The sequence below is a fragment of the Lactuca saligna genome, chromosome 2 (assembly GCF_052625555.1).
Source record: "Lactuca saligna cultivar CGN05327 chromosome 2, ASM5262555v1, whole genome shotgun sequence".
In the NCBI taxonomy this organism is placed as follows: domain Eukaryota; kingdom Viridiplantae; phylum Streptophyta; class Magnoliopsida; order Asterales; family Asteraceae; genus Lactuca; species Lactuca saligna.
This window is the reverse complement of record NC_136418.1, coordinates 171,817,052-171,889,140: the sequence shown is the minus strand read 5'-3', so window position 1 is coordinate 171,889,140 and position 72,089 is coordinate 171,817,052. Positions and strand designations below refer to the sequence as shown.

At 32.0% G+C, this 72,089-nt stretch overlaps 2 protein-coding genes and 2 long non-coding RNA genes across 4 annotated transcripts in view; 2 read left to right on the top strand and 2 right to left on the bottom strand.

Annotated features, from left to right (window-relative positions):
• LOC145029344 (uncharacterized) overlaps positions 1 to 11,072 on the top strand; it is a 23,533-nt gene extending 12,461 nt beyond the window's left edge. The window contains exons 2-3 of the long non-coding RNA XR_013676484.1: positions 10,212 to 10,282; positions 10,953 to 11,072. This is a non-coding gene — a long non-coding RNA (uncharacterized LOC145029344). The remainder of the gene's footprint in view (positions 1 to 10,211; positions 10,283 to 10,952) is intronic.
• Positions 11,073 to 36,569: 25,497 nt separating this feature from the next.
• Positions 36,570 to 40,119, top strand: EMB1144 (chorismate synthase, putative / 5-enolpyruvylshikimate-3-phosphate phospholyase). Its single transcript, XM_078981710.1, has 12 exons — positions 36,570 to 36,798; positions 37,801 to 37,951; positions 38,040 to 38,116; positions 38,225 to 38,283; positions 38,390 to 38,473; positions 38,563 to 38,655; positions 38,749 to 38,829; positions 38,912 to 39,043; positions 39,123 to 39,225; positions 39,306 to 39,466; positions 39,542 to 39,626; positions 39,766 to 40,119. Exons 1-12 carry the CDS (start codon positions 36,654 to 36,656, stop codon positions 39,909 to 39,911), a joined length of 1,317 nt encoding a protein of 438 aa, XP_078837836.1. The 5' UTR covers positions 36,570 to 36,653; the 3' UTR covers positions 39,912 to 40,119.
• A 6,949-nt stretch (positions 40,120 to 47,068) lies between these two features.
• LOC145029343 (uncharacterized) lies at positions 47,069 to 48,158 on the bottom strand. The gene is made up of 2 exons (XR_013676483.1): positions 47,893 to 48,158; positions 47,069 to 47,586 (listed from the first exon to the last, which is right to left on the bottom strand). It is a non-coding gene; the product is annotated as an uncharacterized LOC145029343 (long non-coding RNA).
• Positions 48,159 to 61,847: 13,689 nt separating this feature from the next.
• LOC145032788 (patatin-like protein 6) lies at positions 61,848 to 64,856 on the bottom strand. Its single transcript, XM_078981709.1, has 3 exons — positions 63,272 to 64,856; positions 62,566 to 62,864; positions 61,848 to 62,204 (listed from the first exon to the last, which is right to left on the bottom strand). Exons 1-2 carry the CDS (start codon positions 64,397 to 64,399, stop codon positions 62,604 to 62,606), a joined length of 1,389 nt encoding a protein of 462 aa, XP_078837835.1. The 5' UTR covers positions 64,400 to 64,856; the 3' UTR covers positions 61,848 to 62,204; positions 62,566 to 62,603.
• Positions 64,857 to 72,089: the final 7,233 nt, after the last annotated feature.

The window sequence follows — 72,089 nt, the reverse complement described above, 5'->3', positions numbered from 1 at the left end:
TACACGATTTTACATATACGGGCACATAGATATAGGAAACCATTCATTGTTAGCAGTTAGCAAAGGAGTCAACTTATCATTTTTCAATACAAAAAACATAAATCTTTTTAAAATTTTACATATACGGGCACATAGATATGCAGGGTCCACTTAGACATTCAGAGTCAGGCTCTTCATCATGAAGTGATTGAGATCGGTGACAAACCAGAACCAAGGAGAAACGAAGACCCAATAAACCTACTGAGAACCGAAACACCATAGGGGTGTCTAAAGACAACAGATCTTCACAAGAATGAACTAGAAAGAAAGTAGGAGGCACAGAGAATAGAGGAAACCACTCTCGAATCATGCACAGAAACCGAACACTTTATACGTCACACTAATACCTAATAAAATATTATAACTTAGTGAGTTAGTGATTACACTGATCGCACTATGTGTCAGGATTGTCGCCTCTTTTCTTGCAATTATTATCAGTAAACCAGGTCACAGAAATTCATTCAAGAGTAGTCGCTTCAAATTCAAAAGTCTATTTCATATAGACTTCCTTTATGGATGGTTATCAGAATACTATAGAAGTCGGATCATGATACTCTCGGAAACCGGTATAACTTAGTTTAAATAACACTCTTGCAATACACACTTCCATAGAATACACTTCAGAAATGTTGTCAGAAACATTCAGGATAGTCCATCAAGGCGTGAAATTTTATAAGTATATATAAAATTTTGAAATACAGCTACCGATGACCATCGTTACTCACAAGATCATTTCTTGTCATGCCATAGAACCATGTCTTCACAAAAAGGTAACCGACCAACTAGCAAGATGCCAATTCAACAGATAGGCTCTGCTACATTTCAGGCTGCGGTCACAGCCGCCGTGACAACTGTCATGGAACAATTCAATGCTAACAACCCATACGAGAATGGAAGCAGTTTCAACAATTCAAACCGCAGTAACACAAAAGGAAACCGACAAGGACCTAGCCATAACGATACTCCAGCTCAAAAAACCTAAGAGTAACTAACGAAATTTCTAGAACAAAAAGGAGCACAAGTTATCTCAAAGACTTGGCAAGAGACAACAACCTGTGACAACCCCTACAGCCACAATATCTGCCACTCCAGCACCAATACCAGTATGGTAATATGCTGGAAATCTACCGTATTGCAAGAAATGAAATTTCCACCACTTAGGAAAATACCCCAAATTGCGATGTAAGAACTGCAACAGACAAGGATACCACTCGTTTCTGCAGGATACCGGAACAACCAACTACTCAAGTCCTCGATGTTGGTTTAGGCCAGGTCTGTTATAAGTGTGGCGAATCTGGACATTTTAAAAGAGGTTATCCAAAGACTATAATTAACAAAGAAGCTTGTTTCTGTGGGACTCCGACTCAACACATCACTTCAAATATTGATGCTAGTATAATCAAAGTATGACATGGATGTGGTGAAATGGGCATTTCAAGAGAGACTGTCCGACGGAGAGAAATGACGGAGGAGTAGTAGGAATGTAACGGCATGACATATAAGAGCAACGAGGACCCCCCCCACCCTCCCCTTTTGAGAATTTGATACATCTTCTAAATAAAAATTTCTTTGAGGAATGATTTATATTCATATTAAAATTCGGGGAAATTAAAAAGTAATTATAAATAACTCACTCGTCCGAACAAGTCATGACACTTATAAGAGAACTAAAAATCAGTGCAGGAGAGCTATGATGGCTTAGTACGTACATCAAGGTTATGCATAGCTAAGATTTTGCAGAATTAGAGTGAGTGATTCCGCCTTAATTCTTGTTCCTTGTATGGTTGTGGATTTAGGGCAAATTCACTCAGTCAACCGTCTTATTCATCTTAATTATACATGATTTGTATATTCCAAGCGATCATAGAGGTACCGAGAAGGATCATAATATAAAGTATCATCACTAGTCATTATACGCTATAAAGCCTACACATAATGCATTCTCGAGCACACTCGGGATACACCATCATTATAATAAAGGTCTCTTTCAAATCGACTCGACACTTGTTCTACAGAGAGTCCTACGTCGTCATTCGACATGAATTGGTATGGTCCTCACTACACCAAGTTCATATGTTACGAAAACCCACCGCCTTAACCGATTGATGAACGAAACCTTTGTCACTCATAGCGATTATCCAACCCAAACCACAGAAATGCCTTTTGTATTCTAAACCACAAAGTACTCAGGAGAGGAGTACTATGACTTCTGAAACCTTACTGACGTATATCCAGTAGATCTTCCAGAACCACTACTCGTCTGACAGGTCAAGTTCAAGCAGAGGGACTAACATGAATCTACATTTAAGAGATAGTCCATCTGCATGGTGTGCCTGTGTTCATTATCTCCGATCGGGATAGCAGATTCGCCTCGAGATTTTGGCAGTCACTACAGAAGGCTCTTGGAACTAAGCTAGATATAAGCACAACTTACCATCCACAAACTAATGGGCAGAATAAGAGGACCATTCATACCTTGGAATACTTGTTAATATCATGTGTTATAGACTTTGGAAAATAGTGGGACACCCATTTACCATTTGTCGAGTTCTCCTACAACAACAACTATCATACTAGTATCATGGTTGCACCGTTTGAAGCTCTCTATGGCCGTAAGTGCAAATCCTCTCTGTTTTGAACTGAGATGGATGACACGCAACTAGCGAGAGATCAAGTTCCTGATAGCTCTCTCACTGACCTAAAAGTCATCCGTGAAACCACAGAAAAGATCGTACAGATTCGAGATCGATTAAAAGCTTCAAGAAATAAACAAAATAGCTACACCGATAAGAGACGAAAACCTTTGGAGTTCCAGGTTAGTGACCGTGTTCTATTGATGGTCTCACCCTGGAAAGGCATGATATGTTTTGGAAAGCATGGGAAGTTGAATCTGAAATACATAGAACCATTCGAGATCCTCGCTAGGATCCCTCCCGTATCTTACAAAACTTCGCTTACCCCAAGTGCTTAGCATGATTCATCCTGTCTTCCACATGTCGAACCTTAAAAAGTGTCTATCTGATGAAACACTTGTGACCCCCCCCCCCCCCCACCATGTTGAGATCGAGATCAACGAGAACCTCAATTGCATGGAAGAACCAGTTGAAATCATGGATCGGGAAGTCAAACGACCGAAACAAAGTTCCATACCAATAGTGAAGGTCCGTTGGAATGATAAGCGGGGACCTGAGTTCAGTTGGGAGCGAGAAGATTCCTCGTAACAGAAGTATCCTCATCTTTCCTGAGTCCATGATTTGCAGTCTATGTTAGAATTTCGGGATGAAATTCCCTCTATCGGGGGGATGATGTGACAACCCGAACCTTTTTCTGTTAACATTAACCCGATTTCGATAATTAATTTTGAATTTTATTTAGTTCCATCAAAATTCCTATGGTTTGGAAATTCATTGAAGTTTTATATTGTAGAATTATATATATATATATATATATATATATATATATATATATATATATATATATATATATATGAGTCGGAACCAAAAATCACACGAAAAACCCGAGTTTCCTTCGAAAAATGTACAGTTTCCGGACTGATTGGTGTTCACGGCCGTGAACTCGATCACGACCGTAAACTAATTCATGTTGGATTAGTGTCTAAGCTCGTAACCATATTTGGTAAGTACATGACCCGGTTGTGCATGGTCCTTTTGGGTTGCCTTCACCAAGGCAACTTGATTGGAGAAATAATAGAGAAGGAGGTTATTATGGTTTATTGATATATTATAAGAATAATATATTAAAAGAGAAATCATATTTGTTTAATTAACATTGGTCAAGAATTAATTTTGTGATCAAAAGAAGTTAGTTGAAACAGAGGGACTGAACTGTAATTATGTGTTAGTTATAAAGTTGGGCAAGGAAATCCTATGGGATAGGGTGGACGAATTCAAGGGATAAAGGCCTTAGAATTCGTCCGTGATAAGGGTTCTAGAATTATCCTATGGGCTGCTTGGTGGGCAAGTAACTAGATAAGGATAAGGATTGAAACCCTAATTCATACACCTATATAAAGGACCTTGGCATTAGAAATTCGGCCACTTGATCCCTATAGTTCCTAGAGCCAAATTTCACCTCTCTCCTCTCTCTCTTGCTTCTTCATTTGATCTAGGTGTTTGTGAGCCATTAGAGGTACTACACTTGTGGTACATGCATTTAAAGACAAGAAGATTCAAGAAACAAGTTGTTATTACAACATAACACCAAGAGGTATGTATTGTTCTTTATGATTTTCGAAATTACTAGGAGCATGCTAGGTTTCCTTTGTGTTCATAATGTTGTATGACTAATAGTGAAAACATAGATCTGTATCTAGGGTTACATGCACACATAGGATTGTTTGTATAAAACCCATCAGTGGTATTAGAGCGTTTGGTTTTGTTTTCAATTAGTTTTATACAAAAGTATGAATTTGACATATTAGGGTTTATAGCCAATAAACCCTAAAGGCTTGATTTTCGAAATTAGGGTTCATAAACCCTAGATTTCAAAATTTTGATAGGGTTTCCCAAACCCTTTCCTTAGCCTCCAAGATTTAGAATTCTAGGGTTATTCAACCCTAGGGTTTTTCGAAATTGCCTCATCCCCAATATAAGACTCCTAAATTTTAGGTATTTGGATAATGTCATATCTTGTAATTATCCGTTTAATTGTTTAATATGGTAATTTAAGATTTTTGAATTATCTCATCCTAATTTTCGAATTTTAGGGGATTTAAGGGATTAGGTTAAATTAATTGTTTAATTTAATAAATAATCCTTCAAGATTTGAATATTCACATTAATTGTTTAATTTTGGGATAATTATTAAATCAAAGTATTAATATTAAAAATTTTAAAATTAAAAGGTTTTAAATTTTACAAATTTTAAATTTGATTAAAACCCTAGTATTTTGAAATGTTTAAAATACACCCTACACTATTATAATATTACAATATTAATATGTATATATGTATAACTTAAAATGCTAGTCTTACCGTTAGTAAGTCTCGTTCATGAAGCCGATCTATAAGGGGGTATAAGGTTATGGCCTATAAAATGGTTGTTTAATGGGTGTACGCTCTCACCCACCACTTTCTTGATTGGTGGAGGGTCGTTAGCCGAACAGGTAGGATAGGGCAAACCTTTCCTCATTAAAAGTATAATGGATTATAAAAGTAACTAAATCTTTTTACAACAATTCCCAATCTTAGTTACTTTAGAAAAAAGTGAATTGATGCAATTCCATGAAATTACACTTTGGACCCTTATTAAGACATTAGTGGAGCGTGTGTGCTTAACCGTCATGCTAATTGAGTTCTAAGCAAAGGTGGCAAAGGGTGACTCATTGTTTGTCATAGTTCAATGGAGCGTGTGTGGTTAACCGATACATCGAATAGGCAACTGTAACAATGAGAGCACCATGTACATTTGTATGGTTATCCACACCCGCTTTGCGATCCTCGGCAACCCAGTCACAAACTAGAGGGGCATATCCAGATTTAAACATGCCTTTGAAAAGTTCAATGAATCTCGAAAGAATCTAGGATTTTTCAACACATTTAAAACTTAATCTCTTTTTTCGTTTTTCATGGTGGAGAATTAGTGAATCGTCATTCACTTACCTTCAAATTATTTGCATGTTAGAATACGACATCCCTCTTCTAATTTGTAAATAATGTTGTTGGATCCTAGCCCTAATTTCTCATTTAGGTATTTAATTAGGGATTCATTTCTAATCAAACTTTTTTCCTTTTCTATTTTAAATGTCGAACGTCAACAACAATACTTCCAGCTCGAACTCCTCCGACTCGTTCTCCCTCGTGAAGTTGTGTGGGAGAGTGATATTCTACGGGTCCAACTTCAATGATTGGGTCCGTAACATCTGAATGGTCACTCGATACGAGGACAAAGAGTATGTCCTTGATGAGAAGCTGAAGGAAATCAACGTCAACACTACCTCTCCCTATGAGTTCGCTGCCTTTGAGGCCCACGAGCGTGATGCCATGAAAGTCCATTGCATCATGCTGGTGACCATGACTGCTGAACTCCAAAAGTTCTATGAGGACATCTACCCCTATGAAATGCATCAAGACTTGTTGGATCAGTACCACCAAAGCGCTAGGCAAGAAAGGTATGATATCATCACTTCAATGATCACTGCTAAAATGGGTAATAGAGAGTCCTTTACCGCTCATCTGCAAAAGATGGAGAGATATGTTGATCGCCTGGTGAAGTTAAATGTTAACTTCGATAAAGAGCTTGCAATCGAAATCATCCTTCACTCCTTGCCTCCCTGCTATAACCAGTTCAGCATGACCTACCACATGAATAAGGAAGAGGTCACCTTAAGCAAGCTTCAAGGCTTGTTAAGGACTGCTGAGAGAAATCTCAAGGATAAGTTTGTTGCACCGACTCCTACTCTCGCTGCTGCCCCTATCTTGGAAATAGGGCAAGGGAAAGGTAAGAAGAGTAAGGCTCCCTCAAAGGGCCACCATAAGGGAAAGTCCTAAGATGGTACCACTTCTAGTGGAACCAAAGTTGGTTCTGCTAAAACCAACTCTAACCCTAAGGAGGCAGAGTGCCACTACTGCCACAAGATAGGGCATTAGAAGAGAAGTTGCCCAGAATATTTGCAAGCTATCAAGGATGGAAAGATCAAGCCGTCCTTCGCAGATATTTCCACTATTAAATCTAATGATTCATCGCATGTTATTTCTTGGGTTTTTGATACAGGATGTGGTTTTCACATATGTTCTGATTTGCAGGGACTAAGAAGAAATAGGAATGTGGAGCATGGAAGAATAAATCTAATCATGGAAAACAGAAGATCGTCGCCTGTCACCAAGATTGGAGTTTATTCCTTAGTTCTTAGTAATGGATTAGGTTTACATTTACACAATTTTTGATATGCGCCAAATATGGAAAGAAACATCATTTCATTTCATGGTTTATATAGACAAGGTTTTAGATATTCATTTGATAATGAAAAGGGTTCTATTTATGTTAATCATAATAGTGTTTTATATTTTGAAGCATTGCCTTGTAATGAAATATATGAGACTGTGATGGTTGTAGATAACTTAGGAAATGATGTGTTATGTGTCGATTCTTCCAATAGTATGGATAAAGCATGCTTGTGGCATTATCGTCTTGGACATGTCAACAAGAAACGCATAGCTCAACTCCAAAAGTATGGAGTGTTGGAGTCATTCGACCTTAGGGACAATGACGTGTCCGAGTCTTGTTTACTTGGAAAGACGACCAAGTCACCCTTCATTGGCACTTATGAGAGGGATGAGGGTTTATTAAATCTCATACACACCGATGTGTGTGGGCCCTTTAGATCCACCACAAGGGATGCGAACCGCTTCTATGTGACTTTCACCAACGATTATAGCAGATATAGGTATATCTACTTAATTAAGCACAAGTCAGAAACCTTTGAAAAGTTAAAAGAATTTAAACAAGAAGTGGAGAATCAATTGGGCAGGAAAATCAAGATGCTTCGATCCAATCGAGGAGGAGAGTACATAAGTCTTGAATTCTACGACTACCTCAAGGAATACGGAATAGTTTCGCAATTGACGCCACCTAGGACACAACAGTTGAATGGTGTAGCTGAGAGGCGTAATCGAACCTTGCTAGACGTGGTTCGTTCCATGAGGAGTCGTCCTTCACTACCTATCTCATTTTGGGGGTATACCTTAGAGACTGCCGCCCATATCCTTAAATTAGTCCATATGAAGAAGGTTGCCAAAACACCTCATGAGATGTGGACAGGGAAGGCTCCATAGTTAGCACATATCAAGGTTTGGGGTTGCGAGGCTTTCGTAAGACGAGAGACTCACGACAAGCTCGAACCTCGTATTGAGCGGTGTATTTTCATCGGCTACCCGCAGAAGTCCTTTGGATATCTATTCTATAGACTGAGTGACAATGTTGTCTTCGTTGAGAGGAGAGGGGTTTTCCGAGAGAGAGAGAGAGAGAGAGAGAGAAATCATAAGCCAAGGGGATAGTGGGAGGCAAAATCGATCTTGAAGAGATTCAAGAGTCAAGCGATGAAGGAACCTCTAACGCTGGTGCTCAACCCGAGGAAGAAACTTCGGTTGAACCAATTGACGAATCATTACATCTTATAGTGTAGGCTGCTAGGGTTTCGGTCTAAACCCTAATGGATAACTTAGCCATCAAGCAGCCCAAGGAACCTTCTGGAATAAGGCCCTTAGACGAAAATATGATGATCTTTCATCATAATTTCGTTCCCCCTTAGTCCATTAGGATTCCCAGGCCAAAACTCAACTATCACACATTTGACAGTTTATGCCCCTTTATTTAATTAATCTCTTTTAGTCACCAAATTAATTCCTAATTAATTTATGACCAATACTAATTAAATAAATATGATTTATCCTTTAATATATTATTCTTATAATATATTAATAAACCATAATATCCTCTCTCTCTCCTCAAATTACCTTGTCAAGTTGCTTTGGTGAAGGCAACCCAAAAGGACCATGCATAACTGGGTCAAGTACATACCAAATATAGTTACGAACTTAGACATTAATCCAACGAGATCTTTACATAGTCGCATCATCTACACCTCCTCCGACTTCCTTTACCGATGATTCTCTTATCGAGTATGTCGATTTCCCCTAAAATCAGCATCACCGCCTCGAGACCTAGAATCAATCATTGTTCCGAATATGATTTTGTTTTTTGAAGTCTTTTTTCAATCGACTCTCATTCCCAACTTGATCAAATCCTGAGTTTCATTTCAAATGAGCTTTCCTTCCTACCGTGATAATCTTCTGATGGAATATCTATCCCAATCCTCCACAGAAGATGCACTCATTGAGTCCGTCACTGTTGAATTTACGATGATTGATATCCAAACGATGATCAACTTCAATTCCATATCATTCTTAATCAGTCGATTCAAATTTGGAATCGATTATTAGAATCGATTGTTAGTGATTATTAGAATTGATTATGCACTCAGGGTTATTCAGACGTTTCCTCTCATGCTCAGTGATGCTCTCCTTCTCTTCTCATATCTACTTTCTTCATCGATGCTGCCCTAACTATGTTTCTGGGGCGTTATCAAGCTTTCCTCTTCTTTCTGTTGACTATTGATGGATGTTATCAAGTTTTCCAAAATCAAAAGGCATATCACCTCCACACTTTAACCTTCTCTCGTTAACGTCTGATGAAAAACTCACCTCCTTCACGTCTCGCTTGGATGCCATCTTCTATATATTCATCGACCCTTCTCCGATCTTCACCTCAAATCTCCGATCTCAGCCGCCACGCCTAATCTCTGATATCCTGATAAGTCTCTTTCTTTTTCTGAATCGTGAAGTACATCTATTCCTTTTTCTGGAATGCTAATCAAAATTTTATTTTGGACATGAGATGAAGCATATCAATTTCTTTTTCGTGTGTGATTCCTGTGTGTTAAGTCACTTTCTTTTTCTGAATCATGAAGCACATTGACTTATTTTATGTTATGATTTTTCTAGAATCGATGAGCTTGTCTGTGTGATTTCTAGGTTTAGTAGAAGATGCAATGTCTCAAAAGTTTATGGAGTCTGTGTGAATATTTGTATTTGTTTTATGTGGTGCGGACGTGGACATATGAAATATGATGGAAGAAAATGTTGTTTATTTTTAATACCTGTGCAATTGTTGCAGAAAATGGTTTGTGATTTCTTTCAAGTGGACTAAATCTAGATGATTATATGTATCAATGTATGTGTGTTAAATGAATTTAGATTCTACGATTATATTTTATAGTAGGTTTCCTGATTCGGTACTAAATGCATTGGTTTATGTTCACTTAGAAACTGTAAAGCTATATTTGGTATTATGTTAATCCTACACAATTTAAACTACATAATGCTTACTTCCCATTCCCCATAAAATGTTCAATTTTTCTGAACTTGTATACGTCATGTTTTAATTGCAAAAATAATCCTAACGATGTACTTCATGTTTTTGGAAGTGAAATTTTGGATTTTGGATGCCTTCCAATGAAAGTTATGTTCTAATTTTTATGATTCATTATATAGCCTTGGTTAATATCCTTCCTTTTCTATTAGGCACCATCAATAGTATACTTATTAGTAGAGTGGATAATTGTATTATGTGCTCTTGGAGTAATCATTTAACAGATGTTATGTGCAGAAAACCCAAAAGTGGAATGCCAAAACTAGATTTTAATTGCTTTCTACCAATGCCTCAGGTAATCAATTTACATCTTTCTTTTGTGTAAGTATTAGCATCCTTGATCGTTTGGTCATGGGTTAAGTATACGAAATTGAAATGTATAATGTCACAACTATTGTCACTTTTTTTCCATGATTAGAACAACCAATAAGTTGAAATATAGCTATAATTTGCCATACATTTACAATATTTCATGATTATTATTATTCTTATTTTTTTCTGTATGTAGTTTATCATGAATATACATTAGGTTTCATCCTCAGGAAGCATATGTCCTTTTCTTTTATGCATCCATCAATGGCCATAACATGCTTCTAGAAATGATAAAATGAATATGAAGATTATCTGATATGGCTTAATCAATGGGAAATTGCTGCAAATCGTTAATGTTCTGTTTTTAGTGTCGTTTATGTGCATGCCCTTTATATATGTGGTTCATCTTACCTCAGTTTTTTGTTGTAGAATTTATTATTAAATGTCTGTAATTATTGTTATATTCAAACTCAGAATATGCTTATTATTAAGAAAATGAAACTCGATGGCAATCCACGAATTAAATGTAGTGATCCATTCCATTCCCTTGTTTCATTCCATTTCTCTCTGATTCCATTCCATTATACCAAACAGACTCTTAACTTTGTGCCTATTTTTCATAATTTGTATATATTTCCATTTTCTTATTTCAGTATAAGTAAGATTTCCCAACTTCCATGAAAGGAGTTGTGTTTATTGATTTGGGTGTAAGATACAAGATTATGCCAGAAGAGATATTACAAAGACAGATACAACTTGTTAAACAAAATTTAATGGAGGTAATTTTATTTTTATCTTTCAGAAATCAAATTCCCATCTTAGTTTTTTTCTATCAAATAATAATTTTTTTTTCAGACGATGAATGAGGATGATGGATTTTAAAATACCCATGAACCAAAACGATGTGAATATTCAAAATTTAAGATTGATTATGTAGCTTAGCTTTTATACTGGGGAAAGTTCACATAATATGGCAAAAATTACAAGTGATTCACATAGAAATCACATGTGATTCACATAGAAATCACATGTGATTCACATATAAATCACAGGTAATTCACATATGAATCACATGTAATTCATATGTAATTCATGAGTGAATCACATATGAATTATGTTTATATGCACACATGCATTTTATGTGAGTGTTCTTTGTTTTTGTTTTCTTGTGAATTTCATATTTGAATCTTAAAAGATACAATCACATGTGAATATCACATTATATAATCACATGTGAATCTTACATGATATATACATATGCATTTTTGTGAGTGTTCTTGCATTAATCATTTTTTTTTCTTGTAGATTTAAAAGAATTTATGGAAAAATTTGAAGATGTAAAAAGTGATAAATTGAAGAAAATATGGAAATCTTGATATGAAGAAATGATAACATTGTGAATCTTTTTTGTTGTTTTTTTTATATTTTATATTGTATCAAATAAAATGTTTGTACTATTATGTTTATAAATTTATTAATAAAAATATGATTTTTTTTATGATTTACTTACGAATATTATTGTATAAGAAATATGCTTATATGCATTTGAAAAAATATGTATATATGCACCTAAAACGTTGAATTTTTTTTAATATTCTAAGTTTTTTTAAGAAAAATTGGAGTTTTTTTTTTTTTTTGAAAAAATTGCAGTTTTTTTTTTTAATTTTGTTGTTCCTTTGAAAAAAATGCAGTTTTTGTAAAAAAAAAAAATGCATTTTTAAAAAATTGCAGGTTTTTTTTTTGTTTTGAAAAAATGCAGCTTTAAAAAAAATAGATTTTTTAAAAGACTTGCAGTTTTTTATTTTTGAAAAAATTGCAGTTTTTTTAAAATTACTTTTTTTCAATTTTTTAAAAAAATTCATGTTGTTTGAAAAAAATATAAATCTCCATTTTTAAAAAAAATAAAAAATAAAAATGATTTAAAAAAAATCATAAATTTGATTTATTATGTTAAATTTGTCCAATAACACAAAAATAAACATTACATGAGATCGGTAAGATTATGATTATACTCTTAGACGCAAGCATGTCCTCAAATCTCAATTTAGTTACAACTTTATTTCATGTCTAACTATTTTTGTTTATGAAAAAAGGAAATTTACTTGAATTACAAAATAAATAAGGGTAAATAGCAGAAAAAACACTTTTTTTACACAGAAATTCGGTTTTGACACCGTGTTTTTTTTTGTGTCAATTTTGAAACTGTGTTTTCCAATTTGTTACAATTCTGACCACTTGACCGGTTAACCAGGCTACATGTTGACGTGGCATGATGACGTGTCAGCTTTGATGACGTGGCATGCTGACATGACATGCTGACGTGTCAAAAATTGATATTTTTCCACAAAAAACACTAAGTTTTCATTTTTTTTCGATTTTAACACTAAGTTTAATTTTTTATTTCAGTTTTGACACTATGTTTTTTTTGTTCCAATCGACCATCATTTATCAAATTTTGTCTATTTTCCATTTGAAACCGTATAAATATGTTTTTTTATTACATTTTAAATCGTATAAACATATTTTTTTCGTTTAAAAACCATATTTTTATTTAAATACAATGTGTTTTTTTTTCCTTACATTCAAAACATTAGTTATTTCATGAGAATCAGATTAACCATAAACTTCTAATAAGATGTAAACATTTGATGGATTGCAAATTTGATATCCGAGTTTTTATCGACTACATGTCTCTAAACCTCCAAACACATTTTAAAGTTGCATATTTAATATAAAATACAATTTTTATATAACTAATACATATTTATACATAAAAATATGATTTGAGTGTAAAAAAAATGTATTTATACAAACTATGGTTTTTAAATGGAAAAAAACATATTTATACGGTTTAAATGTATTAAAAAAATATTTATACGGTTTCAAATAGAAAATTGTCAACATTAAACAAAATTGGAAAAAATGATGTTCGATTTGGAACAAAAAAACATAGTGTTAAAGTTGAAAGAAAAAATTAAATTTAGTGTCAAAATCGTAAAAAAAATGAAAACTTGGTGTTTTTTGTGAGAAAAAAATTCAATTTTAACACGTCAGCATATCATGTCAGCATGTCACGTCATCAAAATTGACACGTCATCATGTCACATCCGCATGCAACCTGGTTAACCGGTCAAGTGTTCAGAATTGTAACAAATCAGGAAACACAGTATCAAAATTGACATAAAAAAAATACGGTATCAAAATCGAATTTCTAATGTTTTTTGTACCATTTACCTAATAAATAAACCAATTGTTTGGAACTTATGAATTTTTATTGGCGTAGGAAATACAAAAAGACATTGTTGTCCCCCTTGCCAATAAAGCTAATTGTACGCTCACCCAACCCTCAAGAATCAAGATGTCCGGAAATGTCATCTGGATACAAGGGTTTTCTTTCACTACTACTTTTTCTACAAAACATTCAACCAACATAGAGAGAAACAAATCTCCAAACATGATTTGAATATGCTGGGAATTATATCTAACATTTTTCAACTTTTATTTAAAAAAACACATATGTATAATTTTTCATATGATAATTTAAGCATCATGCTACGTAAATATTATATCAAATGTGATATTCAGCATTAAGATATTATAAAAATTCATAATCAATTCAACATGCATGATTAAAATTAAATACTTGTTTATTATTTGAAAATATTTAGAATTTATACAATCCCTACGTCTTGAAATTAACCAAATAGGGGCTTATCACTTACTCATACAAATAAGTGATACATCATTACTAATTTATGTAACAGAATAATTTATTGACAGTTGTATGTAATCATGTCTTAGTTTATATTGTTTTAACAATTTAAACAACAAAATAGATCTCTTATTAATTTAATTTATAAAACGATAAATTAGTAATATTTTATAACTAAAACAAGCATGGTTACATAAATACATAAATGGAAAACTAATATATATATTAGGAATAGTATATTTTTTATAATTCTAAGTTTTACCACAAAATTTTAAACTGTCTTACACTTTTTGTCTTTTTTTAATTTTTTACCAAATTAGATTATGGAGTTGGTACTTTTGGTCCCTTAGCTTCGATATTTTCTACTACTAGCTACAAAGGATTAAAGAGTTTCCTACTTTTGGTCTCGAACATTTACCAAAATTGACACCTCAAATTTTTGCCACATTAGTTTGTGGAGTTGCCGTTTTTGGTCCTCTCACATTCGGTATTCTACTACACGGTCTTATTTTCCTCAAATAACAACACATATATTTAATTACCAATGATAACAATAGATATCACATAAAGTATTTATAGCACTATATAAGAACAATGCTACTATAAATAAAAATAAAACTTTCAAAATGTAAAGTTGGAAAAAAGATTTAAAAAAATACCAACCCGGGGTGAAGCCCGTGTTTTATTTTACTAGTTATGTTTATTATATTATCTTATAAACATATAATTTTGTTGAATAACAACTCATTAATCCTAAAAGTTGGTGTCATATAGACCTGACAATTCGTGTATTCGTGTTATTAAAACATGTCAACCACGAATTTGACACGATACAATTACACGATGTGAAACTCAAATCAACGTGTACATATTTCTTTTCGTTAGCAATGTTTCACAAAATTTTCTATTTGGTATTATAAATTAACATTTTAGATAATTAAAATAAAACTTTTAAAATACGATGCCTTAGTTGGAAAAAAAAGGTTTAAAAAAATACCGATTCGGAGTGAAGCCCGGGTTTTATTTTACTAGTTAATTATATTATCTGAGAAAACATATAATTTTGTTGAATAAATAATTTATTAAACTTAATAGTTGGTGTCTAGTGTTTTGAAAAACTCAAATCAACATGTACATATTTCTTTTCGATAGCAATGTTTCACAAGTTTTTCTATTTGGTATTATGAATTAACATTATAGATAATTAACTTTTATTAAAAATAGATTAGAAGTTAATATTTTAGTTGAGTTTTGTTGTAAATATTAAGTTTTTCTATTTGGTATTATGAATTAACATTTTATATATTTAACTTTTATTAAAAATATATTAGAAGTTAATATTTTAGTTGAGTTATGTTGTAATTATTGGGATATTAAAAGTATGGAGGTAATATTAAACATATGGTGATAGGTATATGTGCAAAAGTAGATTATATATTCAGAAGTGTGCTTTGGACTAATGTTATATTCTTCATCCTCCCCCTTTTAACAGGCTTTTTCAGTTTTTTTTCTTTCTTTCTTGGTTTGATTTATTGAAATTTGTAGCGAACAATAAAGTATAATTTAGAGATATTGTACATGGATTTGTCTTCTTTAACTCCTATTAGGTATGCGTTTGTTTTATTTTATTTTTAATTTTGTGGGTCCACCAACAAAGGCTTCTTGGTATTTGTGTTCCCCTAACCCTATCTATATCACTTCATTTGTTTGTTTTGGTATAACATTCCACTTCACATCGTTATTGGGTCGGGTCAAAAACAAGCGATTTGTGTTGGATCTTTGTTATGGGTATTTTTCTACATGGGTTGCAGACTTGCATTTTTTTTTTCAATAAAAATTTTATGTAATAAAATAGTTTGTTAGTATAATAAGTTTATTAGGTCTTTAGGTTTGGGTCATTGTTTAGCCATTAACAGGATTTAACCTAATTATTTTTTCTATTTATTTACTCCTTTTTTTGTGATTATTTTTTATAATAATAAAACTCTAGCTGTATTTTGTTTCTATTATTCAGTAGTTTACATGATATCAAAGTTGTATTCAATCATTCATTTATGATTGTTGGGAACAACTTGTACGTGAGACTGGGACATGATGTGGTTTTGCGGTATGATTTTATGATCTGAATCTCTATTCCATTTTGTTTGATTTGTTTGATATTGTCGTCATTTGGAGGATTTTGATTTGTTGTTTTTCGTATTTCATGCCAAGAATTCATAATTCTCTCTACGAATAACCATTTTCTTTCGATGATCTTAACACAGCTTAGGTCGCCGCGCCGTAATTTCTTATCGGAACACTGTTTTTAAAGAACCCTTTTCATTCGATCATCTCGGCACGACATAGTTTATCACGTCACAACTTATTAGAACACATTTTTCATCTTTTTTTCTCCGATTGTTTTTGGAAATATGGCTCCAAAAGATGGTTTTCTTTAGTACATTGGTATCCAACTCAATGGCAAGACCTATGTATATTGGAGTTATGTAGAATTTTTTTACTAGGGAAAAATATGTGGGGAACTGTGCAAGGTACAAAGAGAAAACCAACAGACAAAAAGGCTAAAAATTATGCAACCTTATTGGACTTGTGGGAGACTGATAACTCCAAGATTGTCACATGGATTAACAATTTTTCAATTCAGTCTATTCGCACACAATTGGTAAACCATAACACAACAAAGGAAGTCTAGGATCACTTAAGTAGACTTTACATGCAGTCTAATTTTGAAAACAATATTAGTTATAATTTGATATTCGGTCCCTCTAACAGAATAATCTGAGTATTCAAGACTTTTCTACATCTATGCTTGATTTGTGGGATCAGTTGGCTCTCTTACTGAACCTGTTGATCTAGAGGCCTTCCAGCCTTACATTGTCAAAAGGCATGAGCAGTAGTTAGTTCAATTTTTGATGGCTTTACTGTAACACCTGTGTTTATGGGCTTGTCATTAATGTAGATATAATAGTCTAGGTTAACCTTTGTAACCCGTTTTGAAATAATAGAAGTGTATTATTTGTGTATTATGTGTTATGTGTTTAATTGTGTGTCTTAATTTAATTACGAATAAAAATAAGCAACAAAATGAAATGTTAGGTAAAACCGATATCTATGGATAAAGTTGTAGTAGTTGAAATGAGGTTTTCGAATATATAAAGAATGCCGAAATCCGAGTTATAACGAAGAAGTTATGACTTGTCGAAGTTTTGCGACAGAACCAACAACGCTGAATGACGTAAAAAGTGAAATGTACGTTAGAGCGATATTTAGCCTTAGTAATCTAAACGAATGTCGTAGAGTTCGTTAAACCGAGAGCGTACATAAAAAGAACGCCCAAATCTGACTTCGTATGGGGAAGTTATGATTTTCTGAAGTTTCGACTTAGCAGTATGCAGTCCGAATACTCGATTCGAAATCGAGTGATTGTTGGTTGAAATAATCTAAACGAGAATCGAAGATCTCGTTGATAGTAGCGCATTGGTGAAAAAACAGATGAAAATGGACGTCGGATGAAGAAGTTATGATTTTATAACGGAGTTTTCCTGTCCCCGCCTACTAAAATTAAATAATAAAAACAAATCAAAATTAGTCGACAGAGTCTAAACGAAAGTTGTAGAGTATGGTCTCACCTACGCGTGGATTTAAAGAACGTCAAAAACAGAGTTCGTATAAAGAAGATATGAATTTTCGAAGTTTATTAAATAATTAAAATTTAAATTTAATTATTAAGTCCGACATTATCCGAAGGGGAGACACCGGACTTATCCGGGTTACGCCCAGCGTAGGGCTGTACGCCCAACGTACAACGAAGCATGACACGCCTCGCACTCGAGTTCTTCGGATGACGCATGCAGTGACGATTTCAGAGGCAGTACGCCCCGCGTAAGGCGGTACGCCCAGCGTACTGCGAGGCCTCAACCTCCTATAAAAAGGTTGAAGGCAGCCGACTCCATTTGCCAAATTCTCTTCTCTTTCTCTCGTTTTGCATCATTTTGCGTGCCATAAGTATCCCGAAGCCCTGATATTATTCCCGACCCCCAAAGCAAGTTCCGAAGCCCCGAAGATCCCGAGAAGTGCAATTCCCGAGCCGAAGCTCTGCTCGCGAGAAGCTCGGTTTTTGTGAAGATCTTCCAGATCTACCGAAGAATACTACTTCTACCAGTCGTAGTGCTGTCCGATCATCTTCTGATCAAGTGAGTGTGTAGTTACTTTCTTCTAACGCATAATTATGAAGTATTTTATACGAAATACATGTTATGTGTATAATTTTGTTGTTATATGCGTGGATGTATATTCACTCTCTTCTATCTCATAGATATGATGTATTCTCTATGAAATACGTGTTATGTGGGTGTGCCCCATCTGTTATGTGGAATATGTATTGAATGAGAATGATATACATGTTTTAAACTATGTATAAAAATATTTTTTTTATCTACTAATATGTTGGGTAGAACATGGGTAGATAGTTGGTGTGTGATAAACAGATGAAAGGCCTCAATGTTGTTGTTGTTGATCTAGTTATTCAGCGGAGTATGGATAACGACCACAGACTCTTTCTAGATAGTTTTGTGGAACGCTAGCAGGTTCATAACCTGTAGGTGTTGTGAACGATGTGTTCACCGGTGTACTCTATCCCCCTCATGGTTGCCTTTAGGATATATATTGTTGAGGAAACCCCTTAGCAGTAATGTCCGTCCCGATGAAAATCCTAGATTAGGTCCCTTGAGATAGATGTTGTTTTAGGGACGTAAAGTGAGGATAACGGGAATGGGTAATCAGGTTATTGTTGGTTGGTGAAATTAAATATAATTTATTTATTGCGGGTTGAAAACCCTATATGCTCACCAGGCTCCCAAGCCTGACCCACTCAGTTTTATTTGTATTACAGGAAGTGGCGCAACGGCATAAGATGGATGAATCATCAAGTTGTTTTGTTTATAAGTCTGTATATGTATATATTTGTTGAATGACTTGTAATGTAATCGTTTATGCTTTATGGTCTGTATCGGAACATGACATCCCAAGTTTCGATTATATAATGAAAATGCATCTCTTGATGAAATGCTTCGATAAATATTATTTTATCATATTTTGTTTTTGGGAACAAATTCCGCAACTCTTTTAAATCAAAAGGATTTACTCTGAAATTATTTTAAAAAGCATGAATGAAATCAGTCTTTTCAGGCCGTGATTTTGGGGATGTCACATTTATATTCTAATTTTAAATGATTATGTGACATCCCCATTTTCACGGCCAGAAAAGACCGATTTTGTTTATGATTTATAAAAATCAAAGTACTTCTTTTAATAAAAATGTTGCGGAATTTGTTCCCAGAAAAACATGATAATCGCGTTGTCAAAGCATTTCTAAAGAAATATATTTTTATTCACTTTTAAAAACATTTGGGATGTCATCGTCAATACAGAAACATAAGCATAAACAGAACTTACATTTATTTACACTAGTGATCTACATCTCTTTTAAATATCTCAGTGAAATGTAACTTCATATCGACACCTGTGATACAAATAAATTAAGTGGGTCAGGTTGGGAAACCTGGTGAGTACATAGGGTTTTCAACCCACAATAATATAATTATTATTTTCAAACAATCAAACAATCAACCCAATTACCCATCCCTATTATCTGCTTTATTCTTAAGGATCTACCCTAAGAATCAACTATTCCTCGTTCATACATTCCTAAGGATCATCCTAAGGAATTGGCACGAAGTCCATCGTCACCGGGGTTTAGGCACTAAGTCTGCATAGTCGCCAGAATTTATACAATGGGCACTAAGTCTGCATAGTCGTCAAGGTTTTGGCACCAAGTCTGCATGATCGCCTGGGTCTAGGTATCAAGTCTGCATGATCACCAAGGTTTAGAGTACATCGGGTGAACACATCGTTCACAACACCTACAGGTTGCGAGCCTGATAGTGTTCCACTGGACTATCTAGGATAGTCCGTGGTTGTCATCCATACTCTGTTGAATGACGGGGACATCGTTTGGGAAAAAGGCTTCTCACATCGTACACCTCTCACCCACACCTTATAGTCTATATCACCTCTCAACTCATCATCCAACTCATATTTCATCTATTATATCTACCCATGTTTTACCCCAACATTTTCGTAGATATAAAATACATATATAGTTTAAATCATTTAAAACATGTATAAAATCTTTCACTCAGCATAGACAACAAGTATTCAGATAATATGCACACATAGCACGTAATTTATATTAAAATACTTCATATCTATGTGTAAGATGAAAGGGACTATGCACTCACCTGAGAAGGTGGTGACTCGGTACTCGGACAGCGCTTCGTTTACTTTAAAATAATTTCCTTTGACGAAACCTAGTATTATCACCACTAGATTTTAGTCTAATATTACCGTGACTAATTATTAGTCTTATTATTATTATTATTATTATATAATCGTTTAAACAATCCTTTCCAACTACTATGTACAGACAGGGGCCAGACATAAAACACCGGAGGGCAGGACCATTTTGGCGTATAGCACTTCTGAAATCCAACAACCCTATGCGGCCCTTTAAACCAGATTCCCCGTACTGCGAGTAGTTTAAAGATATTATAACGACACTTATATAAGTCATAATAATAGCTCAAATATTTATTATAAATTTATAATAACAATACTAATTTTAAATATAAACTATATTTAAAATAGGGTAAGCATAACTTACTTTCAAGGGGATTTTAGCTAGGAGTCGGGCTCTGCAGGGGCAGAACTTCGTCGCTGAATCTTTCTAAGAAAGATTCGTGCAGCGCTTCAGCGCTCACCTTACTATACTAAAACTAGAGAAAGAGAAGTCGAATCACGAGGGACCGAGATGCTCGGGGGATAAGGAGAGAAAGACTCTTGAATCAAGAGAAAGGTGCAAGAAATATGAGAACCCAAGGCTCTTGTTTATACTAATTGAATTTTCAAAAACTACCCTCCATAATTACTTAATGACCTTTTAGTTATATAAACAACTAAACACCCCTCTATAATACTATTTTAAATGGATTTAATGATCTTTGTACTAAACTAATGTCGAAAGAACTCAACATTAGTCTTATAATGACCGCATTGTCGATACCTTTCTAATGATATATACATATGTATATATATATATATATATATATATATATATGTACGTATACATGATTTATACTTTATTTTAATACGTAAATATGCTATTATAATTTGTAACTTGTTCATACGAACTCCGTTTTTGACGTTCTTTATATCCACGCATAGGTGGAGACGTACTCTACAACTTTCGTTTAGACTCCGTCGGATAATTTTGACTTTATTTTTAAAGTTATATTTTTAACAGGCCGGGACAGGATTGGTCCGTTAAAATCTCATAACTTCTTTATCCGATGTCCATTTTCGTCTGTCTTTTTATTGTTATGCTACTAATAACGAGATCTTCGATTCTTTTTTAGGTTGTGTTGGCTAAAAATCAATCGACCTAAAATTCGAATTTCGGGTTGTACACCGCTAATCCAAAACTTCGAAAAATCATAACTTCTTCATACGAAGTCAGATTTGGGCGTTCTTTTTATCGATGTTCTTAATTTAACATATTCTACGACTTTCGTTTAGAGCGCTAAGGCTAAATATCTATCTATCATAAATTTACTATTTACGCTTCCCGGCGCCGTGCTGGTTCCGACGCGAAACTTCGACGGGTCATAACTTCTTCGTTATAACTCGGATTTCGGCGTTCTTTATATGTACGGAAACCTTGTGACATATTATACAACTTGGTTAAGATTATTTATTCTAAATAATCTTTTTGTCGAAAAGTCGTTTTCGACCCCTATTGCCTCTAAATTGACTAGCCCGGATCTGCGGGCGTTACAGATTATGTGGATATATCTTACATCATACTCCTCTCCCCCATTGTTGATTCAGTTTTTTATGAGGTGGCTGCTGAAGAAACTCGTATCAAGTCTCAAGCTAACAAAGGGTCTAAGACAACCACCATTCTAATTGTTTTTGTTGTTCGACAATAACCTCATAACTCAAATCATAATCGCCCTAAAGTTGTTTTTGATAAGTGTGCTTATTTGATCTATATGCTCAAGAATCATTATTGAGTGATATTACTAATGACATATGATCCTAGATGCAATCAACCTACATTTTTATCTTGTACAAGCTACTATCAGCTCACGTTACAAGGGTATTCAACTGGTGTAAGCTTGAACATTAGTAACTTTCATAAACGAAACCTGATTGGTGAAATATGAAAATGTCACTATGATGATTGAGATGGATTGGTTCTCCGTTGTTGAAAATGGAGGACACTAAAGATAAAAATGAAGAAGGTGAAATAGAAGTGGAGGAAACCACCCGTAAGAGTTCAATGGATAATAAGGTGAATAACGATGGGAATGATGAAGAGGCTGTTGTTATTGATCATGTTGAGAAATCAACAACAACTTCTATTGTGATTGTGACTACTAAAACTGGCGGGTCAACAATATAAGTGAAACCAGAAGAGTCAGCATTTGCTACTAGTACTGGTACTGCTAATACAAGTAATTCGACAATAATTAATTTGAATGAGAGAGAAAGGTTGAGGTCTTTACAGAGACCGGTGGGAACAAATACTTCACCTCCTCCTCCTATTGTCGCCAGGGGTCATGGACGACCGACCCCACGTGGACGAAGTGTTCGTGGTGGACCTGCTACTGGCCATGGTAGTGCTGGTCAAAACCCTGCTTCTCAAGGTTATATTTTATAATATAATTTTCTGTAAACTTTATATTATTTTATTAAAACCACATATTGATTTTTCATGGGATTTAATCCACAAGAGGAGTGTGATTACCCATCTTATGTCTATGATGCTACTTCTGAAGGCATTGAGGTAATTAGCTTGTTTATGATGTAATTACATATTAATAACATGAATTTGTATACGTTTCCTGCTTTAATCAGTTCCTTTAATCACACTTGATTGGAAATTTGAAGTTTTCTCCTAAGGCTAACTTCAGGTTCAAAATTGAAATTATCCTTCAATTTTGAGGCAGATGCTAAACTAAGATGTTAATGGTGTTACTTGATTTCTACACTAGAATCTGCAACATTTACATATTAATATTACCTATAAATGTTGATCAACTTATACAGGAGTATGATAAAAATTGCAGCTCATTTATTAATAACATTATATTTTATCTATTAGCTAATTAACCACATCTTCTTTTTGGTAATTACTTTTATATTGAGCTTTATGAATCACTTGTGATTTACATGTGAATCACTTGTGACACATGTGAATCATTTGTGATTAACATGTGAATCACATGTAATTCACATGTAAATCCTCTTAATTATTTATTTTTTCTAACCATATAGTTTTTTTAATTGCTTCTATATTGAGCTTCATGAATCACTTGTGATTTACATGTGAAACACATGTAAATCATCTTAATTGTTTTTTTTTTCTAACCATATAGTTTATTTAAATTTGTGCCTTTTTAGCAATATATCACAAGTAAATCACATATGAATTACATTTGATTCACATGTAAATCACATGCGATTCACATGTAAATCACAAATAAATCACATGTAATTCACAAGCAAATCACAAATGATTCACATATGAATCACAAGTGAATCACATGTAATTCACAAGTAAATCACAAGTGATTAACATATGAATTACATGTGATTCACATATAAATCACATATGAATTACATGTGATTCATATGTAATTTACATATAAATCACACGTAATTCACAAGTAATTCACATATGAATCACATGTCATTCACATGTAATTCGCATGTAACCACAAGTTAATCACATATGAATTACATGTGATTCACATATGAATCACATGTAACTCACAAGTAAATCTCATATGAATTACATGTGATTCACATATAAATCACAAGTGAACCACATATAAATTATGTCTATATGCACACATGTATTTTTGTGAGTTGTCTTGCATTAATTTTTTTTTTTTTTTTTTTTTTGTAGATTTGGAAGAATTTGTGTAAAATATTGAAGAAATGAAAAGTGACAAATCAAAGAAAATATGAAAATCTTGACACGAAGACATTAAAACGCTTTGAAATTTTGTAGTATTTTTTGTTATTTTATATTATATATTGTATCGAATAAAATACATGTACTATTATGTTTATAACTAATTAAATAAAAATAGATTTTTTATATGATTACTTACGAATATTATAGTATAATAAAGATGCATATATGTACTTGAAAAATATGCATATATGCATCTAAAACGTTAATTTAAAAAAAAAAATTAGAGGGTTTTTTTTTTTTAATATTTTAGTTTTTTTTTTAAAATTTATTGATTTTTAAAAATTTACCTTTTAAAAAAATGCATTTTTATATATAAAAAAATTGAAGTTTTTATTTTAAAAAATTGCAATTTATTTTAAATGCAGATTTTTTTTTTTTTTTTTTTTTTTTGAAAAAGTTCCAGTTTTTTTTTTTTCGAAAAAAATGTTGTTTTTTTTGAAAAAATTGTTGTTTTTTTTTTAAATGAAGTTTGTTTTAATATATATATATATTCAATTTTTTTAAAAAAAATTTAATGTTTTCTAAAAAAAATTAAAAAATCTCCATTTTCAAAAAAAAATCAAAAATAATTTTAAAAACTCCAAAAATTGATTTATTATGTTAATTTTTAAAACTTTTTATTAATATTTCCAATAACAAAAAAAAAAAAAAAAAAAAAAAAATCTTAATAGGTTAATTTTAGGGGTGAGCAAAAACCGAACCGACTAAAGAAAAACCGACAAAACCGCAATAAACCGCAACCGAAAAACCGAAACCGATACAAAAACCAATGGTGCGGATTTAATTTTTGCAAAAACCGAAGGTCAACGGTGCGGTGCGGTTTCTATCCTAAAAACCGGTCCATCAAAACCGAACCGCACCGCAAGCGTGTATAGTAATAAATCAATCAATGTATATTATATACATTCTATTTAAAATAGTTATAAACGATAATATATTTATTATATGTTTATTTTGTGTTTGTATAAAACTATATGGGGTGCAAAAAAAATGTTCTATTGTTAGCCAAACGTACTAATCGATTACATGTAATAAGCTTGTAACAAATTAACTCAAAATCAACCAACCTTCAATCATTAATTAGTTTGTGAGAGTGGTCACAAGTTGTATTTAAAGCGACTTACAATTTTTGATTATGTAATTTTGTTTTGAACTGAAAATGAATGTATTAAAAAAAACAGCACAATACAAGCTTATATGCACATGGTTTTCAGTTCTTACAGTTTTAAAAAACCGCACAAAAAAACATAAAAAAATTGCACCAAATTCTTAACATGGTTTAAAAACCGAAACCGCATTTAAAAACCGAAAAACCGAACCATTGCAAAACCGCACCCAACGGTTTTAAGAATAAAAAAACCGCACCATGCGGTTTGCGGTTCGGTTTGATTTGAAAACCGCACCAAACCGCACCATACTCACCCCTAGTTAATTTTGATCTAATGTTCCACAGTTCTCAGGTTCTCAAAAAAGTATAAGTTCTCAACAAATGTCACACACACACACACACACACATATATATATATATATATATATATATATATAGAGAGAGAGAGAGAGAGAGGAAAGTTCAATAGAGAACCATTATTATTCAAGTAACCAATCCAAAACGTCGGAATTTAAAGTGATCAACGATAAAAAGAATGGTTGTAAATTTTTATAATTGACGTACATGTATTGGATTATAACAAACACACTTCCTTTTTTTTCATTTAAATTTTTTTAGGCCAAGTTTTTTATCGAAAAAAAATCCGAATATACCGTTGTTCACGATTTTTCGTCATCTTTCCATAGAGATCCATGATAATATATAAAAAATGAACTTTTTTTTTTCAAAAAAACCCCACTTAATTTTCTTATTTTTTTCAATATTTAAGCTTTTTTTTATATAAAAAAAAACTAATTATACCAAAAATATTAATTTTTTGTACTCTATTAATAAACATCAACACCGATTAAAAAAAAAACCTCGAACAGTGTAGATTCACACTGTGAATCTAAACTGTAAATATTTCAATTTTTAACATTCACAATATGAAAAATCTCGAACAGTTCAGATTCACATTGTGAATCTGAATTACTATTATGCACACTGTGAATCTGAGAAGGTTCACAAAAAAAAACATCGATCAATGTAGATTTACATTGTGAATCTAATCTGTAAATATTTCAAATTTTAACATTCACAATGTGAAAAGGCTCCGATCAGTTCAGATTCACACTATAAATCTGATTTATTTTTATAGACACTGTGAATTTGAAGAGGTTCACAATGTGAATCTGAACAGGTTTACAATATGACTCTCAACAAGTTCACAATGTGAATCTGAACTGAAATATCGTTTTTTTTTTTAATATGAACATGAATCTATGTTTAAAAAGTACAAAAAATATGAATTTTGATATATTTATTAATTTTTTTCTATAAAAAATAGACCTTAACTTTTTTCATTAAAGAAATTGAAGTGAGTTATTTTCGAAAAAAAAAATCGTTTTTTATATATCATCATGGATCTCTATGGAAAGACGACGAAAAATCGTGAACAACGGTATATTCGTTTTTTTTTTTTTTTTTTTTTTTTTTTTTGTGATGAAATACATGGCCTAAAAAAATTTTAAACGAAAAAAAGTTGTGGGTTTTTTGTAAATGATGGATTTTTTGGTATAATCCGGTGTGTGTGCGTCCAATGTAAAAGTGCACATCTATTTTCTTGGCCGTTGATCGTTATGATTTCCGATGCTCATGATTGGTTCCTTGTTTAATTATGGTTATATATATATATATATATATATATATATATATATATATATATATATATATATATATATATATATATATATGTTCAGGTTAATTTGAGACCATCCTAATTTTGTAAGACCGTGAGACCAAATCTAAAAATAATTTTAAAATGCAAAATAAATGGAAAAAGCCAAAAATTCTTTTTTTAAATATTATTTTCGGAACTTGAATTAACTAAAAAAATAAAAATAAAAAAAATAAAATAAAATAAAATAAAATAAAATCGCGTTTTTTTTTTTGAAAAATACGTAAAATATTCTAAATAGAATATTACACTAACATATTCTAAAAAATAATTTTAAAATGCAAAATAAATGGAAAAATCTTAAAAAAAAATTTTAAATATTATTTTCGGAACTTGATTTAACTAAAAAAAATAAAAATAAAAATCCTATTTTTTTTTTGAAAAATACCTGAAATATTCTAAATAGAATATTACACTGTACATATTCTAAAAATAATTTTAAAATGCAAAATAAATGGAAAAATCAAAAAATTCTTTTTAAAAATATTATTTTCGGAACTTGAATTAACTAAAAAAAATTTTAAAAAAATAAAAAGATAAAAAATAAATAAACAAATGCGTCTCACGGTCTCACAAAATTAGGCCGTCTCACATGAACCTAACCCTATATATATATATATATATATATATATATATATATATATATATATATATATATATATATATATATATATATATATATATATATATATATATATATATATATAAATATAAAGGGTTAGGTTCATCTGAGACCACCTATATTTTGTGAGACCGTGGGACGCATTTTTTTATTTTTATTTATTTTTTTTAGTTAATTCATGTTCCGAAAATAATATTTAAAAAAAGAATTTTTTGATTTTTCCATTTATTTTGCATTTTAAAATTATTTTGAGAATATGTACAGTGTAATATTCTATTTAGAATATTTCACGTATTTTTAAAAAAAAATAGAATTTTTTTTTTGATTTTTTTGAGTTAATTCAAGTTCCGAAAATTATATTTAAAAAAAGAATTTTTAGATTTTTCCATTTATTTTGCATTTTAAAATTATTTTTTTAGAATATGTCAGTGTAATATTCTATTTAGAATATTTCACGTATTTTTCAAAAAAAAAATGGAATTTTTTTTATTTTTTATATATTTTTTATATTTTTTTTAGTTAATTCAAGTTCCGAAAATAATATTTAAAAAAAGAATTTTTGGATTTTTTCATTTATTTTGCATTTTAAAGTTATTTTTAGATTTGGTCTTACGGTCTCACAAAATTAGAATGGTCTCAAATGAACCTGAACCTATATATAAACGATTTATGATCATACCATTAATAACCATATCACTAATACAAAACCTCGAAACCTAAAATCCAATACCCAAACTAAACCGTAAACCATAAATAAAACTATACGTCCAAAAAGAATACAAATATGTACATACCTAATAGATATATTTTAATAGTAAATAATGTTTTTTGATAAGTTGTTTGGAATAAGAAATATTCCTGAAAGGAAACTAATCGCCAAAAAGATACTATTAGTTAAACTCCAAAATTAATCATCAAATAGAAATTATTTGTCGTCCGACGTTTTACCTATATTTATCTTTTCGTTATTTAACATTTGAATTAAGTTATTAATCAACAATGCATATTTATATATATATACAACAATGTATATTTATTTTTAATCAAGAACAACATCTTTTTTAACAAAAAAAACATCAATATATATATATATATATATATATATATATATATATATATATATATATATATATATAATCCAAAACATTAGATAAATAGGGACATTCAAATGACAAACAAACACCGAAGAAACAAAGATTTAATCTTTGTTTGTAAGAAACAAAGATTTAATCTTTGTTTGTAAGCAACAATATACATTTATCTACAAAATAACATTGTACATTTATTTTTAATCCCTCAAAACATTTTCTTTTTTAAACTATTTGCGCAAAAAAAAAAAAATTAATCGTTTTTAGAAACTAATTTATAAAAAAAACTATTCGCACCCGTCATTTGGTACGGGTAAACGGCTAATGAATATATATATATATATATATATATATATATATATATATATATATATATATTAATGCTCAATATTTTTTTCTTAAACATCATATTAAGCAGCTATTAGATTTGAAACATTTTGTTTAAACTAAAAGATAAAGTCCATACTGCCAAACGAAGCTTTTATTTAAGCCGAAAGTTTTATTAAAAACTAAAAGTTTTCAAAAGCTCATTGCCAAAGACAAATATATGAAATCATATGTAATGATATAACTTTCTAACAATACCAATATATTTAATTCTTTAATATTTTACGGTTGGATGAAATGGATAACTATGATCTACATTTTTTTTTGTTAGACTATTCGGAGTGGGCACTTATTGTGCCTAATAACACTTGATAACGCCCATAAACACTGCCCCTCCCTCTCGTTATTGTGTGTTCAGGACATTTTCGTTGCTTCCCGTTACCACCATAATATTTGGTAACAGCATTTTCTTATTTTTTCTCCTAGTAACGCATGTGGGTGTTGCCCACACCCACCTCTCTTATAAAAGTTCTATGTGTATTTTCCAAACACTTTGAAAAGTTTGATATATTTTGATGGCATTTTTGGTTTACAGTTGTGTTTTTTGAACATCTTAATTTGTCATTAGTTAATTATAATATTTACATACTATTTTACGTATTTACCCTTATATAGAAGATCATCGTGATATCTTTTAAATATTTTAAGTATTTTGTTACCAAAAGTATTTTTAAGTTCATAAGTGTACTCTTCGTGGACATCTACAATAGAAAAAGTTTGTTAAGGGAGTAATAACTCTGCTAACACCTTGTCATATTATCTTTTTATATGTCACGTCATTTTTCTCTCTTAACATCTTATTCTTAGCATTTGGAAGAGAGTGCTACCACTTAGGGGTGTAAGTGAGACAAGTCAACTCGCGAGAAACTCGAAACCGACTCGGAAAATACTCGAAATTGACTTGACCTTAATCGAGCCGAGCTCAAGCTCAAGCTACTTGAGTTCCTTATCGAGTTGAGCTCTAGTACAAAAATACTCAACTCGTAAGGCTCACGAGCTTAGTCGAGTTTAGTGTAATTTATATATATGTCATTTCTTTATAATTGTTCATTTATAACATATATGTCATTTCTTTTATAATTATTCATTTATGACATATATGGTTGATGTTATATTGATATTAGGTGATTAATAGTGTTTTTTTTTTTTTTTTTTTTTTTTTTTTTTTTTTTTTTTTTTTTTTTTTTTTTTGTAGTTTGGACATTTACATATGGAATGTTTAATATTTCTTACTCAATTTAGTGATTTAGATTTTTTTTTAACTATTAGTCGAGCTGTCACAACTGGCAAAATTAGGTTAAGATGTGAATCCCTAAACAATATAATCTCCTTGTATAAGCACAAAACTTGATCCAATAAGTCAAATTCAATCATCTTTAGGCCTGAACCCAAGAATTCTCAACCCAAAAACCCTTTAAATGGACCAAGAATCCTTCATAGAATTATAGTGGACCGAGAATCGTTACTGGGGCGAACCAAAAATCGAAACTACCCTTCTTGGGCCACTCTTTTGGGCCAAGGACCCTCTTGGGTTGGTTGGCTCATCAAAAAAAAAAGAGAGAAAAGGTGATTTATCTAAGCATGCCACCTCACAAATGTACACCATGTAACCAAGCATTTATCTTCCATGTAACCAAGCACTTCACATCATAAAAGTCAACCCTTCTCTCTCTCTTCTCTCCATCTCTCTACCTCTCGGCCACTCTCTCTATCACTCTCATTCCTCACTTCAAACTTCACTCCCATCCTCCTTTCTCTCTAATCTTCAAGTGCTCTCTCATATTTCCTCCAAAAAATTCGTGGTTAAGAGTGTTCATCCACGATTTCTCATCAAAGATCATAACTTGGTAAGTTTACTTCACACACAAGTTGTTTATTCCTTCTTATGTTAAAATCATTCCTCAAAACCACTCTAAATTTCGTGATTATACTCTTAGAACACCAAAACTACACAAATCTCATCAAGAACTCAAGCTAGGTTCAAAGTTTCATCATCTTCTTCTTCATTTACATCTCAAAACCCCCCAAGGTGAGTTCATACCCCATTGTTTTCGGATTTATAATGTTTTTGGGGAAGAATACAAGTGATTTTGTGTTAGATCTATGTATATATGCATGTTATGTGTTTAACTTTTAGATTTTTACTTGAAAATGAAGTTTATCACTTGGATCTTCATATAAACTTTGAGAAAAATATGCATCCTCACATATAATACATGTAAACTTGTAGCTCTGGATTTATCCACTTAAAATAGCAAAATCAAGTGTTGTGAATAAACTTAGATAACTTAAACTCAAAAATCAGCCCTTGACAGAAAAGTTTTAGTCCAATCTCGAATTGTTTTGACCTCCTTAATGGTAATATTTTTCAAAACTATTTTACATGCAAAAAGTTCAGGTTATTACCTTTAAAGTGACTACTCTCAAGTTTTCATACGATTTTTCTACTATTTTTGGCGAATTTTACAAAACTACCTATCAGATTTGAAATAATTTCGGACCAACCTGTGAAGGTGAGCAATTTCACACTTGTTAGAGGCTAATAAAAATTATGAGAAAAATTGTGAACAAAGTAGACAAAATTTCCAAACTTCCAGAATTTACGGATCCAAATTTTGATTTACGATGATTTTTCTACAAATTTTCCAACAACTAAGTCAAAAAAGTCAAAAACCACAAAAATGTGTATTTCACAAAAATGATATTTTTGACAAAAATGATATTTTTGACAAAAATGGGTATAAAATGTTATTTTTATTACAAACTAGTCATAAACACAAGTTTTGAACAAAATGGGGACTAAAGTGTTATTTTTACTATAATTAGGCCTTAATTGAAAACTTTGTGGCTTACTGGGCCAAGAATGTCCGTTTTACAAAAAATGGGTTTTTATATTAGTTTTGTAAATAATTGAGCTAAAATAAACAGAACAATAACAAACGGATTAAAAACGATTTTCTTATCCTTAATGGGCCTGGAAATAGTATACATGTTTAGTGGGTCTTAGTGTCCTTTTACATGTATATTGGGCTCAGGGTAGACATTCACATTCCTTTTGTGCCTGGAAATAATAGATACGTATAGTGGGCCTTAGTGGTCCACTTACATGTTTATTGGGCCTGAGAATGAGTTTTATATGTGTTCTTCTTTTTTTCCGCGTAAATTTTCGATTAAGGATCTAGTGAGACCTGTCGGTTGCCACGTTTGAGTGTACAATCGTAACCTGTAGTTATAACCAGAGTTTCCTGGAAGGAAAGCCGGAGTTTGTGTATAGATATATACGGGGGTGACACCCCACACCTGAGCTGTTCGCTACAGTTAGACTATGCCAGTTTAGGGTGACAAAAACCTTATTCTATTCTGGCGGCATCCCAAATACGCAAAGACAGGCGAAATTGTCATTATTATGTATGGTTATAGCGACTCACTTAGAGGAATTAACGTTATAAGATTTACGGGAAACCATTCTATTTTCTTTTTGGATAAAACGGGAAACCATTCTATGTTCTTTTTGGATAAAACGGGAAACCTTCTTTTTGATCAAATGGAAATCTATTCACACCGGTACTCAACCACGGGGGTTGAGATTCCAGTATCAGCTATCGCAGACAACATCGGGTTGTCTGGAAATCATTCTCTTTCTATTTTTCGTAAACATTAACACATGTGCATTAATATAAGATCAAGCAAAAATATTTCAAACCATTTCTTGTTAGAAAATATCGGATTTCTGAAAGCGCTATGAAAACTATTCTAAACAAGTACAAAAACCATTTTTATACAAAACTGCTTATGAACTCACCAACTTTTTAGTTGACGCTTTTCAAAACGATTTGTATTCTCAGGAATTCCAGTAGCAGATAATAAGTTCGACTATAAGATCAAGTGGTGCGACTTCAAGAAATTTTACTTTCTTACTTTTGTGTAACTGATGAATACGATTCAATATGTAAACTATGTAAGTGTGTATTTCCAATGTATGATGTTTGGTTGCTATGATTCATTTATTCAAATGTTATGATACTGTACACGAAGTCATCCGCCCCCGGATGTTTCCGCAGTCCAGGTTCGGGGGTGTGACACGAGCCGAGCAGAGCTGAACTCGAAACTGTCGAGTATTTCACGAGCCCGAGCTCGAGCTTAAAATCAAGGCTCGAGTCGAGTTTTGAGCTCGAGTATTTTAGTCGAGCCGAGCTTCGAGCTTGGTAGTATTCGGTTCGACTCGGCTTGTTTACACCCCTAGCTAACACTCCTAACACTCCATTTTTTTTTTCATTTTCAAATTTAATTAACAAAAGTGCAATATATTTTACATTTAGACCAAACACATATAACAAAAATGCAACATCCGTTTGTGCATTACAATAGACCAAACACATATACAAAAAAGTTTTAAATAACAAAAGTGCAATATATTTTACATTTAGATAAAATTCATTTCAATACCCACAAAAACCTACAAATCACATAGAACGATGTTTGTGTGCATTCTTTGAAACAAAAATCCCTACCAAATCAACATGCTTGCTTCAGTTCCTCAACAGTTTCTTTTTGCTTGAGTATCGCCATTTGAGTCCCATATTAACACGATAAATAGATGTGAAAGGAACTCCGTTTTTGACAATTATCTAACAACATAAATATTAACAAGTCAATGGGTACTAATAAATTTACGATGATTGAACTTTTAAGTAATTATCTTGACATGAGTAACTGAAAAATATGGAGATAAAAGACTACCGTAGCATCAACATATGTTTAGATATTTAGAAAAATTAATGCATCAACATATGGAGAGAAAAGACTACCTTAGAGTCAGCATAAACTAGAATGATAACTTCTTTTTCAATCTTAAGACAGTCAAACCAAGGGAATCCTAATCATGAATATGAGAGAGTTGAGATAAGAAACAATCAGACAATAAATTAAGATAACATAAAACATAAAATTATTGGATCAAAAGTCTTACTAGTTGAAGCACAAACATTATTGAAAATCAAATATCAATACATAAAAATTATACCATTGGTCTGTAGATATTCCGAAAAATTAGATTAGAAAAATATACCTGAAAATAAAAATGAGAAATTAAAGATATGATTCCAAAATTTAGAAAAGATTTAGTCTTTTGGAGAAACTTCAAAGAGGATTTAGTCCAAATATTCCAATACATTACAAATTTGGAAAATGTAGTTCAATACCACCATAAAATGTTTTTTTTTTTTTTTTTTTTTCTTTTTTGAGCATTTCATCAAACACCTTGTCTTCATGTTTGTTTCAATGACCTTAGCTACAAAAAACACAACACTGTGAGAATCTATAATCGTAATTCTTTAACATTAACGCAAACTTGAAGGCAAATCAGTTTTGTTCACACGATTCCTTCAACTTTAAAGAGAAATTAACCCATTTACAAAACGTAAAAACCCACTTTGAGGACCTTAAACACCTTAAAACATAGTAAATCACATAATAAAATATAGTAACAGAGCATTAAAACTTACAAAAGAAAAGAAGAAATCATAGCAAGAAGAAGGAGAAATCAGTACCTCATGTTGATGAAATTGCAGGAGAAGAACCAGAAATTGTTTGCATCAATCACATCCTTCCAATCCTTTCTCTTTCTTCTCGCCATGGAGTCCACGAGCATCCCTTAGCGATCCCCCTAGCGAGCGCTAGGCGGTGGTGTTCTCTTCCTCTTAGCGAGAGTAGCGACCCGGTAGCGAGCCACCACTCCTTTCAGCCTCATAATGCTTGCAATGATAAGTTAAATAAGATGATTGAATGACCTGACAACTCTAATTATGAAGCTCTATTTTAATAAAATATTATATTGACATTCAATGATCATTGAACGCTTACATGAAAAAAAAACGTTTACTAATCTTAAGTACATTATATATATTAACTTTTTTTTTTTTTAATTTTTTTTTAACTTCCTATGAATTTTCTAAAGATGCATTATAAGAAAATATTGATATGATTATAAATACAAAGTAATAATAATAAGACAAAACTGCAAAATTGATCCTTGTGGTTTTCGAAAAACATTGGATAGGGTTCAAAAAGTTTTTAACTTGCATGAAAGGTCCAAAATCAATAACTTTCTGTGGTTTTGGTACAAAAAAACTTGAAAAGACGGTTATACCATTTTATTTTCTTTTTTGTATTGTTTATAATTATTCAAATACTATTTTAATTTAAAATAAAAAGAAAAAATAATAATTATCCTCCATCCACCCTACCGTTCTCTCTCTCTCACACACACACATAATTCTCTCTCCACTGTACCCTTCTTATCTCTTTAACTCGAATTCTCTTTCTATCGTCTTCTTCATTTCACCTTTCACCTGCAAATCATGTGCAAATAAAAAAAATAAAAAATAAAAAATAAAAAATAAAAAACTCAGATGGAAAACACCTTCCTTTTCTCTCTGTCTCTCATTTCCGTCTTATACATGTAAGAATTAGTGATCCAAAAATAACAAAAACCCACATAAACACTCATTGCAACACAAACCCAACACCACCAAGGATTTCAACACATTAACATCAACAATGTCGATTTTAATAGCAGTTACTCCGCCACGCCTCCCTCGCCGATGACCCCTCTCAGACGATGCATGTAATTTCAACCCACATCCCGACGTGTCTTTCTCATTCCATACCCTCCCCTTGTCTTTCTCATACTAGATCGATTTGTTTCTCATATTTCAAGGCTCGATTTTAGGGTTTTGAAGGTTCGATTCAAACATTTTAAATAGAAGACAAAGATGAAAGGACATATCTCTGCCCGTCAAGAAAAGCTTGAGATATAGTGACGGGCCCTAATTTCTGGTCTATTCTTTAGAACCCTAAGTTCTTTGATGGTGGTAGTCCGGTGGTGTTGAGCAAGTGGGTTTGGGGCTGCGACATCTTGAATGTAATAGAAACTTTGATCTGAATGAAGTGTTGAGTAAATCGTATCCGCCACCATCATCTTGACAAAACAAACAACCTTCACCCTTTATTGCAACCAAACCATCACCAACCTTCGTCTTTTAGAGCAGAAAATGGGTGCCTTCCTTACGCAGGTCCCTTAATCGAAGAGCCATAACACGACCACCACTGTTGTAACATCACAGACAAATTGATGCAGCCCAAACACCACTACGATGGATTGAAAATCGATCCATAAAGATGGGTTTTTTTAGAGATTAATTTGATGGATCATTTATACAGATGAAGTTTTAGAGAGATCGATTCTCTATATGTGTGGGGTATGAGAGAGGGGGGGGGGGGGAAGGGAGAGAGAGATTTTATTTTCCATTTTTTATTTTTAGTTATTTAAATACCAAAATAAATAAATAAAATAGAAAAAAAGAAATGTAAAGGGCAAAAACGACTTTTCAAGAGTACAGGAAAGTTCAAAATTTTTTTAACTCTATCCAAATTTTTTTAAATACGACATGAACCAATTTTACTTTGTATAATAATAATTTCGAAAATCTAAATTAAAGATAGCATATATAGTTAGGTGGCCACCAAACACGGCCACAAACACAGTCCGCCCACCAACCCCCTATACCCAAGTCATATTTAGGCGTAGATCGTGTACATAGTTTCTTTGCAAGAAACAATGGCGTCTACTCTATTAACCAAAGCTTTCATCGGAGCTTCATCCTCCTGTGAACCCTCACGCTTGGCCTCTCTACGTCACTCAGATCTCGGCTCTGCAAACCTCCGTATATCAACTCACCGCCGATCGCCACCTAAAAAACTCGGTGAGTCCTCAGATTTAATGATATATGTTGTTGAAATTTCGTCCTATTTCCGAAGATCTCTGATGCTTTGCTTTTATAGTGGATAAAGTAAAAAATGTGAATGCAAGTGGCCTTTGATAATCGCAAAATTGTGTTCCATTAGATTGCTTTAAGTTTATTCATTATATCTCTTACCCTGAAAGCTTCAGAATGTTGGTTTGGAAATTCCATCTGTATGAACTTATATACGAAAGACGCAACCTAGTTTCCAGTATACGCCTTAGGTGATTTGCTGTGATTTTTGTAGTTCTCATCTAATTTATTACATAAATCGGAAACTTTGAAGTATTATTGCTCCCGAAAAATGCTATGACAGTAAGTTCTTCATTCTTTCAACCGGATGGAAGTCCATTCCTAACATTTTCTACTTTTTTGTTCTGCAAGAGCCAGAATCTAACTGGATAATGAATCTTGTTGATGCAATTTTTGCTTGAATTGTGGTGTAGGATGTAATATTCTTTGTTTCTTTTTGGGGGTATATTGATATCAACCATTGACTTGGACTAATTTTGACAAAGACCATGAATTCATTACCAATGGGTTAGGAACCTATTGATGGGATTGTGTAGTGTACAAATTTGATAATTCAATTGCACTACAATATAGTTTTTGAAAAAGCATTTTGAAGCATTGTACTTCAATAAAAACTTTTGGTTGAAGTTACATTTCCAAATATAGGGAGATTCATTAACACTATGCTAAATTTAGTGTCTTGAGTGACTATTTCAGATTTGAATTCCATCAATTATGATCCATGATCCATGGGGGTTGTTGAAAATACATTAGAAAATAGAGTGTATGCATATATTTATTTTTCATATTCTTCTATTATGTCACTGCAACTGTACATTTTGTTGGGTATTAAGAAACCTCTTCTGGTATCCTGTATGCATTACTACACCCTTAATAAAGAACCTTGATATTCCGAGTGTTCCACCTGATTCATGCAACTTCCATTTACAGAGATACATGCAGCTGGAAGTACATATGGAAATTACTTTCGTGTTACAACATATGGTGAATCCCATGGTGGAGGTGTTGGTTGTATTATCGATGGGTGTCCTCCAAGATTTCCCATTTCAGAGGCTGATTTACAAGCAGATCTTGACAGAAGGTACTATCATAGTATCATATTTATGTGTGTCACTTACAGTAATCAATCACTTTCCATGATCTCATTAAAATCTGAATCTTTTACACAGGAGACCAGGTCAGAGCCGAATTACCACACCTAGAAAAGAAACAGACACATGCACCATATTTTCAGGAGTAGCTGATGGTTAGTTTGTAGTAAATATCCGTATCCCTTAATATCATCAAGTTCTCTAGACTTCATCTTCAATTAGAAGAGATCCCTAATGACCTAATTGTGTTGCACTAATTGCAGGATACACAACTGGATCTCCAATCATGATAAATGTACCCAACACAGATCAAAGGGGAAAAGTAAGTACCTTTTAACATGATGTCAATAATAGGATAATAATAATAATAATAATAGCCATTTAGGTTTTGGTAAGATTCACAATATTTTGGTTATTGAACTTTATAGGACTACAGTGAAATGTCAAAGGCTTATCGACCTTCTCATGCTGATGCTACTTATGACTTCAAATATGGTGTACGATCAGTAGAGGTACTGTATTTTCACAAATAAAATTTGTACTTTAAAAAAAGAAAAAAAAAAAAAAAAATTCAGAGTTTAAAATTTTGATAAACATACAGGGTGGTGGTCGATCATCAGCTAGGGAGACAATTGGGAGAGTTGCCTCTGGAGCTGTTGCAAAGAAGATTCTCAAGGCATATTCTGGCACTGAGGTATGTTTACTTTACAAGCTATATTCCTTCCCTGTTGATGACCTATATATAGTAAATTACGATTTTAACCTTGCTAGTTTTTTCTTTTTACAGATTCTTGCTTATGTGTCACAAGCCCACACAGTTGTGCTTCCGGAAGATCTAGTTGATCACAATACTTTGACGCTTGAGCAGGTTAAATATGATCTTTATTTTTTTTCTTCTAAATATTCTCTTAAAATCATGATTTTTTTTTTTTTTTTTGTAATAAGTTTAGGTTGAGAGCAATATTGTTAGGTGTCCGGATCCCGAGTATGCAGAAAAGATGATTGCTGCAATTGATGCTGTTAGAGTGAGAGGTGATTCTGTAGGTGGTGTTGTGACTTGTATTGTTAGGAATGCTCCAAGGGTAAGCAATCTCTGTTTTTTTATTTATTTATTTAATTTACACATTTTTATATTTATCTTTAAGTTTTTTGATATTTTAGGGACTTGGTTCACCTGTTTTTGACAAACTTGAAGCTGAGTTGGCAAAAGCAGCCATGTCCTTACCTGCAACAAAAGGGTTCGAGATTGGAAGCGGATTTGCAGGTTAGCATTATCGGATGTATTTATTAAGATTGTTAATTTATGATTTTTTTTTTTTTTAAATAAATTTGAACGAAATTTAGGTACCCTTTTAACGGGTAGTGAACATAATGATGCGTTTTATACGGATGAAAACGGGCGGATCAGGACAAGAACAAACCGTTCTGGTGGGATACAGGGTGGAATTTCTAATGGGGAGATCATATACATGAGAATAGCCTTCAAACCAACATCTACAATTGGAGTAAGTATTATTAATTATTAATATATTATATCTAAATTCATATTTTTTATATTTATTTTTCTGATAACTTTGCAGAGGAAGCAGAACACTGTGACAAGAGATAAAAATGAAACAGAACTTATAGCTCGAGGCAGACATGATCCTTGTGTTGTCCCAAGAGGTTACTTCTACTTCTAGCATCCTACTTTTTCATTCTTTTTTTTATTTTATTTAATGGGCTAAAATTGATGACTTGTAAGGGTAAAATGGTAATTTAGCCGGTTTTAAATTTTGAATTTTGGATGGATGATTTTTTACAGCTGTGCCCATGGTTGAAGCGATGGTGGCATTGGTTCTAGTTGATCAATTAATGGCACAATACGCACAATGTGAACTTTTCCCTATCAATCCAGACTTCCAGGAACCATTGAAGGGGCCAGAACTTTATTCAGCTGCGCTTTTTTAAAGGGCTTCACAGAAATTGACCGTTTTGCCCTTTTGTCACACCCTTAAAAGAAAGTCGAGATTTTGTTTTCGTTAGAATTAGAGAGTATGTTTATGTTGTTTTTCTTCTGATTATTACTTATATTGGACAAGGGTTAATGTAAGATTTTAAGTGTCTCCATTGATTATTTGATTGAATAAGTGTTGTGAAATATGTTTATGTTGCAAAACAGATTCTTATATGAAAATAAAAAATATGTATATCTGTTTGTTTTCTACTTGTGTCTCATGTTTCCAAGTTTGATTTGTCATTTCTTAAAGGTAGAAACAATTTTTTACCAATTTGTTTCGAAGTTTGATACTAATTTTTGGTCCCCATGTGAATTTGTAGGAAATTTGTGTATGTACATTAGGCAAAGACATATTTATAATAATATTATGTTCAATTATATATAAAAGTGCACATTTTGTTAAAATGAATATGTTAAAAAATATTTTTTTAACATATTTCTACAAAAGAAATCTCTGAATAATTCTTAAAGTTTGGCCTAGTTTATGATTTAGTTATAGATTATTATTATTATTATTTTTATAAAATAGTCCTAAAAACTGGTAAAATATAACGTTCTTACGTTTTTTTATATATATTTTTACTGGTTTTCAGAACTCTTCATAAAAAAAAAAAAAATTGTGATTAAATCATAAATCGGATAAAAAAAAATTGGATTTTTTCAGATTTTAATTTTTACAATCTAAACTAATATGTGAAAGAAAATGGAAATCAAATTTGAAAATAAAAAACTAATTTTGTACAGAGCGACTATTTGTAAAACGAAAATGTATTGAAAAATTGTATTTTTTTATGAAATTGATTTTGTAAATAACAAAGCTTTAAAAATATGTAAATAAAGTTAATTTTTTTTCAAATAAATGTATGTGTTAAAAACAAAGGTCACTTCCGGTTTGTGAAAATAGTATTTAAAAAAAATAACTTTTATACATATTTATAACCCTAGACGTATGGAAATTGATATGTAAATGTCTAAATGAAATAAGAAACTAGTTTGAAAAAAAAAATTGGAAAAACAGAAAAATCTTTAGAAAATATGCATACAAACTACAAACCAAATATAAAATAAATTGTGAAAATAATTTGTAAAAAATAAAATTTCAAAAGCAAAATTTATAATAAAAAAAATGATATTGGAAATGCATCATATTTGGATTGTTTCCGTTATTATGAATTCCTTGTGATACCATTGAGTTTCACTAACACCCCGCTCCTGAATTGTAGCAAAGAAAAGAAGAGAAGAGAAAAGAAAGTAAGGAGAGAAAAGAAGAGAAAAGAAAGGAAAAAGAAATTGTTATTTGTGCTCCCGAGTTGGAGAGAAATGGAAGGAAAGTTAAACATTTTGTTATTTCTTTTCAAATCCTCCCAAATCGGGAGGAAAGTTAGGAGGGAAAGTTTTCCTTCCATTTCCTTCCTTTAATGAAACTCGGAAGCACCATTCTCTCTTACTTTCTGAAAGACCCTAACTTTCTTATTTATGAAAGACCCAAACTTTCATACTTGACAATATAGTTACTCCAAAACATGCTACTTGCATATTCATAAAACCAATATTTTACATTGATAAAGAGATTACAAACTACTGGATACAAACCGACTATTTTAAAGTGTTATATATTACATAACTTCCCAGGATTCTATAGTTTTATACATATAAGAGTGCAAAATACAATAGTTTCAAACTATTCATAAGCTTCTATCGATACAATAGTTTCAAACTATTCAAAAATCTTCTACTAGTATATAACTATACTGGATGTTTATCTCCTACAATTTGTTAAACATCGACAGGGTAAGCGGTGACGCTTAGTAAGTTCAATAATAGATACAATATAACGTTATGCCATATATATATATATATATATATATATATATATATTTTAATAGGGCAGAAGCGAAGAGGAACAAGGAACAACAAGGGCATATGTGAATCATGTTACAAACATTCCATATCAATCATTGATTTGATTTAAAGATATACAATCAATGAGACATAACAATTTCCATGCTTGATATACATTAATAAAGCTTTGGCCCAAATGACACAGAAGATATACAACTTCGAATTAACATTTCGGTAGATTTCAGGCTTATAGCCCTGTCTAACCTTCTGCCACTACCATAGAATAGAATTCATTCTCTTACGGAGACATGTTCCGCATGGCCAGAGGCTACCTACCAATACCAACGTGAATCTAAGTCCTTTCACTGATCACATGGTCAAAGGTATTTCTTTGCTATTAAAAATAGCAAATAAAAATAACCCGGAATAATAACACTGAAAAGTACGTAGCACATATAACACATAACATACAATTATTTCTATATATTAAACTCACCGTGAAATAACCGGGGGCTAAAATATTAATTTGGGCAGTACTTCGGCTCTAAATATGACTTTCGTCGTTGAAAACCGGGCTCTGCGAAGGTAGAGCTTCGAAATCGAAAAGATAAATTTCTCGGGCTTCTCGGGCACTTCGTGGAGGATTTCGGGCTTTACAATCGATACCGGGGCTTTGCGGGATGTTAAGTTGAAAGAAATATGGGTTTAGGGGGTTAAAATTGACAATTTTTCAAAGTTATCCGGGAGGTCTAGCACCCTTCTATATATAGGGGCGAGGCTTCTGATCGGACGACTGAGAAGCCTCCATGTGGCGAAGATCCGAGGCTCGCAGGGGAGGGCTCGCACGTGGGCTGCGCGTGCGATGGCTTGCTGGCGGATTCTTATTGGACCGAGGCATGTGTCCGACGTCGGCTCTGGTGCACAGGTGGTCAGCACATGCGAGAGTCTCGGTGGCACTCATTGATTGGACCGCGGAGTAATAAGCATGTGCGAGGCTTGGAGCTAGGGTGCGAGGTTCGGTCCACATGCGAGCCTCAGACTGGATCTCCCTTCGGTCAAATCAGAATCCGACACGTGGCTCGCATGACTCACCAATTTCGGACACATGGCATCTTTTAAGCGAGGGTGACGTGGCCGAAGCCACCTATACGAAATTTCTCGGCTTTTGCGCCAAAACTTCAAAACTCCATAACTTTCGCATACGAGCTCCGTTTTTGACGTTCTTTATATGCGCGCGTAGCTAAAATTACACTCTACAACTTTCGTTTAGACTTCGTTGGCTAATTTTGAATTTAATTTTAATATTATTATTTTTAACAGACCGGGACAGGAAAATCCGTTAAAAATTCATAACTTCTTCATCCGACGTCCGTTTTCGTCAGACTTTTTTACCGTTGCACTACTAATGACGAGACCTTCAATTCTCGTTTATGTTGTGTCGGATAAAAATCACTCGATCTAAAATTCGAGTTTTTTAGCTGTCTACTGCTAAGCTGAAACTTCGAAAAATCATAACTTCCTCATACGAAGTCAGATTCTGGCGTTCTTTTTATCGAATTTCTCGGTTTAACGAATACTACGACTTTCATTTATATTACTAAGGCTAAAAAGTAGTTTATCAAAAACTCACTTTTTACGTCATTCGGCGCCGTGCCGGTTTCGTCGCGGATCTTCGGTTGGTCATAACTTCTTCGTTATAACTCGGATTTTGACGAGGTTTTCACCTACAAATTTCTAACGAGATTTTCTACAACATCAAATAATAAAATTTTACTTATTTAAAATTTCATATTTTCGCTAAATTTCACTATTTGGCTTTTAATTGGAATCTCATAAGACTTCCAATATTTTCTGAGTGATTCTAAACATAGTTTTACTTCATTTCTAGTAAAAACCATCTGTTAGAACTCAACACTCAATTTTACATAATATTTCACAATTTTATTTACTTATAACACGATTTCAAAACGTGTATGTTACACTTTCCCTTCATTTCCTCTCATTTCCTTTCTTTTCTCTTTTTAAGTTGAACTCGGGAGCGGGGTGTAAGTTATTATCCGTTTTCATGGAAATCATGTGTACAAGCCTTTCGTCGACAAAATAGCCACCATGAATAGTTTCTACTTTCATTTATATAAAAATCTATTACTCGGGATACGGATGCTATGTTGACACTAACTACCAAGTGTGGAACAAGGTCATTGGTATGTGTTTCGTGTGCCTTTGCTATGTTTAAACATCTTTAATGGGTTCAATATTTTTTTTATGCTTGTACTGTATTGAATGTGACTGTTTATGATAGAAATTGAAGATGACAAAGGCTGTGAAAGGTTGGGGGAATAGAGTTGATGATGATGACTTTGGTGGGGTGAGGGTGAAGGTGTGGTTCATAATAATAGTAACAATGGAATTTAAACTAGAAACAAGTAAATAAATAAAGTAGATGATGGGGGAATAGATATGTCAACGTTTGATAGATTTTCTATATAAATGTTTGCAAGTGAATAAAGTAGACTTTTCAGATAGATAGTTGGTTTCTTTTCACAACATTAACTATTTACATGCCAACAAAACAAGTAATGTCGTTTGATACGTCAACATTTAGTAACTAGTTAACTTTTTGAAAAAAAAAATAACAAAAAAAAAAGTTAACTTTTTACATGCCAACAAAGCAAGTAACCTCTTGCGCTTGGAGTGGTTCCTGTGAACAAAGGTGGTTGTATTTAGATTCGAACACTTTGGGTAAAGGAAGGTGAAAATTGATGGCTAGTTTGGTCTACTCAGTTATTTGGTTATTTGAAAGGTTTGGAACTTGTTTATCGTCAAGTGTATTAAGTTTAGTCATTTGAAGATGGCCGATTAGTTCCAACTTATTTCTTTCAAGTGGATTAAGGAGAGTTAGTGTTGAGGGATAGATTAAGTAGGGTGATGATGGCGAACCAGATTCCTTATGGATCGTTTAAGTTTACTTTCCGAACTGATATTTCCACTGTATATCTGAGTTACATGAAATCCAGTCTACGATAATACGAAAGGACACTTGTGTATCTAGTCACATAAATATAAGCTAAAATCGTCAGAGAGTTCTGAGTTCGTTTTAGAAGAAAAAGAGCTAAGAAAGGTTCTTTACGGCTCAAAAGAAAAGTCGTATATATACATGACATACTAGGTAGGGTTAACAATTCTCGACACGACACGAAATAAATGAGTTTGGGTTTAGTTTTTCAACTCATTAACCCGTCAACCTGCCAACCCGCTAACCCATTTATTAAAAAGGTCATATATGAGTTTCTTAAAAAATAAACGTGTTGACTCGCCAACCCGTTTATATTTTTAATAAAAAAAATCATATTATTTTTAACATATCAAATATTAATATTGAATAAGTATTATATATCACTGATTCATAATCATTCAACATTTGAAATTTCAGGTGGTCGTAAGAACGTAACATGTAAGGCTCAAAGGCTATAACCATTTTGCTCATTTTCCCTAAAATCTAAATAATGGGAATTGTGTGTGTTTTAACCCCGCCTATTGTTTCTTGTTTCTACTTGAAAGTTGAAGTTTATTATAAAGAAGAAAATGGTGTTGAAGAATTGACTTTATTTTTTGGGAGAAAAAAATGGGAATTATGGCTATTATTTTAGCACTTGAACTATCTATGTTGATAATGTTGTATTAATGTTTCGTTTGAATATGTTTCTATGAATATTTTTAATTTTCATTTGGATGTTTAAGACTTAAGTGTCTAAAATTCAGATATGTTTGCATCAACCATTAATAATTTATTCATGTTTAATTATCAATTTATTTATGGAATTTGATCCACGAACCCGCCAACCCGTGAACTCATATAAATAAATGGGTTAGTGGGTCATATATGAGTTTATGTTTCAAACCCGTCAACCCGTGACCTATGTAGTTAAATGGGTCGTGTTTGGGTTGACATATTTTGACCCGTCAAACCGCGACCCGCCAACCCAAACACGACACGATTGTTAGACCTAATACTAGGGTTGTTATCTTCTAAATTAGTTAGGAGAATCTCAAATTTAATGACATAATAAATGGTTTCCAAAACTGACAATATTTATCAATCTTACCATAATCACCTATTAAAATTGGGTTTTTTCCATAATGAAACTAATTCAAATTTTTAAAGACTTTTTGTGGTGCTGCTCAAAGCCTATGGGACCACCGCCAGGGGCTTTGCCACTAGAACCATGCAAGGGGGTGCGACCCCTTTGACCACCGTCATTTTATCATACCGACTTATAATTCGATATTGTATATGCATGCAATCTACATTTACCAAACATATAATATAAAGTACAAATAATAAGTTTTTTAGCTCACATGTTAGATCCAATTACACAAATGTACGATGACACTAAAATCACCAAGAGTTACGTGATATTTGTTTTTTGTCGAAATATCTTTTTGACCTCTTATGTCTATGAAAGGAAAAAATTTTGAAGAAAATATTCTTGGTTTTTCAGAAAACAAAAGACATAATAAAGTCTTTTGACATACTTTTCCAGAAGACAAAAAATTAGCTTCTAACTTTGAAAAACATTTTCTAAGTTTTATTTATAATGTGATATTTCTTTTTCCACCACCACCACGCTACCACCCCTTCTCTGCCACCACCACCATTTTTTATAGAAGATTTTAAAACATAAATATATTTTTTTTTATAAAAACTAAAGACATGAAAAAAGACTTTTAATTTATATCTTATTCAGCATAAATAAAATAAAAAAAATAAAAAACATATTATCCCTTTCAAAACAAACATGACCTTAGTTTTGAAGTAGAATCTATAATTGTTGTTACCTTTTTTTTCGTATCTTGTAATGTTTTGTAGCGTGTTAATTATTTTTTTTAGGGATAATGACTTAAACGGGTAATATATTTTTTGATTTGTATATATTTAATCATTGAGTTTTTTTCGTCCACATTTACCTCCTGAACTTATTAAATTGTACACATTCAGTCGTTATGACCAACTACTCTAATGAGTCGTTTGATAATTGCTAATTAGGTTAGTTGCTGACTGGGTTAGAAGCTGATTGAGTTAGAAGTTCTGATCAAGTTAAATTCTGACTGAAACTTATTGTTTGATTTTGCATCCGACTGACTGGAAAAAATGACTATAATACCCTCAAACAATATTTTAAAAAAAATACCTTTCTGATTTACCATTTAGCTTGTAACATACATTTAAAAAAAACATTCAATATGCATTAAAAAAAATTAGACATTTAAACCATAAATCCATAAATCATGTTTAAAACAACTTTGCTTTACAATAATCAACCAAAAACTAAAATGATTGAAATCTTACAAATAAGAGAACTACAAAATACTTGCATATTTCATAAGACCTCCATGAATCACTCTTAATTCATATGTATAAATATAGAAGGGTAAATATGGGCAAAACTGACCCACTAGAAACAAGATACTCTACAACTATACATAATTCCCAATGAATAATAAGAACTATATGTTTCTTGAGTTTTCATTGTAAATTCAAGAATAGAATAAACATTGAATTATAAAAACCTTATCTCCAGGATTAAAATTGAAATCCCCCATATATGTGCACTCAAATTTTCCAGATACCATTTCTTTTAAATTTTGCTACTCTTGATAATAAATATTTGGCATGTGCAAGCTTGAGATCTGCTCATTATGTAAAAAATTCAAAATTTTAGAGAAGATAGCAACATCAAGATGTTTAAGAGGATCAAGAATTATCGGGAACGAGCTTTCCACCTGTCAAAAAACCAAATTTATGTAGATTAAAAAGTTAGAAATTAATTCACACAAAAAGTCTGCAAGTTCTTTAATACTCATTCTAATAAACAAAAACTTTCTTATTCACTTCTCAACTCATTTGACCCCATGGTTTGTGGGGCACCCATCTAATTTCCAACGCATCAATCCAAGGAAAATCATCGAAGACAGGATCCTTAGTAACAAATTAATGAATATCTATGAATTGGAATCCCACTCATGTTTGCGAGGCATCCATCTATCGATTTGGTTTCTAAAAGGGCAAGAAGTATACAATAATCATACCTAATCAATTGTGTATCTGCCATTGGTGGTGTTGCTGGTGTGTGTAGCAACGTCCTTGGTGGGTCGACGGAGAAGAATCAAAATTTGAGGGCACTTGAGGAACGTGATAGAAAATACAGAGTCTACACCTTTTTTTTCCAAGGACGGAATCAGGAGAAAACTTTCGACTGAATCCAATTCTTCCGTCCGAGTCCGACAAATTGCATCAAATCAAACATACAGATTGAAGCAGACCGAGTCAAGCTTCTGACCAATTAGAAGGCTTATCAAACAAGTAAGTCTGAAAAATGATTTAAAATGGTAATATATTTTTCACCTTTATATATTTAATTCTTAATTTTTTTTTCACATTTAGTCATTAAATTAATATTTTTTATTGAAAAATAAATCCTTGTTGGTTTTGTACACATTCAATACTTATGACTGATTTCTTTAGTTTATCTCACATTATCCTACATGAGATAATCATTAATGAGGTGTTGGGGCTGTTGATGCTTGTGTCCATCGCGACATGAGCTGCTTGGTTGCTTAGGTCTTATGATTTGACTTAGGTCTTATGTTCTGAACGTCGTAACTTCTTCATATGATATCAGATTTTAACGATCCTTATATACACATGTTCGTATTTGAGTCTACTACAACTTTCGTTAAGATTACTCCTGTTAAAAAGTAATTTATTTTTATTTACAATTTTATAAAAAAAAAATCATAAATTCAGAAAGAACGCATGGATATAAACGTTTTTTATATAAAAAATAATATATTTTTACTTACGATCTTTATGTCCATGTATTCTTTATGAATGTATGTATGAACGTTTTTTTTAAATCGCAAGTAAAAATATATTACTTTTTAAAATCAGTAATTTTAATGAAAGTTGCAATAGACACAAATACGAACGCGCGTATGTAATAATCGTTAAAATCCGATATTATATGAAGAAATCACGACGTCCAGAACACAAAACCTTAGCTAAACCACAAGATCTAAGATACCAAGCAGTTGAGGCCGCGATTGACGTAAGTATCAACAACCAAAACACCTTATTAATGATTATCTTATATATGATGACATGAGAAAAACTAAAGAAATCAGTCATAAGTATTGAATGTGAACAAAAACAATAAGGACTTATTTTATAACAAAAAAATATTAACGACTAAATGTCCAAAAATATTAATCACTAAATATATACAAAATGAGAAATATATTACCCTTTTAACTCATTTTACCGGCTTACATGTAGTAGCCGATCATAAAGACTGAATGTGTATAATTTAACAAATTAAAGAGATAAATAAATAAATAAACAAATAAATAAACTTAATAACCAAATATATACATATCAAAAAATATATTACCTTTTAACTATTCTTTCAAAATTTTAATATATTTCTCCCACTAAAAAAGCATCCGTATGTCAACATTCGGCTAAACTATAGTTTTTTATATGCAATCGTGTTAAATTTTAGAGTTTTATTTATAAATTTTTTTTGGTATTTTAATGACACGTCATGACAAATCATTAACACAACAAGTTTTATAGGCACTTCTCATAAAAAAGTTCGTTTACATAATTTTTGTTTTATGGTCCAACAATGACAAAACATGTATGATATAACGATATTAAATTGGGAAAAAAAACTCTAACTATAGAGCTTATTGAAAAAGTCTAGTTGTTATTATTATTATTATTATTATTATTATTATTATTATTATTATTATTTTGAAAAAGCTCTTACTTTAGCTTATTAAAATGTTGAGAATTTTTTATTTTTATTTTTATTTTTATTTTTATTTTTTTTGCATGAAGCTCACACTTTAGTTGAACGGAATTTCATACATAACGCCTTCCGGTATACTGAGCACAAAGGTCGTCATGGTCAACATGGCCATTAACAACGACCGTGCACACTATCTCGACCATCTATAGTTGCTTAATATCGTGGAGGATTGTGGTCACCATCACAATTGAACACGACTATTTCTCTCTGCTTTCTTTCTCCTTTTATGTCTTCTTTCACGCTTTGACCACAATCTTCTCTTGCGCACAACATCCTGATCGTAAGGGGAAGAGTTGTGGTGGTGACATGGAGATGGAAGAAGGTTATGGTTGTGAAGACCACTAGGATAGCCTAAGGTCTAGAGTTCAAATCTTGACAAACTCAACATATAACTAGTGTTGTATGATTAACCTTTTACATAGGTTTTGGGACAAGTTGGCATGACCAGTTCAAATGGTACCATTTAACATTCTTTTAAATGTTTGTGACATTTTTATTTGAAAACGGAATGCTATTAACCAACTTTTATATTTATCTATTTTGTAACATCTGAAGCAGATATAAAAAATTTTCATTTTTAATTTATCAAATCACATAGTATTCGTTTAAAAACCCATCATAATATCAAATGTATCATAATAATCATAGTACAATAATAGTCATCAACACGGAAAATCGTCAGGGGATAATGTTGTGTAGTCAAGCCGAGTCGTTCCCTTTTGAACCGGAAGTACATGAAAATATTCAAACCACAAAATCGTAAGCACAAAACTTAGTGAGTTCCACAAAATACCCAAACCATACATACATTTCCATAGGCTACCCCCATGGGCTTGCATACAAATGTTATGGGTTACTCTAATGGTCTTTTATACCATTAACATGGGTTGCCCCATGGTCTCCCATTGCAGTGCCTTGGCTACCCCAAGGTCTTATACGCAAGTGTCATGGGATACCCCCATGGTCTTTCATACAAATGACATGGGCTACCCCCGGGGTCTTCCATGCAAGTATCACATAGACTACTAGCAACATACACAGTATAGTGAGAAAACTCATCTAACATCCCAAAAATTTCAATAAAATTTAAACTTTTCAAATCAACCCTTTAATAAAAGAACTGTTTACAAAAATTGTTATTCCCAAAACATTATTTAAAAAAAATCAGGATCTCTTTCAACATAGTTTCCAAAACGTTCACATTATCAGAGTTTCCCATAAATAAGTCCAAAACGCGAGGATGTGTATGGTCACGCCTTCACCTTACCACAATCCACTGAAATACCTGAAACCATAAACCAAAACTGTAAGAACGAAGCTTAGTGAGTTTCCCTCAAGGTACCAACACCCAAACAAATAACATGTACAAATAACATCACACATATAGAGCCTTCAGCCTGAATGGACCGCCTCGCTGGGACTACAGCCTATCTAGATCGCTCTCGCGCCTTCAGCATGACTTGACCGCCTCGTAGGGTCTACAACCTATTCGGACCGCTCTCGAGCCTTTGGCATGACTTGACCGCCTCACAGGGCCTACAGCCTATCCGGATCGCTCGTCGGGCCTTCGGCCTGACTGGACGCCTCGCAGGGCCTTCAATCTATCCGGGCCGACCTGGGTCTATTGGCCTTCAGCATAAAGCAGGACCTCCTAAACCCAACGACACACATACATGTCGACATATACATAACTCATAAACACATAATCAATCAACAGGCAAGCACAAATCATACAGATCAATAAGCATAACATCATCCTATCTGCCAGGATACTAATCTAACAGATCATAACAACATAGCAACATCCTATTTACCAGGATACTGATCTAACAGATCATAATAACACAATAGCATGCATAACAGGATATCAACATGATGGTCCTGCATTGGTGCCTTCGACCTGTAAGTATAGTGAACACAACTCACCTCGAATGCAAAAGCTCCCTGAAAGAAATCCCTGGCTGCTGCCCTACCGACTTCCCGAGTTATCAATACAAACAACACACCGAATTAGCAATTGGGTTCCATGCCATAAACCAATATCCATACTTGTGGTAAAATAACCATTTTACCCCTAGCTAAACATACACCAAAACTGAGGCCCAAAACCAAAAGATCCTCAAAGGCCAACTAATGGACCAATTTTCCAAATTGGGCCCAACCCCATATGGGTCTTATCCTAAGCCCATATTTCCCTTAAATCCAAATCAGGTTACCATAAACACCCCTTGGGAAAAATTTGGTCAAAGACATAAGTCAAAAGTCAAAGTCAACAGTCCAGGTTAACCCAACTCACCGAGTTGTCCTTCAACTCATCGGGTTTCTCAATCAATCTGCACAGATCAAGAAAACCCAAGTCAACTTGTCGAGTTTTGTCACACCCCCAAACCAGAACGGCGGAATCGTTCGAGGGCGGATGACTTCATGTAGTATCCTAACAGTTGAATACATAGTAAAGAAAGTAAAACAACCATCATATATATAATTTAAAAGTTACATTGTTGAATGCTACTTGTTCAAAACAAATTACAATATGATGACAAAATGAGTTTTAAACTAACGCCTTAGCGTCACTTCTCCAAAAGCTAAGGTTTACCTGTATTACTAAATCCCTAAGAAATACAAGTAGTTTTCAAATAGTGTCAACAATTAAGTTGGTGAGTTCATAAGCGTTTATGTATAAAATTTGTAAGTTTGGTATAAAATCACTGAGTTTGCTTCTGGAAAATCCAATATTTTTCCATGAGTGTGTGGTAGTTTAAAAGTTCCAAAACTGTAATGCATTAGTAGTTTTCATGCCTAGAATAATAGATTTATGTATGTATAAAATCACTAAGACATTTGATAACCCCGTAAATCATCGTGTTTTTACTACTCCATGTGAGTTTTATAAACATGCTATTGACCTAGACTGCCTGTAACAACGTTCTTCAGACGTTGGAATGTTATGACGTTTGTCACCCCAGACATGCCGGTCTAACTGTAGCAGCTCAGGATCGTCAAAAGAGCTATGTTGACAAGAAAAGACGACCGATGACATTCGAACTAGATGGTATTCATAGCACCTTCCATGTGTGTTATTTGAGGAAATTCACAGGAGAAGTTTCCGACATAATTCCAATCACAGAATTAAGAATGGATGAGAACAAGAGACTGATTGAAGAGCCCGAGGCAATTGTTGACCGTAATACGAAGAAGTTACGACACAAGATGGTCAACTTAGTGCTAGTCCGATGGAAACATTCGAATGGTCCGAATCTCACTTGGGAAACAGAAATTGACACGATGAGTCGCTACCCACATCTGTTTGTTGATGCATGATTCCGGTCCTAAGCAGGAGAGAATTGTAACGCCTGAGTTTCAGGGCTAAGCATTTTTAGACAATGTAATAGTCCAGGACAACTATTGTAACACAATCTGAAATAATAAAAATGAAATATTTGAGTATTATGTGAATTATGTGTATTTATGTGTTAATTACTCATTTATAAATGTATAATAAATAAAGGATAAAAATAAGCGTCAAAATTAAAATGTGAGATAAACCCGATATCTTTACATAAAGTTGTAGTGGTCGAAACAAGTATTCCGGAGATATAAAGAACACCGAAATCCGAGTTGTAACGAAGAAGTTATGACCCGTCGAATTTCACGATGGAACCGGCACAATACCAGGAAGCGTAAATAGTGAATTTACGATAGAGCGAGTTTTAGCCTTAGCGATCTAAATAAAAGTCGTAGAATACGTTAAACCGAGAGCGTCCACAAAAAGAACGACCAAATCTGACTTCGTATGAGGAAGTTATGATTTTTCACAGTTTCGGCTTAGCAGTGTACAGCCCGAAACTCGAATTTTAGATCGAACGGTTTTTGGCCTACGCGACCTAAATGAGAATTGAAGATATCATTAATAGGAACTCAACAGTAAAAAGACAGACGAAAACAGAGTCCCTATGTAGAAGTTATGAATTTTACGCGGACATTTAACAGTATAATCTCCTCGTACTGTTAAATTTTAGATCGGTCAAGAATTAGCCGACGGAGTAATTATGAAAGTGGTATATCTTATTTTTACCTACGCGTGGATATAAAGAACGTTAGAAACGGAGCTCGTATGTGAAAGTTACATATTTAGAAGTCGGAAGTGTACTGTGCGAAAATGGGTGACGTGGCACAATCTTGGCCATTACTTTCTCCCCAAGGCTTACCACCAGATGGTGACATGTGACACCAAGTTCAGCCACATTCACCCTATAAATACCACCTTTCCCACCCTCATTTTCTTCACACCTTTATCATTCTTTCTTCTCTTTACTCTCTCTCTAGAACCTCTCTCTAGTCCCGAAATCCCCCGAAAAGCCTACGCAACCTCCCTAGCACGAGGCGGAAGCCTCGGAGTGCTCGAAGTCTCTGAGAAGAATAGCTTTTTGGCTCGGGAACGCTGCTACAAGCAAAGCCTAGTTTTCTATAATACTCATTGTAAGTGATCTACGCCTACACTATTTTTAATATACCTTTTATTTAATTATAGTAACGTTATTAGGAACTTATAATAAATACTTGGGCTATTATTATGGGTTATATTAGTATTTTTTTAACACTTATATAATAGTAATAATAGCTAGACTATTAATTAGTCTCGGCGAATAACAGACTAAACTCTAGTGGTAATAATACTAGGTTTCGTCGAAGGAAATTATTTTTAAGAGCGAAGCGCTATCTGAGTTCGGAATCACCACCTTTTCAAGTGAGTGCATGGTCTCTTTCATCTTACACATAGATATGAAGTATTTTATATAAACTACGTGCTATGTGTGTATATTATTTTTATACTTACTATCTATGCTGGATGAACGATTTTATACAAGTTTTATATGATTTAAATTGTATATGTATTTTATATCTAAAAAAATGTTGGGGTAAAACATGGGTAGATGTAATAGGTGATGTGTGATAAAATGTTGAGAGGCCTCGATGTTGTTGTTGTTAATCCAGTCATCTAGCGGAGTATAGATGACGACCACGAACTCTTCTAGACAGTCCAGTGGAATGATGCCAGACTCGCAACCTGTAGGTGTTGTGAACGATGTGTTCACCGGTGTACTTCATCCCCCTCATGGTTGCCTTTAGGTCATTTATTGCTGAGGAACCCCTTTAGCAGTAGTGTCCGTCCCGATGATGATCCTTATGATAGGTGTTTAGGGACGTAATGTGAGGATAACGGGAACGGGTAACCGAGTTATTGTTGGTCGATGAAATTAATAAACTTATTTATTGTGGGATGAAAACATTATGTGCTCACCAGGCTCCCAAGCCTGACCCACTCAGTTTTATGTATTACAGGTAGTAGCGCTCGAGCATAGTTGTGATGTGTTGGGATGAGGGATGATGGATATAGGCCTTTAGAAATGAAATAATGTAGTAAGACTTATATTGTATTGTTTATACTTATGTACTGTATCGAACATGACATCCCGAGTCTTTTAATGAAATACATTTATAAGGAAATGTTTTTTTTTAACTCTTTATCATATTATTGTTTTGGGACAAATTCCGCAACTCTTTTATTAAAAGGTTACTCTGATTTTGAAATAAAGTATAAATAAAACCGGTCTTTTCTGGCCGTGATTTTGAGGATGTCACACATGGCATGCCAGACTCATACTGAGGACTCAGGAGCATTCCAGATATGAGCTAAGGGTCGGGCAGGGCATGCTAGACTAGTACTGTGGGCTTAGGAGCATTCCAGATATGAGCTGAGGGTTGTGTAAGGCATACCAGACTTGTACTGCGGGCCCAATGGTAAGCCAGATGTGAGCTGTGGGCCCGGGAGGCAAGTCAGACTCATACTATGGGTCTAGGGTAATCCAGTTTGAAAAGTTGTGGACCCATTACATGTTGTTATTTGTATATGTGTTATTTGTTGTGTATCAGTATTTTGGGGGAACTTACTAAGCTTTAGGCTTACAGTTTCAGTTTTTGTTTCAGGTCATCAGATGATCGCAGGAAGGCAAAGGCGTGATCGTACAGCTCCTCACATTTATGAATTTGTTTCTGGGATACTCTGATACTATACTATTTTGAAAACAAGTTTTGAAATGTTTAATGGTTTTGAAATGTTTTAAAAGTTTAAATTTGGCATGATTTTATGGATGTTACATAAATTGTGTGCACCATACAAATTCTCAGTTTCATAGAACATTTTAAGTCTCTAATTCACACTTTAATAAAACAATTTAGGACTCTCATTCATAATATTTATAATATAAAATCATATTAATTCTCACATTCACACACGTTTTAAATTGAATTCACAGCTTAATAGCCATAGAACATAAACACTGAATAAAAAATTGATGCAAATATTATAACAAATAAGAGAATAAACATGGATTAACAACTTACTAGCAGAAAAAACTATGATTAACAAAAGTAAACAACAAATGAGAGATAAGAACATTAAATTAACAAATTAATAAAAAGAAAAAAAAAGTAAACAAAAATCAACATATCTAATGTGTTTCACCAGATATTATAGATAAATAAATGGAGGAGATTTAGCAGTATTTCACAGAGAAACGAAACAACATAAATGGTGACGATTGATGGCACTCTCAGATCTGGTCTCAATCTCCCCGGAGCTCTGTTAGATTTCTTCAGATCTTGTGGCAGCTAGTGTTTCAGCTACGAACACGCTTCAAAACAGAGAACAAAATCAACATAAACAAACAATCTTCAGAGGTTTTAGACTTGAATAACATGAACGAAATCAAATATGAAGGTTTTTAAACTAGATCTGAAGAAAATCAGATCTGAAATTGGGAGCATGAACAACAAAACGACACAAAATCATGGTGGTGAACCAGATCTAGAGGGGTAGCGAAGATACGATAGTGATGGCACAACTGGAGGTGGTAATATGTTGATGTCGTCGATAATAAAAGTTGTACATGTCGTAGGTTCGACGGTGATGTCAAAATCTCGAATAGAAGGTTGTATCATCAACGATGGTCGTTTTCACCAGAGATTTGATGAAGATCTAGTCAGATCAGATGATTTCTGATGTGAATCTTATGAGATATAATGTAGATATTGAGATTCACTGAAGAACGGAGAAGGCGGTGGTGATTTATGCTGATAGAGGAGATGGCGGTAAAAATCCGAAGGAGGAGACGGTGGTGGCGGTAGTGTTGTTGACAGAGGAGACGGTGGTGGTAATTTGCTAAAGCAGAGTCGTCGGTGATAAGGGCGGCGGAAATGGTAGTTGTTATCTGATAAATGAAGAAACAAAGAGGAAACAATGTTTGAAGTCAAGTGAAAGAAGGACCTAGTGATGCTTATGCTAGAAAGATGAAGTGATGTTGCCCAAAATACCCTTATTGCTTTTTGGACATTTATCAAAATTTTAAAAAAAAATCAAAATATTTGAAAATACTAAAAATTCTCTTAATTATAACATAGAAATAATTGGTTCTTAGAATTTTTAATCTTTGGTGGCTCTCATTTCAACTTTTATATATATATATATATATATATATATATATATATATATATATATATATATATATATATATATATATATTTTCCAATAACTTAACATTGTTCCACATTACATTTCGTTAGACCATGATATCTTGCCCCAAAAAAAAACATATAAAGTGTGTTCGGCACGGAGCGTTTGAGAGCTTCTAGCTTCTACCATTTGACAAAACACTCAATTTTGAACATAAAGTTTTGTTCGGCACTAGAAGCTTTTAGTGTCTAGTTTAAACAAAATCCTCAAAATCCATTTTTTTTTTCAAAAAGTATATAATATAGTCTAATTATTACTTCATGTAGCATTTAACAAAACGCTACAAACTACCCACTTTCCGCTACCAACTAATTTTACCGAATATGGAGATATTTTTTATTTTGTATGTTCTAGATACATGTGTACCAACCTACACAGCAATTTATTTGTAGCTTAAAATAAGAAAGTACACAATTATAATAAGGTTTATCTTGTATATACATGCGTACAAACCTACACAACAATTTATATAAAATAAGAAAGTACAAAATTATAAGGTTTTGTAGTTTGCGTGTGGTATTGAGTTTTGGGAATGAGTGGTTGTGTGAATTGAAACTCTTTGATGTATCAGGTTTATCTTCAAGAATATTTTCCTCTTCTACTTTTGTTATAACCTCCGACCACTATCAAATAACAGATTATTTTATTTAAAAACAACTACTTATTAGTATAATTACCAGATTTTTTAAAAACATTAGTATCGTTAAAAAGACAAATAGTTGATATTTATCTATCTTCACAAACAAATTTTGTTCATGAGAAAGATATCAAATTAGAAGTTTATGTTTTAAGTAAACTCTTGTTTAGCAAAACTCTAGGGGTTCAATTCATAAATTAACAAAATTAGATAGAATGTGTTCAAGTTGACAGGAGTGGAAATGACATAACACGGCAATAATGTGTTGGAATCTGATGTCAAGTTCGATAGGGTTTTGTGTTGGAATCTCTCTCTCTCTCTCTCTCTCTCTCTCTCTCTCTCTCTCTCTCTCTCTCACACACACACACACACACACAAAGTATACCATCCTTTTCGAGTGAAGTTTGAGTCACCGTGTCTAAAAGATTAGCATACCATCAATACATCTAATAACCCAAAATTATGGTTTTCAGAAGGGAGTTACCCCTTAACTAGAGGTGGAAAGTAGTTTGGTTTATGGTTTTGTTGGTTTGGTTTTCTTGGTTTGAAACTTTTCCAATTCTAAACCGGTAAAAAATAAAAAACAAACCAAATTCAATGCAACCAAGTCATACCAAAAAGCAAACTAGATTTTGGTTTGGTTAGATTTGAGAACCGATAAAAACAAATCTGAAGGTTAAATATAAAATCCAAAATTTAAATTTCCAAACATAAATTTTACACTTTCAAATATAAATATCTAAAGTTTTAGACATTAAAGTTTGAAAGGAAATATAGAAACATTAGAAGAACAAATTAAAGAAGAAACTTCTGAGATTTTGAAATTGGAAAATCGATATATCCCTAAAATATGACTAATAAATATATGTTTTCAGAATTTCAATTTAATACTTACAGGAAAAACAAAAAAATAATTAACCGTAGTAATTTGGTTTGGTTTGGGCCGAACTTCTGTAAATAACGTAAACCCCAAAACAGATTCATAATTTACTTTGTTCTGAAATCAAACCGAAAACCAAATTTGAAATTTTGTTAGGTCTGAATTTGGTTTTGGCTTGGTTTTGATTTTCGGTTCCTTTTGTTATAAACCAAACAATATCCATCCCTACCTTTAATTTACGCCGTTTCGACGTTCGAAATAAAACAAATCTTAGATAATTATGTATTTTGTACCTTCTTACTTATATTATATTATGGTCTAAATCTTTTATGACTTCCAATTAGACTAATGATTATGTAATACTAAAATAAAATAACGGACACTTTTGACTTGTTTAAAAAAGCAAAATTAATTCTTTTTGTTTTCACATTTCATCAGTTCTTAACATGAGTCACATCTAGTATGTTATCCGCCAATTATCAACCGATGTCACATCAATTGTTTATAAATAAAATGAGGTCGGTTGTTATCTCCCTGATATGCGGACTAAAACACTTATTTTGGTGTAGAAATCATCTCACGTCACCAAAAAAAAAACAATTTATTCATTTTGCTTTTGTGCTAAACAAATGAATAATATGAAATTATGAATAGGAAATTGATTGGGAATGTGTGGTCAGGCTTGTTAACAACCACTAACAAATTTCTATTCTTATCTATCTACCCACAAACTCCACTAGCAATATTCAACATCACTAATCGAAACACTTAGCAATAACTTACAAATATTTAAACACTTGCACTAACTCGAGCTTGTAATATATAATTAGTTATGTATGTGTTCATTGTCAATTTTTAATTTATACCTTTAATCAAACTAGAATTATGCTTTGTTTGTCATAAGTAGCTGAAAAGCTAATTTAAGATACATATTATTTGATAAATTAGATTATAAAATAATAGAATTTTGTTAGAATGATAAATTTATAAGGACATAAAAGAAAAATAAAAAATATAATTAAAATTAATGTTATGCTATATGAAACATTATTAAAACAAAACATGATAAAACCGGGTGGCAAATATTAATGACGATGTATAAAACCGAGTGGCAAATATTCATGACGATGTAAACGGATGCCGAAACAAGTAAAGTCATACGTGGGGATAACTATAACAAAACTTTACCTTTGAATCACTTGCGAGTATAAATAGAAGGTGAAAAAATACTCTTTTTTGTTTGTAATGTCTTAAAAGTCAAGTTTTTTAAATGAATCGGTCAAATGGCCACTTTTTCATTCAACCTGATAGTGTGGTATGAGTCTGCCCTTCGAATTGTGTAGATTTGAATAATCATTATGAATTGATTGAGTTATTCAAAAAAAAAATTCTTGTTAAATGAAATCCAATTATCCAAGTTTCAATAAATCGGTACAAATGGTTTTTACATGTTCTATCACACCAGTTTAACTTGGTTTTTTAAGTAACCGATCGTTTTGATTTGGTTTAGAAATGTGTATAAAACCAATCGTTGTTGAACCACACTCATGCTTGGTTTCCGGTCCGATCAGTTCAATCAGCCGGTTCGAACCGGTTTTTAAAACATGGTTTCTTAGTTCAACATAGGGATGAGTGTAGACAAGTACACGCCTTAGTTATCTGCAACCAGAACTGACAGTTCATAAAGATTTGGAACTAGAATTGGAACTGACGGGTAGCGGTTCCAATACCGGGAACCCGATTCGTTAATTTTATTCAATTTTTAAAACTTATGAAAAGATATCTATTATAAACTTACAAGAAGGTATGGATATCATCAATATGTAATTCGCTACGTATTAAAAATAGGAAATAGAAATTATCAGTAACTTGGATAATATAACGAAAAAATATATGCAATTTTTCTTAAAATCTTTAAAGCATAGTTGTCAAAATTACGATCCTGATCGTAGGATCGTACGCACGATCCTACGATCTTAGGTATGAAAAATGATTCGGATCGTAAAATGATCGTATTTGGGGTAGGATCGCAGGTAGGATCGTAAAACTGTAGGTAGGATCGTAGGATCGAAATCCGATCCGATCCTACCTTCCCTTGATTTTTTTGTTCTTTTTTTTGCAAATAAATTTTTTTACCATTTTATGTCTTTTACCTTTTACCAATCTACCATTTATCATTTTTTATTGTGATTTATGATTAATATTTTGAAGTTTTATAACTTTTGAACGAAAAATTAAATGTTTGAAATATTTTTTATGATTAAATATTATAAATTAAAATTATATTTTATTTGGTAGGATCTTAGGATCTAGATCCCAATCTTACAAACCTAAAAACGATCGTAAGTAGTATCCTGATCTTGACAACCTTTCTTTAAATATTCAAAATAAATTACTCAAAATTCTAGAATTTTAAATTAAGTTATTAGAATTTTGAATTAAGTTATTCAAGATTGCATACAAAAAGGTTCCGATTCCAAAAGACAAATACCCAATTTTTCATCCCTAGTTCAAAACAAACATAACCCTCCCTTGTACACCGATTTTAAAAAAATAAAAGAATAATAATAATAATAATAATAATAATAATAATAATAATGTGTGAAACTAGCTAGAACCCAAATAGTTGTGCTTAGTTCTTTTATGTTATTATACGAGTGTTTATTTGCACAAAACTCATTTTGAGACAGTTAACAATAGTGAAATTAATAATAGTTCTATGATTAAATATCATGTACGATGCATGACAAAAATTAAGTGATAATTAGAAGACTAATGAAAAACTTTTAAGCAATCAATAAACTATTTAAAATAGCTTTTTTAAAAAATAATAATAAATTATAAATTATATCAAATATCTTTGAAAAAAAAAAATAATAAACTAATGGTCTAACAAACACTAAAAATAAGCTTATAAACTAATTTATATGCACAAAAACAAACACACAGTTCCAGTTTTAACATTTTTTAGAGAACATAAACAAGTGGCCATCTCCTTTACACCAACTACAATCATAATCATCTTCCTTGGGACTTGAATATGTATCTTGTAACTCTAATCTGATCACTACAAAAATCAAGTGGGCCAACTTAACAATAATTCTGTATTAACAACACCACATAATTATAACACCCTCACCTCTCCTTTGACCATTTCCCATATATATAAGATAATGCTTGTACACATATTTTTACAATTCTGCCCCTCACAATTAGATTAGGGTAGTGTAGGGTGGGGTAGTGTGGTGTGATCTGTGATGGAATGGACACCACTTTCCTTACAAGCCAGACAAATTTCATCTGAATTCATCCCTAACCTTACCTTTTTCTTCTTGTTTTGATAGTTGAGTGTCCTTTCAACTCATTTTACCCCAAAGTAAAAGCTCCTCATGTACATACTACATACACTACATATTACTTTATTTCCGACCTTCCTCCCTGCATTCCACAATCAATTATCAATCACATTTTTTAATAAAATTCATTCAACAACAGGGGATTTAATTTTATGGTCAGAATCCATCATGCAATTGGCATGTCATATTGCCATGTCCAAACAAAGGACCTACCCCAAGGGTCCGGGGGGTCATCATCATCAGGTCACCACCCTCAAATCTTGTCAACAAGGGGTATTTTTGTCCCCTTCTTTCAAAAAATTTGACTAAACATACCCTCCACCCCAACAAACACTTTTCAGATTACACTGCTAAAAAGACCAAAATGGCCTTTGTTTGTGCCGACACCACTACTCCTATTGTAATTAAGATTCACAGATGCTATTTATGCACAAAAAGTTTACCTTTATCTTTATGGGGAAGAGAACTCGGTTCTGTTTGATTATGTGGAGGTTTGCTTAAAAGCAACAGTGGGAGCGATCCGGCAGCTCCTCCTCTGATGTTCTAACACAAGTTCTCCGGCGAACCAATCAAGTTTCTCCAGATTGCTCCGGTCACCGATCTTCTTTCCCTCGAAAAGCACAGATTCAACGTTCTTTTGTCTCAGCATCTCCTCGGCTATCTCTGTCAGCGTTTTTACGTTCTCTGGACTAGGGTCCGAGTCCACATTCATCCCACACCGACCCATGTTTGATCCATTTGCCTACAAAAAAAATATATATATATATATATATATATATATATATATATATAAAAAGATTACAAAAAAGTAATTAAAACTGAAGGGGCATGAGAATTGAGAAAAGAAAAGGAGGACCATCGGACCAAAAAGCAAAAAGGGCATATACTAGTAAATCATGCTACTTCTTTTTGTGTTATACAAATATAGCAAAACCCTAAAAACAAAAAAATAAAGACACAAACTCATCTTTCCAATAATAACCTGATGTTTCAACTTTGGAAGTTTCAACACTAGTACCTCGTGGATTAGAAGGTGTACATTATCATAAATTTACTATTGTTAACTTTGGAGAACTGGTTGTTGAAGATTAAGAAATGTTTGATGAATTAGGATTGAAGAGAGTGGCTGTCGATTGACAAAGTTTATACCTGGATACGGACGTAGTTACTACAACGGGTGTGGCCAAAAGCCATGGCGACGGCGTGGTCTACCATGTCGGCAGAGCTGTCGCCGGAAATTCGAGCCATGGGACGACACCAGTTGTGGGGTTTCCAGGCTTTGACTTGTTCGTAATTGTAGTTTCCTTCAAGAAGCTGACCGGTCCCAAGTGAAAGTACCAAAAGGTCCTCCACCCCTCGCACGAACGGGAACTCCTGTTTGTTGTGCAGCACGTGCGTGATCGCGGCGGCGGTGGGGTTGCTCATAGCTAGTCCGCCGTCAACCGCTACACAACGTGTCTTTCCGTCGGTTGACTTCATAGATACCGGGTCGAACAAGTCCGGAGAGGCTGACGTCGCGCGGCAAACCTCCCAGAGCTGGAAGTCGAAGCTGTCGGTTTCCAAAGCGTCTGCTCGGGAAAACAGGAACGGAGCCGAGCTGGAGAGGTCGTAGCAGGGGATCAAAATCGGCTTCAACGTGTTTTTCAAAGTCAAACTCTGTCCGTTCACCATGAATGCTTCTTTCATTGCTTTTTCAAATCCGGTAGTAGCGTGAGATATACCTCCGCCACCGCCACTGCCACCGCTTCGCCCCCGAAAAATCCTTTTGAATAAGCCACCACCACCGCTTGAACTTGATTTCTGATCATAAAGTCGTTTCCCTTGTTCCGCTAAAAATTTCCACGTGTCCTCCGCCTTGAAAATCGGACGGCTCTGGTTCTTACTTCCAAACAGCATCGCCGTAAAGACGCCTCCTACTCCCGTGCCGGCGGCAACATCAAAATAATCGGCAATTCTGGCGTTAGGATTGCCGGACTTTTCCTTTAAAGCGTTTTCCAGATATGCTAGGGCTTTACCTGCTAATATACTCCTCATTCCTCCACCGTCAATCGAGAGAACGCAGATTTTGCCTCTCTGGTTCTTAATCGATTGAACACCTTCATAGTCAGCCGCCGCAACAGAAACTTCCGGGGAAATTTGTTTAGGTTGCCAAAGCTTCTGATCGTCGTAACCGAATAAAAACTTGCTCTCGAGAATCGAAAAGATCTCGTAGCTGAGTTTATCGGTGTCGATGCTCGGTTCTTGCAGCATTTCTAATGATGAGTGATTCGAAGCCATTTTTTTGTAATAACAACAATCGATTATTTTCCGAAATCTTCACACACAGTCGTTCCAATTAGAACCCTAGGTACGTAAACATTAATTTCTGAACAAATATAGCCGTCAAACACACATATACATGTGTTTCTTCATCCAAATTTACACGATCAAGCGGATTAACAAAAGCAAAAGCAAAGACTCACCAAGCACCTCCCGCCAAAAAACATGAAACTCGAGTTCTTGTCACGATAATACTTAACAAGTTCATCTTTTCCATCGATATCAGACAGTTAAACTTACTGAATCTCAAAAATTATTCCACTCGATTCCAAAAAACAAAAAAGAATTGGAATTAGAATTGGAATCAAACTATGAACACGTCAAAAGAGTTGATCAGAAAAATGGAAGGAAGGAAGGAGAATGGAAAAAAGGAAACAAATGGAGGTCGTGAGAAGGCAGCAAAAAAACACATTGATTACAGAAGATTTCTTCTTTTATAACTTTTTGATTACTGATAAAAAATTAAAAATGTATAATAATAAATTATTTATATTGGTTTTAAATGATTTCTTCAATTCTACAACGATCAATTTCTTTTAATATAATTATTTCTTTAATGTGACAAAAGTTTGAAAGACGTTAATTCTTTTTAAATAATATTGCTTAGAAATGGTGTCTGTTTGTAAATATCTAATACGATAAAGTCAATTTAATTTAAATGATTACAAATAATAAATTGTTTTATAAAATTTGTCACATAAAAGAAGTTAAGACTTTTAAAATTTTTGGCATCTCATGACGGGTAACAATCATTTTATCGACTAGATGTACGTTTTATGCTCGATCAAAGAGTTTCATGATAACGTTATCAAAATTTGTATTTTGTTAATATTAATTTTAATTTATAATTTAAAATAAGTTTTCTTTATTCAAAAACTGTCAAAAACTATTATTATCAGAACATATTAAAACTTTGAAATGGTTTATAAAAAAACACATTTATTTCTTTAAGCATAAAAAAACGGATAACGTTTTCATATTTTTATATTTTAGCAAGTTAACTACCTACAACCAGTTGCAAAATTTCAATGGCTTTAAAGAAAATAAATGTTAGCAGAGGATTTCTTCGTTTATAACTTTTTGGTTACGAATAAAAAATAAATGGTTTATAATGTTTTTAAGATGATCTCTTCAATTCTACGACGATCAATTTCTTTTAAGTTTTAATATGATTATATTTTTACTGTGGCAATTTTAAAACATGCTAATTCTTTTGAAAATATATTTTTCACTAAATGTTGTCTGTTTCTAAATATCCTATACGATAAATTTAATTTAATAAAAATGATTATAAATATTTTTATTATTTTATAAAATCCTCCTTAATAGAAGTTTAGACTTTTAAAAGTTTTGGCATCTCATGATCCATAACTGTCGTCTCACATGAACGGCCTAATTTTGTAAGACCGTTACACGTTTTTTTTTTTTTTTTTTTTTTTTTTTAATTCAAGTTCCGAAAATAATATTTAAAAAAAGAATTTTTGGATTTTTCTATTTATTTTTCATTTTAAAATTATTTTTTAGAATATATATAGTGTAATATTCTATTAGAATATTTCACGTATTTTTCAAAAAAATGAGATTTTTTTTATTTATTCAAGTTCCGAAAATATTATTTAAAAAAAGAATTTTTAGACTTTTCCATTTATTTTGCATTTTAAAATTATTTTTTAGAATATGTCATAGTAATATTCTATTAGAATATTTCACGTATTTTAAAAAAAACGGCATTTTTTTTAATTAAATCAAGTTTCGAAAATAATATTTAAAAAAAGAATTTTTGGATTTTTTCATTTATTTTTTATTTTAAAATTATTTTTAGATTTAGTCTCACGATCTAACATAGAATGGTCACAAATGAACCTATATATATATATATATATATATATATATATATATATATATATATATATATATATATATATATATATATATATATAAAAGGGAAAAGTGAATATACCCTTAAGGGTATATAAGTTTAGGTACCCAAACACACCGTAATACGTCGTTTTATTTGATATATTCATTATAGTATTGTTAAACTACAACCTTAACTTGATTTTCTTTCAAGATATTCAACATTTCACTATTATCATTCTCTTACATCACATCTTTTTGTCTTTTTGTCGAACACCTAATAGGCTATATATATTGTAGTTGAAAATGGAAATTATATAAGAGGAAGATAAATGTGTAAATTATAAAACTATTGGAATTAATCAAGTTATAAATTAAATTATAAGAACATTGGATAATTAGAACGTATTATATGATACAAAACGACGTAGTATAGTGAGTTTGGGTACCTAAGCTTATATACCTTAAGGGTATATTCACTTTTCCATATATATATATATATATATATATATATATATATATATATATATATATATATATATATATATATATATATATATATCGTTTCCTATTAAGTAAAAAAGATACGGCGGCTAAAACTGATAGATGTATATTTTAAATTCGATTAACAATTTTCATGACAAATTATCGACATCTAAATTTTTAAATTTTAATTTAAATTGATGATTTATGATAGCTATTTTATTAAAAAAATCAATAACTTCTTAATTATTAAAGTAATGTTATCACGAAAAATACTTAAACTTTGAAATGTTTTATGAAAAAACACTTCTTCATTTTTTTATATTAAAAAAAAAAAAAGACAGGTAATGTTTTCTAATTTGAGATTTGGGTGGTAGACTATCTTTAACCGGCTGCACATTTGCAACGACTTTTAAGAAAACAGACGAATTAACGACTTTTCGGAGAGAACAAAAAGTTTGAAAACTAAAAGTATTTGTTTTATAAATTCTATATTGTTGTTTCACATTAATCTTATTATTGTTCTTTCTACATGATACAGTGTTTAGAAGACCAAAATATAAGATTCTATTAAAATAACATTGCAATAAGATTATGTTTATATAATAGTTTGTCTGATAAAAAAATAAGATTGCAATAATATTATTTTGATCAAATAGAAAGAAACACAATAAATATGTTAAGATATTATAAGACTTCAAAAAACATTTAGTAAAATTGATATCTTTAGTTAGGTAGAGAGAATATAGTAAATTTAGAATAAAGTTATATGGATCAAACAAAGAAATTAAATGAAGGTTATGTTATAGGCATGTTTGACAGAAAACCTTTGAGAGCTTTTATTTTTTGGTTTTTAATAAAATGTTCGATTTAAAGAAAAAACTTTCTTTGACGATATGATCTTTTAAGTGCACATTAAAAAAAATAAGGAAGTGACGACAAAAAAGTGGAAATCGTTTAAAGCAAAAGAGGAGGCGGAGTAAAATTGATAAGAGGGCAAAAAGTGGTAATAGATAAAAGAATCAAGTAAAACAAGTCCAAAAAAAAAAAAAAAAAAAAAAAAAAAAAAAAAAAAAAAAACAATGGCAAAATTCAAAAAGTGATAAAAATGTATATTAATAAAATGTTTTAAATCTAAACCTATTTCTTGTAGCTTTTAAGTAAATAGTAAATACTATTGAGTTTTTTGAATTAATTTTCAGAATCGCTTATATATAGTGTAACTAAAGACCACCTACAATTAATCAGACTATGTGAGATTATATTTTATATTGAAAAAAGACAATATAACAATATTATAATAGAATAATAAAATAAATTTTTAAATTTTCATCTTCTTTTAAAAAAGCATTATAATTTGTTTTAGAAAAAATACAAACCGATGATTATTAACTGTGCCCGTTAGAATTTTGCAGTAACAATATTTGAACTTCTAGCATCATTTATAGAGTTTTGCTCTTTAACTACTAGACGTTTATTATTATGCATTTAAAACGTGCTTAAGATTTAAGGATTTTTCTAAAAATAATCATATTTGAAATTTTTATATTTAATTTTTCAGGTGTATAATAAATATGAACTTTTCTAAGTGTTTAGAAGTTGGCTTTATGAAAAGCAAAACCAAGTCTCACTAGAGATAAGTGATGTTAAGTGATGTTTAAGGTTAAATTAGAAAAAAGATACGTAGTTTGACATTTCAAACAAAAAAAAGATATGAAAAGAAAAACGAAAAGATAAACCACATTGATTTTGTTAGTCATCCGAATCCACCCAATCACTTATTTTTTTTACCTGGTATCTCTTTTATTGGCATGCATAATGCATCCAGATATTAACCAGAGTGCGTAAAGTCCAGTAGTCAGTAGTATTTAATATTGTGAAAACTTTTGTGAGAACTGTAAATTCATGGCAGTGAAATAAAGCAAGTCTTTTATGAGTTATTTAAACATGGCAGTGGAGGGGCCGTCTATAGTGCAGTTGTGTGGCAAATATGTGATAGAATAGAAGAAGTTTATAAAATGGTGAAAAAGGTAGACAAGACATTCCTATCATCAATCATTTTTATATAAAAATATATTTATCAAGAATACGTTTGGTGCTCTCAACGGTTAAAATTCAAAGTTGGTTTTCAGATTATATATATATATATATATATATATATATATATATATATATATATATATATATATATATATATATATATATATATATATATATATATATATATTAAAGTTGTGCGAACACTTAGCAACAGTAAACTTCCTAAGAAGTTGGCAAAAATGATCCCTTGATTATATCTTCTTTTTCAGTTTTTGATTGTTTAGGGTATAAAGGTAATTTATGAAAATAATTGTATTCTGCCTCCACGTGTTGGTCATCGTGCCTGCTCTGTGACTGTAACTTATGTTTATCCGTTTTTCTTACGTATCATCCGTCTTCGTCTCCGTCCTATTACTATTTGTTCCTTATTTTCATCTCAGGTAAACTTATCTCTTTGTTTTTTTTTTTTTTCGGTGCATTTGTTTGTGTAATGGTTGGCCGTCGTAAGCGACCTTATCCAGTTAAATCTATATTACTACGAGAGTCCAACTTTGTTGTTGGAATAGAGTTTGTTCAAGACGATTTTATTCAAGGCATTTTCTATTTAATTTACTGAATCCTAGTTTATTCAAGGAATGAAGTTTTTTTTTAGAAAAAAAAAAAACTACAAGTGAGCTAGTAGTAAAGTAGTAATAGTTATATGAAAATAAAATATAATATTTGCATGAATAATTTGAAAAATTCATTTAAATAAAATTTTAAAATCCTTTTACTGATTTTTTTTATTGTAGATAAGGTCCCCAAATATTCAAATACATTTTAAGATTTTTGTTGATTTTATTCTCTCTCTCTCTATCTCTCTCTCTCTCTCTCTCTCTCTCTCTATATATATATATATATATATATATATATATATATATATATATGGTTAAGTTTAAATGAGAACACTATTTAATGTAAGAACGTAAGAACACTATTTTATGTTACTATTCTACTATGAAATTAATATGTATAGTATTGTAGTAATTATAATATGAATATATTCAATTTTATATTGCTATTCTACTATAAAATTTATATATATGCATAGTAATTTAGTAAATTCTAATGTGAATATTAAATATGTAATTGTTCATATATTCGGTGATGAATAATGTCATAAAGTTGTACGTACAAAATTTTAATGTGAATATTAATGTGTGATTGTTCATATATTTGTTGATGAATAATATCATATCGTTGTATATACAAAATTCATAGTAGAATAGTAACATAAAGTAGTGTTCTCACATTAAATAGTGTTCTTATTTGAAATTAACCATATATATATATATATATATATATATATATATATATATATATATATATATATATATATATTCTAATAAAAGAATAGTTTTAATCTCTTACTGACATGTGTCATCATATTAGACCTCCTAATTAATACATATTTTATTCTTTTTTGTCATGTGTCATTCTATTAAACCTATTAATTAATACATGTCACTTGTCAACCTATTAATTCTCTATTTCAAATTTTAAAATTTTCATTTTAATTACAATTAATTAATAACAATGGAATAAAAATTAAAATAAAATTAATACAAATTATAAGGTGATATTATTCCACATATTTATTTAAATTAACGATTATAATTGATTAATAATTTTGTGTTGTAACTATTAAAGTTTAATTAATTTTATAGCCGTGGTTTCACCAAATTACAATATATAGACCAAATTACATTTCCCATGGAAAGAAAGAGATGGTGTAACAATATATAGACCAAATTACATTTCCCATGGAAAGAAAGAGATGATATATATATATATATATATATATATATATATATATATATATATATATATATATATATATATATATATATATATAGAGAGAGAGAGAGAGAGAGAGAAAGAAAGAAAGAGATGGTGTAACAATATATAGACCAAATTACATTTCCCATGGAAATATTGCGAGCACCAAAATGAAGTCCAAAGTCAATATAAACCAAATTCCACTTCCTAGGACATTCCATAGATTTTAAACAATCATCTAAATATACATATCTACACAAAAACTTGAAAAACTCAAAAACAAACAATAACAACAACCTACTTTGTATAATTTTTAATTATCATTTTTAATAACTTTAATTATTTTAATATATCCAAAACTCATTTGAACATGTAATAAGATTCCTACAACATCATTAACCAAATCAAATCATGAATCAAAAGAGAGCATCATATAATTTCATATTTAGGCTTCCAAAACTTTAAAATTGATTGTATAATGTTTTACATTATGATTTTGCATTTAGGATGATAATAAATAATTCTAAATTTTAATTATGTCGTGAAAAAATGATTTAATCAAATTTTAATGAGTTCATGGATGCTTTCTAAAAGCCTAGAATTCAAAACTCCATTACGTACTATAAACCAACGTTTGACGTAGTTGAAGGATTCAACATTATAATTTAGACTTCAAAGCCTAAAAGTTGCACTGAAATGGTATTATTGAACTTGTTCAATGCTAAAAACTAAATCCAATATATCCATGCATTATACATGGTTTTGGTATTTCAAAACTACCATTAATGCTTCATGAACTCAGTTTTGTCCATAAAAGATGAACACACATCTCTATATTTGTGTGAAAAATATAAAATTAAACACTACGTTTGGATTATTCATGATTTTCATCATAAGATTCATATTTTAACAGAGTAATCCATCATTAATAGAAACATAACAAAGAGATGGAAAGAGTCATTACCTTACAAGCTTCACATTCATGATTTAATGTTAGAACTTTAATGGAACTTTAGTTCTTCCACTTTCGAATTATCTCTCAAAAATCATATTTCCCTCCCATCCTAAAAAAGATCATTGAACTTGTTTTTATTTAAAATGGTCCTTATGACTAGTGATGGTAGGTTTAATGAGCATTTTAATTAAAATATAACAAGTTTAATGACCTCTTACAAATTAAACAAATTTAGTGATTAAATAAGTACCAATTCAAGAAAAATATTTTATCTCAAGACAAACTACATATTTCTACCATGATATCAATCCCTCAAACTCCAAAATTTTGATGGAGATCATTTTATTAGTGTTCTATATCATCTCCTACCCGACTAATAATTCTTTGAAGTTTTTTTTTTCTAAACCTTCCATGTTATAAAACAAAGTCTTCTTAATTTTAACTGTTCTAGAAATCTCATTTATGATTGAGAAACCATTTTATTCCTTGTTTCTA

What these genes read in the sequence shown, in the direction of transcription:
- EMB1144 (XM_078981710.1), top strand. Translation starts at nt 36,654, where the DNA reads ATGGCGTCTACTCTATTAACCAAAGCTTTCATCGGAGCTTCATCCTCC. An exon ending in AACCAACATCTACAATTGGA is followed by an intron (nt 39,467 to 39,541) that starts GTAAGTATTATT and finishes ATAACTTTGCAG; the next exon opens with AGGAAGCAGAACACTGTGAC. An exon ending in TCCTTGTGTTGTCCCAAGAG is followed by an intron (nt 39,627 to 39,765) that starts GTTACTTCTACT and finishes GATTTTTTACAG; the next exon opens with CTGTGCCCATGGTTGAAGCG.
- LOC145032788 (XM_078981709.1), bottom strand. Translation starts at nt 64,399, where the DNA reads ATGGCTTCGAATCACTCATCATTAGAAATGCTGCAAGAACCGAGCATC. An exon ending in GTAACTACGTCCGTATCCAG is followed by an intron (nt 62,865 to 63,271) that starts GTATAAACTTTG and finishes TTTTTTTTGTAG; the next exon opens with GCAAATGGATCAAACATGGG.